This window comes from Schistocerca americana, chromosome 11 (genome assembly GCF_021461395.2).
Source record: "Schistocerca americana isolate TAMUIC-IGC-003095 chromosome 11, iqSchAmer2.1, whole genome shotgun sequence".
Lineage (NCBI taxonomy): Eukaryota > Metazoa > Arthropoda > Insecta > Orthoptera > Acrididae > Schistocerca > Schistocerca americana.
Genome location: NC_060129.1, coordinates 93,840,102 through 93,912,190, shown reverse-complemented (window position 1 = coordinate 93,912,190; position 72,089 = coordinate 93,840,102). Strand labels below are relative to the sequence as shown.

At 42.1% G+C, this 72,089-nt stretch overlaps 1 protein-coding gene across 1 annotated transcript; it reads left to right on the top strand.

Moving 5' to 3' along the window:
* The first annotated feature begins 16,951 nt into the window (after positions 1-16,951).
* LOC124553295 (protein roadkill-like) lies at positions 16,952-71,657 on the top strand. The gene is made up of 3 exons (XM_047127176.1): positions 16,952-17,237; positions 55,308-55,863; positions 71,585-71,657. The coding sequence occupies exons 1-3, from the start codon at positions 16,952-16,954 to the stop codon at positions 71,655-71,657; spliced, it is 915 nt and encodes a 304-aa protein (XP_046983132.1).
* Positions 71,658-72,089: the final 432 nt, after the last annotated feature.

Here is a 72,089-nt window from a genome sequence, read left to right as displayed (position 1 = left end):
CTCGTCGTCGAGCTAAATTTTCACAGTTTCCAAGTGTTGCGCGATTACTGGATGCGTATGGAAAGCTGAATCATAATATTAAGTATTGCTTCTACACACACTTTCGAACGCGAACAGTCGCTATGGATAAATTCGTCGTATATTTGCCGTCGTCCTCATCATAAGTGGATATTACTGACACCGACAATAGTGAGAGGCATGTTCAACCAAAAAATAAGGAACCGAAGAATATGTCTTCTTCGAGTTGCCGTAGTAAGTCAGCAAAAAATTTGAAAAAACCATCAGGTAGGTCATGCCATGAAAGATGGAAAAACACATTTTCTTTGCAGAATGAGATTTTCACTCTGCAGCGGAGTGTGCGTTGATATGACACTTCCTGGCAGATTGAAACTGTGACGAGATACTGGCAGAAGTAAAGCTGTGAGTACTGGGCGTGAGTCGTGCTTCGGTAGCTGAGATGGTAGAGCACTTGCCCGCGAAAGGCAAAGGTCCCGAGTTCGAGTCTCGGTCGGGCACACAGTTTTAATCTGCCAGGAAGTTTCACATTTTCTTTGATTTATTACGGCAAAGAATGGACAAAATGTTCAGTAGTGTGTGGAAAAAAGCTTTTGATTCCAGTGTAGTGCTTTCGTCACCAGCTGCTACTTCTGCAGACAATGTAATGCATTTGTTCGAAACAAATTTTCCCCGTGAAACAGGCAATTGAACGTTTCAGAGTTCATGAAAAACGCCTGTGACTGCTCCGGCAGCTGCAGAACAAGGTACCAACGTGATATCCCTTAACATATAAATTAGAAGATATGAAAAATGCATGCAAGGCGACTTTAAAGCTTATATCGTGCCTCCAGTTTTCAAATCAGTAAGGAATAGTAATTCGTGGTCACACCGATGAAGCATCAAATATTCATCAGCTGCTGTTGTTAGAGCAGAAGATGGCCCTGATTTGAAATCTCGGCAGCAGACAACTTCAAATAAGTGGGTCTCCCACGATATATTGAATGAAGTTGTCTCGTTATTATCCAGGGATGTGCAGCAAACATTGTGAAGTCTAATAAAGAGTCACTATACTTTTCTCTTATTGTAGATGAGGCTTCCGACACGTCAGTGAAGGAACAACTACCCAAATGTTTCAGATACGTCGATAAAAATCTTCAAATTAGAAAAGAAACTACAGGCTTCTATTAGGTACCTTCAGCAAGTCCTAGGACATTGTTTGAAATCGTCCAGGATGTCATAAGACGTTCATCCCTCGGCATAAAATACTGTCGTGGTCAATTTTATGATGGCGCGAGCAATTCCAGTGGACGTTTAACTGAATGTCAAAGTAGGATTATTCAGTTGCAGCCGTGACCCACGTTTGTTCATTGTTCACAGCATAATGTGAATTTGGTAGTACCAGATGCGATGCAAGGTACTAGTCAAGTGCGAAACTTTCTGATGATTCTTCGCGAATTAATATCATTTGTAAGACATATACCAAAAATATTAACAGTGTTTCAGTCTCTACAAGAAGACAACGAAGATGGTGTTGCAGAAAACGTTCAGATTGACTTTGCGACCATTCTGTCCTATGACGTGGTGTGACAGTGTACAATTACTAAAATCACTGAAAAATAATTATGACGATCTCTCGCAATTATTGGAAGATCTGTCCGAAGGAAACAGTGAAGTCGGTGGAATGGCTAGCAGATATTTTTCAGGCTTGCATCAATTAAGATTTTTATTTCCATGAAAATGTTAATTTCAGTTTTTGGGAGGATTGAGGAAATTCATTCTTCTTTTCAGAAGAAATCGTTATCATACCGTAAATCAAAGCATTGGTGGAAACTTTGTCTGCAAGTGTAGCTTCATAGAGGAATATATTTTTTGAGTTGTGGAATGAAACCATTAGGAAAGGAGTGGAAAGTAACATTCATGAACCAGTTTTTCTCAGAAGAAGGAAGATGCCGAAAATGCTACGACGAAGTTAGTCATCCTCATACTTGTCAAACACCAGAGGAAATGTAGACATGAATATTTTTTCACATATATAAGAAACTATCAGCCTCGATTGTGGTAATGAAACCAACCTTTACCAAGGTTTCAGCCCAAGAAATTGAACCTTCTTCAGAAGATAAACCTGATCCTATATTATGTCTACGAGGGCATGGTCTAGAAATGAAACTAAAACAGCCTGAACAGTTTTATTTCCAGACCATGCCCTCGTAGACATATTATAGAATCAGGTTCATCTTCTGAAGAAAGCTAAATTACTTGGGCTGAAACCCAGGTAAAGGTTGGTTTCATTACCGCAATCGATGCTGATAGTTTCTTATATATTAGATTATCACGATTGCTGACTGGGCTGCAATGTTTAAAATACTAATTTTTTTAAATAGTTGATGTGGGGGTGGATTCGCTAAATCGTAGATTTGACTCAAATGTTTTGGAACTTATCTCATAATTTGAAACTTTTGTCATCGCTAAAAATTGGAGCTGATCGAATCGTGCAGTTCTATGGCGCAGAGTTTTGTTGAAGATAAGCAATTTAGTATCTCAAATATTGAAGTGGAAAAATGTAGAGCTTGATAAAGCGTGTTATTTTGTTCAGCTCATAATTTATCTTGCTATCAGTACAATTTTTAAGAAGCAGTGTCTTGGGCTACTTTCTGCTTTCGACGAAGAGACTGCAATAGTAATTCTTAGAAATGAATGTGAGGAGGATTTATCCAGTAAATTCCTAGACCAAAAAATCTCAGAAACAAGAAATAGCCTCATTAACCTGGACAGCTGATTAACAGAACTGTCAGTAACAGAGAATTCAATCGTAGCTATAGCGTTCCAGATTAGTACATAAAATGTTGCCTGTTTTTAACTATTCCTTTTGCTGTTTCTTCAGCTGAATGCTTATTTTTGAAACTCGTAAAGAACAGTCTGTGGAGTTCTATGACCCAAGACAGAGTTAGTGAACTCAGCCTCCACAGTATTCAAAATGAGCTGTTGATGCCAGTGAAATAATCAATACCTTCCATCACAGAAAGTTCAGCCCATGGTCCAGTTTATCTAGAGGTCAATGTGATTACAATCGGGTTTTATACATACAAAGCAATCAAAGAATAGACAGATCTATAGGTCTATGCTTCTTGATAGTAACTGCCAATCACTATAACGTATTTAATTTATAAAAACATTTATAACTATTAATAACTTTTGTTTAATACTTTGAATATAATAAACGAATGACCTCTTTGTTTATATTACATGGGATTTTACAACACACTCCAAGTTCTATTTTTAACCGCTGTCATAACAGTTACATTAATTAATGATAAGTTGTACATTTTATGTTAAAGGGTCACGATTTTTAATTTTGTAGGCGGGCCCATATTGTATACATTGCGCCTCTTAGTCTGTAGGTTCGTCCAAATACATTTGAACCCGAGTTTGATGTCATTTCTGTTGCATTTAAGTCAGCTGCCTTACCGATTGAGCTAGCGCAGTCTCAACATACTCTAATAGCACTGGTATACTTTACTTTATCACAATACAGATCTTTGACACAGGCAGTATTCATAGAAGATTATAAAGGAAAGAGAAGCATTTTAAAATCTATCAAGTCTCCCCAGAAAACATATACTACATTCCGTCATTAATAGACGCCCTTGAATAGATATGCTAGAATGATTAGTGTTCGCTTCATGTTTGTGATGGGCAATGCTATACAGTTCGCTTGCTACTTCTGCGACCAGTTGTATGAAGGAAGCATTTAGCCTTGGGTTGAGGCAGTAAATAACCTCAGATCAAGCTTCAGCTGCAAACAGGATCGTGCTTGGCGCGAAAATCGGCGCTCCAAACTCAGGTTCACTTGTTGAGAGGTCCCATGCCTTCTTTTGCATTTCGCCTCTCATTTTCACCAATTTTATTAATGTTTTGTATCATTTCACGGTGGGAGCCGGCCGAATAAGATCATTCTGATGAGAGTATTTGTACTGATATCTCAAATTACTTTTCACTTGACTGCTATGCATGTTGGGAACTGTAGTGGTCTTGCTTTTAGTTTCCTCTGCTACTTCACTGAGTGGCTTGTGTCGAGGTGGGCAGTGGAGGACGCGTCACACGGCTTGCATTTTCATGGGGGGGAGGGGTGGGGGTCTGCACTTCCGCAAATACGGAGAGGGTCGTACATCAATGGGCTTGAGACCCTGGCGGGGCAACTGACCTCGGTCGAGTTTCGCCTGTTGTATGGACGGCGAAACGACCTGCGAGCTGTCTCCCTAGTTTATGTTTACCGTCCCGGTGCGTCTGGAACGAAGGTTGTTGGCGCTGACTGAATGTATTGTCTTCGTGATTCTGAGAATTCTTGTGGTCGGTGCACTGGTGAGCGAGACTGTCTGCCGCCAGATGGCCGGTGGTCTTGCCAGGTTGTTTTCGTAGCCGGTAAAACGGCAAGTTCAATGCCTCCAGCTAAATAGCAGAGGCGTGATTATTCAACTGAAACTGAGACCAGTTGACGTCACAAAGACCAGCTCAAAATTGGAGGGAACGGACGCTAATGGCGTGAATGATGTTCTGACATAGTGTGGAGGAATTCCGGAATCAATATTGAGTGCTGATTCGCGGCTTTTCGAGGGTAGTGGTGAGCTGAGTAACGTTGGATTCGCTCTTGCGCTGCACAGGCGCATGGCATTCGGGATCTGATGTTCATGAGAATTGGACGGTCTTGAAACTTAGTCCCACTCTTTCGGAATCGTTGTGGAGTATGACTTCGGTCATACTCCAGTTTCGTTCTGCGACCTAAGACGCAGATTCTTTCTCCGCGTTTTCGCACGTGTACCGACAGGGCGAGTTTAGGCGGATTTGCTGTGCCTCTTCCTGGAGATACATCCTTGTGCATCCAGGAGTTTCCCTGCTTGGCGAGCAGAACTTAGAATTCTCGGACAGCATTCGAGGCCACGGGTTGAAACAGAGTTGCTGCACGGCAGGAGTCGGCGCCTACATCATCAGAGCGCTGCCTACCGACCACGTGCTGCGGGTTTCAGGTCTGGTAAAGTATTCTGCGGCTCCAGCATTGCAGGACCTGTCGTTTCTGCACAGAAGTCCTCGGCAGCACGAGGGCTAGCTTTGCTACAAGTCCACCTTGTTTGTTTCTCCATGTGTTCCCATTTCAGCTCTCGCTACTAATCGCGATACTGCGTTATAGTCGGTGGTGGTGGTGGTGGTTAGTGTTTAACGTCCCGTCGACAACGAGGTCATCAGAGACGGAGCGCAAGCTCGGATTAGGGAAGGATTGGGAAGGAAATCGGCCACGCCCTTTCAAAGGAACCATCCCGGCATTTGCCAGAAACGATTTAGGGGAATCACGGAAAACCTAAATCAGGATGGCCGGAGACGGGATTGAACCGTCGTCCTTCCGAATGCGAGCCCAGTGTGCTAACCACTGCGTCACCTCGCTCGGTGCATTATAGTCGGGGGAGTAATATTTGATTAATTAGAACCTACAGTTATTATCGTCAGTCTATTGCATCACAGAGAGTAGGAGCCCCTTGTTCTCGAGCCAACTCTTTTTCTCACAATAGTTCGGTATACCCTATCGTTTAGCCTACTGTTTGTATCGACAGTCCTGTACCTTTCTGTTCTGATTCATAATAAATCTCACTGTAATGTTTAATCAGCATAGCGTTTCGTAGATAAATGCAGAGTCCCATTTCCTGTCATTTATTATGATAAAATTCCTTTCTTTAATCAGTAGATTACTATTTTTATTGTGAGTATGCACTCCTTATCTTACCAACTAGCATGATCCACCATCAACTCCCTTCGTTACCGTTGTGCACATAATTAATTAGGTGGTAGGTAAGGAGGGGGTCGAATGCATTTCTGGTTTTCATGGAGAATTCGCCAGAATGAAAGAGTTACAAACTCTTCTCCACCCTATCATCTCCCACTGTAACTGCCAGTTTATAGTGTAGTGGCATAGCTAAACATCGCTTTTGCTTTTAACAAAAAGAAATAGAAATAATGAAAAATTATTATTAACATCAAAAATGGTAAGTAAATACATGACTACACCATTCCCACCTCGCTGATGCCCGAAATACTTTCCTCCTGGATCTGGAAGGTTAGTTAAAGAAATTACCGGTGACCATTTGTATGTAATGATTAATCTCATAACAGTTCCCCATTTAGGTGATTAGTTCAAAGACATTTTTAGGGCCTTAACTGTTTACTGCAAATATTTCGAATTTCCTTTCTTACTCTGCCGCTAAGTATGGGAATTCTGACAGCAACCAACAACGATTCACCGTCTCTTATGTATGGTATCTCTTGGCTCCATTGGCAGCAACTATGGAGTTCGTATCAAATTCTTAACTACCGAATACGTCCTCAGACTGCTATGGCAATACTACGTGTCTTGATGAATGGAACTTGAGCAAGTATTTAGCGATATGCCACTAATGACGTCCAATATCTCAGCTTTGTCGCTGGATCAGAGGTTGCGTCATGCACTGCAGTGCAAGGGATCTCATGTTAGCACCCACGTCAATTCTCGGAAGGTTTTTTTTCCATTTGTTACTAGTTCTACCACTGCACTGGTCGTAACGATAATTACAGCAACACTACCATGTGATTCCATTACATACTATTGAAACCAAACCATACTCTCCGTTTTCCGAGCTTTCTGGACCAATGTTGGGCAAAATTATGTGTGCAACAACCCTACACGATATGAATTCCATCGTTTCATTTCCTTCATTTTACAGATATCTCAGCATTCGGGTGTGTCCACTGAAAACTACGGCGACGAGACCCAGTGAGGTCCCCACACGTTCCACGAAGGGGCAAATCCACTGTTGGAGGTAACTAACAAATGGATTATGCTGAGGTTTCGCTTGGACAAAAACGCTGCAGAGCGGTTGCAACTAAGCCTCGGAGACTATCAGATGAAACCAACCAAAAGAGACCAGCCACTGACTGCAACGTGCATGTTGCTGTTAACTTGAAGATTTCACGCCACAGGAACCTTTCAAATGGATGTTGGATAACATTGTAAATGAAACGCAGCAACAGCTTGCAGAGCTGAAATGATAATTAATTCAAGACCCTAAGCTGTCGACAGATGTTGATACATCAAAGTGGGCAGTTGAAACTGTGTACCCCGACAGGGACTCGAACCCGATATCTCCTGCCTACATGGCCGCCGAGGGCACAGAGGATAGTGGGACTGCAGGGATTTATCCCTCGCACTGTCCCCGTGAGAACCACATTTCCAACTTAATTCCCACTCACTACATTCGTAGTGTCTCTGCCAACTGCACTCATTACTCGCCGCAGACCATCTTACCGAGTCCCGTAAGAGTTGGGGCAATGCGTGTGCATCCAGCACAGACGAAGAAGGTCAATGGCCGGTTAGCCTTAACTATATGAAGATGGTATCTGTTCTTTCGGACATACCGTCGGTGACCATGCAGCTCACTTAGAATGAAATGATAATTAAATGAAGACCCTAAGCTGTCGACAGGCAGAGTTGTCCACAAGGTATTAATCAAACTGCTTATGGGTAAAAAATGGCGCTACGAACACCCAACATCGATTTGTTGCAGACTCGTAGAACATATTCTGAGATCAAACTTAATGTGGTATCTTGAACAGAATGACCCTCTCAAAGCCAACAAGCATATATTTCGAAAACATCAATCATGTGAAATCTGACTCACAATTTTCTCACATGACATATTGAAAGCTTTCGATCAAGGCAAGCAGGAAAATGCAGTATTTGTTGATTTCCGAAAAGCATTTGACTCAGTACCACACCTACACTTATTGTCAAAAGTACATTCGTATGGGGTAACAAGTGAAATTTATGACGGGACTGAGGACTTTTTGGTAGGGACGACACACCATGTTATCTTCGATGCAGAGTTGTCACATGTTGAAGTAACTTCAAGTGCGCCACAGGGAAGTGTGCTGGAACACGCGCTGTTGATGCTGTATATTAATGACCTTACAGACAATACTAATAGCAAAATCAGGCTTTGAGCTGATAATGCAGTTATCTATAATGAAGTTCTATCTCAAAGAAGCTGCACTGATAAGATTTCAACATCGGGCAAGGATTGGCAAATTGCTCTAAATGTTCAGAAATGTAAAATTTCAGACCACAAAATGAAGAACCGTACTGTCCTATAACTCTAATATAATGAGTCACTGTTGAAGTCGGCCGACTCATGCAAAAACCTGGGTGTAACATTTCGTTGGGATATGAAATCGAGTGATCAGATAGGTTCAGTCGTGGGTAAAGCAGGTGGTAGACTTCGGTTTACTGGTAGAATACTGGGAAAGTGCAGTCAGTCTACAATGGAGATTGCTTACGAATCACCTGTGTGACCAGTTCTAGAATACTGCTCAAGTGTGTGCGTGAACCGTACTGAGGGCAGCATGAATCGCCACAGGTTTGTTTAATCCGTAGGAGATTGTAACAGGGGTACTGAACGTTCTGAATTGCAAGGCTCTTGATGACTGTCCCGAGAAGGTCTATCAACAAAGTTTCAAGAACCGGCTTTAAATGATTACTCTGGGAATATACTACAACCCCCTACTTATTGTTCATATGGGGATCGTGTGGATAAGATTAGAATAATTACAGCACGCCCACAGGCGTTCAAACAATCATTCCTCCCGTGTTCCATACGTGAATGGAGCGGGAAGAAACCCTAATAACTGGTAGAATGGGACGTAACCTCTGCCATGCACCTCGTGGTGGTTTGCAGAGTATATATGTAGAAGTAGAAGGAGATATTTGCCATTTTTCTGGCGTTTTAGGTGCTCTTGACCGCACTCAAATCTCCATCAATCGCTTGGCGGTGACAGTGGCCACACGGGATCGCCGCGCGGTCTCTGGCGCCTTGTCACGGTTCGCGCGGCTCCCCCTCGTCGGAGGTTCGAATCCTCCCTCGGGCATGGGTGTGAGTGATGTCCTTAGCGTAAATTAGTTTAAGTTAGGTTAAGTAGTGTGTAAGCCTAGGGACCAATGACCTCAGCAGTTTGGTCCCATAGGAACTTACCAAAAATTTGCAGATTACCTTCTGAAGGATGGACGAGATGTGGATGATGTCGTCAGAATGGCGATACATAAGAGGGTGGCTTTCGACATGGGTGGAGATGGAGTCCCGGTACGCATCCCAGTTGGCACGGCAATAGTCATGGACGACCTTGGGAGGGGGTGCAGGGTGCGGAGCCGGAGGGGGGCGGTGAGCAGACGTTATGGTGAGAAGGACAGGGAGGTCATCGCTAACTGTGGGGTCAAGGACTGCCACGGCGATAAGCCCAAGGAGGTTGGCGGAGGCAATGACAACATCGGGGGTGGTGTCACTTTCGGGTCGGGTGTGCTGGGGAAGGGGAACAAGGTCACCCTGGATTGTGGAGAGCAACTGATGCCACCGCCGAAGGGCAGCAGGAGTGCGGCTATGGATGTTGAGGTCGGCGGCCATCACATAGGTGGAGAAGGTGCGGTCAATGTCCGAGATGAAGTCATAAGGAAGAGGAGCAGTGGAGCGGACATAGACGGTGGCACAAGTAATGATGAGGGAGGGGAAGAAGACGCTAAGGATAAGGTGTTCAGTGGGGTCATTGAGGAGAGGTTGTGGCCGGACGGGGATATGCTTAAGGTGGCCAATCCCGACTCCACCCTACGCACGAGGACCAGGAGCGTCAGTGCGGTGGAGGATATAGGGTGCGGATAGAATGGTGGGGCTGGAGAAAGGTTTCAATCAAGAGGAAGATGTCGACCTGGTGGTGGGAGAGGGTGTGCATGAGGAGGTATTTGTTGGAGGGGAAGGAGCGAATGTTCTGGAAGAGGATGTGATTCTCGTGCCACGCCATGGCGGGAAGGAGGGGGGGAAGAGAGGGAAGGGCAGAAACTTAAACTAGGGTGTTGAGGTGTGTGAAGGTGAAGTGGGCTTGGTTGTGGTAGTAGGTGGCGAAGGTGTTCAGGTGGAAAACGGAGCGAGCGGCAAGGGAGATTTGTTGGAAGGTGTGGGGGTGCTGAAAAGGGTGAATGTTTTGGAGCACAACGGTAAGGAACTGGATGATGTCCTCGGCCGTGGGAGGTGGATGGAGGGAATTGTTGGGATGGACAGGGGGATCGACGGGACAAACAGGGACTGTAAGCTCAGGGGCGGCTGGAGGGGGTTTAGCTTTACACTTGTGGGAGTAGGTGGGATGGGGGCCATTGCAGGTATTACAGGAAGGAGGAGCAGCGAGGTTGGGGCAGTTCTTAAGAAAGTGGGACGCCTTGCAATGGGGACAGGTGGGGGGGTTTTTGCAGTTGGGAGTCAGGTGGTCATTGTGCATCAGGCACCGCTGGCAACGGTAGGATTGGGGAGGGGATTTGGAGGATTCGACAGGGTGGCGATGGTGGTATATCAGGGCACCCTGGGTGAGGAGATGGTCAATGGATGGGGCGGACTCAGAGAACACCCGCATGAGGTAGGTGGGACCAGAGGCATTGTGGATACAGCGGGCAGAGCGGATTTCCAGGTCCAGGTGGGAGTTCAGTTCTGCTAATATCTGATACACTAGAGTGTGTATTTCAACGATTACACTGACATAATCTGTTTAAATGCATAGGGGTCTTGAACCCACTACTAACTAATAATTAACCATTTCCCTTAAGAGTTTTGTTCCACGTCACCCTTGTGACTAGATACAGGGTGGTCCATTGATAGTGACCGGGCCAAATAACTCACGATATAAGCATCAAACGAAAAAAACTACAAAGAACGAAACTCGTCTAGCTTGAAGGGGGAAACCAGATGGCGCTATGATTCGCCCGCTAGATGGCTCTGCCATAGGTGAAACGGATATCGACTGCGTTTTTTTAAATAGAAACCCCGATTTTTTATTACATATTCGTGTAGTACATAAAGAAATTTGAATGTTTTAGTTGGATCACTTTTTTCGCTTTGTGATAGTTGGCGCTTTAATAGCCACAAAAGTATAAGTACCTGGTATCATGTAACAGTCCTCCAGTGCGGACGGTATTTGCTTCGTGATACATTACCCATGTTAAAATGGACCGTTTACCAATTGCCGAGAAGGTCGATATCGTGTTGATGTATGGCTATTGTGATCAAAATGCCTAACGGGCGTGTGCTATGTATACTGCTCGGTATCCTGGACGACATCATCCGAGTGTCCAGACCGTTCGCCGGATGGTTACGTTATTTAAGGAAACAGGAAGTGTTCAGCCACATGTATAACGTCAACCTAGACCTGCAACAAATGATGATGCCCAAGAAGGTGTTTTTAGCTGCTGTCGCGCCTAATCCTCACATCAGTAGCAGACAAATTGCGCGAGAATCGGGAATCTCAAAAACCTTGGTGTTGAGAATGCAACATCACTTGCACCTGTACCACATTTCTATGCACCAGGAATTGCATGGTGGCAACTGAACGTCGTGTGTAGTTGTTCTGCCACTGGACACAGGATAAATTACAGGGACGATGACAGATTTTTTGCACGTGTTCAATTTAGCGACGAAGTGTCATTCACCAACAGCGGTAACGTAAACTGACATAATATGCACTATTGGGCAACGGAATATCCACGATGGTTGCGACAAGTGGAACATCAGCGACCTCGGCGGGTTAATGTATGGTGCGGCATTCTGGGAGGAAGGATAATTGGCCTCCATTTTATCGATGGCAATCTAAATGGTGCAATGTATGCTGATCTCCTACGTAATGTTCTACCGATGTTACTACAAGATGTTTGACTGCATGACAGAATGGCGATGTACTTCCAACATGAAGGATGTCTGGCACATAGCTCGCGTGCGGCTGAAGCGGTATTGAATAGCATATTTCATGACAGGTGGATTGGTCGTCGAACCGCCATACCCTGGCACGCACGTTCACCGGATCTGACGTCCCGGATTTCTTTCTGTGGGGAAAGTTGAAGGATATATGCCATCGTGATCCACCGACAGCGCCTGACAACATGCGTCAGCGCATCGTCAATGCATGTGCGAACATTACGGAAGGTGAACTACTCGCTGTAGAGACGAATGTCGTTACACGTGTTGCCAAATGCATTGAGGTTGAGGGACATCATTTTGAGCATTTATTGCATTAAGGTGGTATTTACAGTAATACGCTGTAACAGCATGCGTTCACAGAAATGATAAGTTCACAAAGGTACATGTATCACATTGGAACAAGCGAAATAAAATGTTGAAATGTACGTATGTACTGTATTTTAATTTAAAACAACCTACCTGTTACTAACTGTTCGTCTAAAATTTTGAGCCATATGTTTGTGACTACTACAGCGCCATCTATCAAAAATGTTTAAATGTGTGTGAAATCTTATGGGACTTAACTGCTAAGGTCATCAGTCCCTAAGCTTACACACTACTTAACCTAAATTATCCTAAGGACAAACACACATACCCATGCCCGAGGGAGGACTCGAACCTCCTCCGGAACCGCGCCATCTATCACAAAGCGAAAAATGTGGTGCAACTAAAACATTAATATTTCTTTACGTACTACACGAATATGTAATTAAAATGGGGGTTCCTATTTTAAAAAAGAACGCAGTTGATATCCGTTTGACCTATGACAGCGCCATCTAGCGGGCCAACCATAGCGCCATCTGATTTCCCACTTGAAGATAAACAAGTATCGTTCTTTGTAATTTTTTCGTTTGACGCTTATTTCGTGAGATATTTGGCCCGGTCATGATCAATGGACCACCCTGTATCACGAACGGTCGTACATATTATATTTATAGTTAGTGTATGTTTGGTTAAGTTACTACAGGTTTCCTAAACACAACGTTGACCATCTGTGCATAAAGTTATAAATGATGCCCTAAGCTTTACACACACAGTCAGTTATAATTCCGTAGTAATGTAGTGCCGTAGCATAACAACGTTAGTCAAATTTCGCGTTAACAAATTTATGTATTGCTCTCTGTATAATGGAAATTATTTCATTTCCACCTTGTCCTAACCCTGAGAAGTTCTCGCATTACGGACATATAACCTTGCTCATCCCCCACATGAAATCGTGCGGAACCATACAACATAGCGGTGATAATATGTGGTTTTTAAAGTAACAATCTGAACTTAACGTCTAAGTAAATTTCTTATCAGTTAATATGGTGTTGGGTTACAGTTAACGCTCATCGGGATCCTATCTACTTAGTGCCTTGTTCTCTCACAAATTTACAGTGTAACATTATAGGTAATTTCCTAGTAAATAAGGAAAAGACAGCCAATGGCAGGCACCTCTGACTTTCCGTGCGCGCATGCGCGTGGTCCGCCGTCTCAGTACATACCCGCGTGCCGCAGTCAGTTGCGACGTAGCGTCCGCGATTAACCGACCGCTCTCCACGAAGTGGGGCATAGGGCAGTTCCTCAGCTGAGTGGCGTAGCCTCACATGGCCCCACGGTACTGTAGCTTTCTATGTTTGACCATGCCTTGTTCTGGAGTGTGTTAGTTTATTTTACGCTTCTGAAGAGGGCTAGATTAGTCTAGCTAAGACCTGGGTAAAGACCAGTAACATTTCGCAACTGAGGTGGATTTTTGATATATTAATTTATCACAGTTGCTGACAGGGCTGCAAAGTGTTAAAAATTCTTAGACTGGACTGTTTGTCGCCTGTAAACACGGGCCACGTCAGTGCTCTTTGAAGAGAGCTGTGGCGGCGACGTGGCTCTGTTGTTGTTCCGGCGCAATGATTTGCGAAGATGGAAAAAATCGAGATTCGAGCAGTGATTAAAGAAAGGTGTGAAAGCAAAGGTCATTCGTGCCTACTTCCAGAATACACTGACGGACTTGGTCGGGAGAGATTAGGTAATGATCCGTGCAGTGGTCGGCCAAGATGTGTCACTACTCCAGAAATCATTGCTAAAGTGCACAAAGGAGGATCGCCGATTGAAAGGGTGTGAAATTTCTCACATTTGCCAGATATCATCTGAAAGGGTATATCACATCTTAACTGAAGAATTAGATATGAAAAAAAATATACCTGCAAGATAGGTGCTGCGACTCTCGACGCTGGGTCAAAAACGCACGAGCCGGCTGGAGTGGTCTTGCGGTTCTAGGCGCTACAGTCTGGAGCCGAGTGACCGCTACGGTCGCAGGTTCGAATCCTGCCTCGGGCATGGATGTGTGTGATGTCCTTAGGTTAGTTAGGTTTAATTAGTTCTAAGTTCTAGGCGACTGATGATCTCAGAAGTTATGTCGCATAGTGCTCAGAGCCTTTGAACCAAAACACACAAGAATGGGCATATCGGAACAGTGTTTGGCCTGTTTTAGCAGAAACGAACAAGATTTTTTGCGTCGGTTTGTGATCACAGATCAAACCTGGGTGCACTACTATACCCCAGAGACAAAACAACCGTCAAAGCAGTGGAAACATGCTGATTCTCTGCCATCAAAGAAAGCAAAGACAATTCCTTTGGCAGGAAAGGTCATTGCATCTTTGTGCTGGGATGCGAAGGGGATTCTGTTTGTAGATTATCTCCCCACTGGGCAAACTATTACTGGAGAATACTATGCTAACCTCCTGCTGAAATTGCAACAAAAGCTACGCTAAAAGTGCCGTCGCCGTGGCTAAATTACGCGAACTAATTCACCTGATATGGCTCCGTCAGACTTCCATCTCTTCTGAAAACTGAAAATTTGTCTCAGAGGATGAAGATTCGCCTCAAACGAAGAACTGATAGCCAGAGTTGACAACTAGTTTGCAGGCCTGGAGGAAACTCATTTTCGAGATGTGATGAAGGCACTGGAACATCGTTGGACCAAGGAGACTACACACCCTCGTATGACAGAATACTGGCTTGCATGTTGCTCATATACATTTAACTAGAGGTTATTTTCAGTGCAAAATGCGTAGCGTTGTGCTGTTACAGTAACGTTTGTACATTATTTTAGTATCGTTGTTACCAGCTCGACTAAACATCCTTTCCTTTATTTTCGTTTTCATTGTCATCCACGAGAGCAATAATTTCGCGTGAAGATACAGCTGTCTCATCGTTTACTGATGATGTGAATGAACGGCAGCCTGTGTTATCTAAATCTGTATCAGAACAAGAACATAACGAATGGGGTTATAAAATATCTTCTAAACAGCAAAATTGGTTGCAAAAAACTTGCAGATCAGTGCACAAAAAAAATGTGGCTTCAGGAGCTCCACTTTCCATTACAGCCTTAGGAAATTACTGTCTCCTGCTCTACACATTTCAGCCTTGAAGAGTTAAGCCATCATTTTTGCTCCAGTTTAAGTATCACATACATAATTAGACCTCGTCATGCGCGAATGCTTTGTTGATCCTTTTCTTAGCTTTTTGGTATCACATTTTTAGGCTCTTCGAGTCACCATTTGCCGTGGTGTTACGAGAATTAAAGTCAACAGCAACTTCTCTCCATGCCTTTACCTTGTTGGCCGCAATGGGTTTAATCTGAGTTTTCGTTTCTTTCCGGTTGTATCTCTGTACTGGTCTAACACAATTTACAGCAGCAAATCTTGCTTGTATTTAGGAAAAGTTTGGTGATCTTTTTCCATTTGCTTGTCTCCACGGATATAGCTCGACATCTTCAATAATAAAGACAGTGTATGTAAGATGTACGATGAATACAGGGTGTTTCAAAAAGAATATACATATTACAAAGTATTATTTTGTGCAAACTATTGATCGCTGCGCCTCGGCTTGGCTATTGGAGCAAGGAATACAGAAACTAGTTTATGTTAATAGCCGCTAGATGTCAGTTGTCTTCTGTTTTGCTTGGTAACCGACATATGTTTAAAATGGCTACTCCGCAGCAGAAATCATTTTGTGTTCTCGAGTGCAGTTCCGTGATTACAGCGAAAAGACGTTTCAGCCTGAGGTACCAAATTGATCCATCCGAATGGGCGGTACATTCGCAGATGGCATCGACAGTTTCTAGATACAGGATTTGTATGTAAAGGAAACAGTCCTGCCCGCCGTCATGTTCATGAAGAAAATGTTGCACGAATTCATACTACTTTGCAATCTAGTCGTTCAAAATCAACTCATCGTGCCAGTCGGGAGTTGCAACTGCCTACAACAACAACTTGGCGTGTTTTGAGACGTCGGTTGGGTGTGTCGCCATACAAGTTACAGCCGTTACAAGCTCTGCGTCGCGACGACAAACGCAAAAGTGTGGCATTTAGTAAACGAGATTCTTTATGCTATTGACAGTTATAACACTTTCGCATAACACATTGTGTTAAGTGAAGAAGCGACTTTTCATGTTAGTGGTCAGGTAAACAAACACGACGTTCGAATTTGGGGCCTAAAGAACCTATAAGCAGCCATTGAACTTGTACGAGGTTCGCCCAAAGTTAATGTGTTTCGTGCGATATCCCGATCATCTGTTTATGGCCCATTCTTCATTGATGGAAACGCAGTTAACAGTCAGCAGTATCTCGCTATGTTACAAAACTGCTTGTTTTCGAGGCTGCACGAAGACAACTTCATTTTTCAACAAGATGGGGCACTCCCTCATTGGAGTCACCAAGTGCGCGAGTATCTGAATGAAACTCTACCGAACCGTTGGATTGGTCGCCAAGGAGCTGGCGACTTAGCATGTGTCACCTGGGCTCCACAGTCACTGAGTTTGACACCCTCTGACTTCTTCCTGTGGGGTTTCGTTAGAGACAACGTTTATGTTCCAACATTCCCACAGAACCTCGAGGAGTTGAAGAACTGGATGCATACCGCCATAACAACAGTGATAAATGACAAGCCAGAGTATGGAAGCAATTTGAGTATCGATGTGATAATGTTCGTGTCACTGATAGAGGACATATGAAACATCTGTAATCTGAACTTGAGAGGTTCGTAAATATGTGTGTAATGATTCATATTCGTATGTCTTAAAGTTTAATAAATATATGCAATCAATATACGAATATTCTTTTTGAAACTCCCTGTATATGCGGTCGCAGCGCAGTAATCAAATGTTCAAACGTGCCGAAGTGCAGCCGCGCCGCGCCGCGCCGCGCCGCACCCCGCCTCTCTGCCGCGCAGTGCGGTCCCGGCCGTCGGCCTGCTGCTGGGGGGGCGAGCTGGCAACGCCACCCCGTGACGTCAGCGCCGGCTGCCGCTGCGGCTCTCTGCTGTGTGCGCCGCTCGCCCGGCTCAGTTCTGACAGAGAAGGCAGGCGGGCGGCAGCCAGGGGCGGCGCAGTGGCGTCCGCTGGAGCACCCGGGAGAGAGACAGGTAAGGCGGCCAGCTGGACTCTGCTGGAATGTCTTAAGAGGAGCGCCGTTCGGAGCGATCTGGTTTCCTCATTCGCTAACTGCTAGTGTCTATGTGGCTGTTGTTCCATTAAGGCTAGTGTACACTACGGCATTTGTGAAACGAGTCGCACGCAGATGGTTTTATAATACATGACAGAAGACACGGTGACACCAGTGTTAACGTCCGTAGCTCGTGTTCTAGTGGCTACCATTGCTACAACTGCATCACGGGGTCCCGGGTTCGATTGCCCGCTGGGTTGGGGATTATTCTTCCCTTGGGGACTGGGAGTTTGTGTCGTCTTCATCATCATATTTTATCAAAATGGCGAGATCGGACTGACTAAAGATTGGGAATTTGTACGGGCGCCGATAACCGCTCAGGTGAGCGACCCACAAACGAAACATCATCACGTAAGTTTCATAGTTTTGTGAGTGCCGTAGTCGTGTCTAAACTGAAAGTTTCGGCAGCTGTACGAGTTGTGGCGTAGTTAATTAATGCCTCTTTGCGTGAAATCACTGCATGAGAAAAGAAATAAGAAACCTGTTTGGGTCCATGAGTGAAAAAAGATAAGACGTCAGCTCCGTTGCTCAGCGATCTTGCAGAAGCAAACTGTAATGCAAAACCCTTAAAGTTATCTTATCATAGAATGCTACCAGAATAGGTTATGTTTCCCCTAAATAGTCTGTGCTGCAGTGGCGAAGCAAAAATATTGTAGTGTGTGAAGTAAAGACGCCGGAAGTGAAATTACAAATCACATTGTATAGTGTCCAGAACTCTCATCGTGCTAGAAGGTTCAGATGTAATAACTAGTGACGTTTTTGCATTAACACAACATTTAACTTAGCCTTTCTGGCCACATGCTTCACTAATTTTCGAACAAAGCATGTAGCTCACTGTCTTGTGAAAAATGCAATTGGAATTCGGGTTCCCACTTTCGCTTATATGAAGAACCAATACCACCGCTGCTAGAAACAGTTGACAAAATTGTCAGTGCTGCATACGGTAGTTTGTCAGAGAAAAGCAGCTCCTCAACAGTCTGTACAACCACAGCTAGCAGACCAGGAGCGTCTCGATAACTGAGTTAGGAACAAGGAGGGACATGAATGAAAAGCTACAACAATCATGGCAGCATTGCGAAGTTCAATTACGTTTCTCAATTAACACTGCTGTCGCCTTCAAATAAATTCATAATGAATTGTGGAACTTTTCCTCCTGTTAACAGTTTCCGTTAAAAAAGAATCTGCCAACTCAAACCAAGGGGGTTTAGTTTTGTAAAAGTGAACTGTTCCACAGCTAGATGTTTCCCATGCCTGTATTTTTCTTAATTCTTTTGTGTATCCACTCCTAATCGAATGAACTCTCCTTTACAGCTCAGACGCTGTCAACCCATTCATGCTCTAATCGCATATGATGGTCTCACGCACAACGCGGCTGCTTTTTAGTACACATCATTTAAATCCCACAAACACCTATGCCTAGCATAGGTATCCAATAAACGAACCATTTCCTTCTTTCCTCACTTCATACGCCAGTTTTACACCCTATCGCCACACCAAACTTCCAGACTCTCGCCACTAATCTCCAAACCTGGCAGAAGCCGAAAATGTTTAGTTTCACCAATGACTTGCGCAAACGCGTGCCGCGCATGCGCAGTGGGCAGTAGCGTATTTGCATGCAACCCGGTGTCGATGTGTAAATTAGGCTTTACCCAAGAGAAAGTAGCATCGCTTCGACCAAAAGACAGGGGACTCTAGCCTCTGATAATTTATTGATCAACATTTGTCGCCAGTTATTGCATATTTAATCTCTGAAAAACGTGAGAACAACGTTGTGAACGGAAAACGGCGTCTGATTCAGATGGCTAGTGTTCCGATGTGTCAGGTGTCTCGTCCCGAGAAATTGCAGCGCCAGCCATGCCTCGATGCGACCCCATGCGCATAGGACGCTGGTTCGTTGTCAGGACACCACTGTTAGTCGTAGACAGTTAATAACAGTAATGGAACATCACATAAGCTACGTTTGTTATTTGAGCTGTAAAAGTGCATAGCTGAGCTCGACTTTGTAAGTATCTTATAATAATGAGTGATGGGCTGCATGTAATGTATTTGCACATTCTAGTTACATATTAGAATTGTACACACTTACCTGATTCTCTTGTTTCGGTACTGGGTACCTGAAGACGATCAGATGGCGGACCGAAATCGTTTGGTCCCAATAAAAACGGGAATACAACTATTTGACAATGCAATGCTTAAAATTCGTTACATACTTTGTCTTCGACAATTTTAATCCAAATTCGTTGTCTTTGATGGTTGTCAGCCAATCGCTACGTATAACATTGCCTCGGGCGGCAAAACGACACTTTGTCTTTATTTCAACACTTCTAAAATCTTGTGGTGTTTAGGTTGTGAAGGAATGATCTGTGGCATTACTCAATATGTTGGTTAGGTTGAGAGGCGAAAATTACGTTGGGAGTTTGTGATTTCACAATAAGTTTGTGTAATGTTTGTGCATTATGAAAGAGCCCTCTATATGCTGTTACTTAAGTGTTCAATTGATCATTTTCCATGATATGTCTTAATGATGGGGAATGAGTCATTGTACTTTTACATTGCAAATTGATCTGTATATAAGTTCAATTCTGAAGATTTGATAGCCTTTTTACTTTTTAAAAAAATTAAATATACCGACACGAGTTGGTAATTCCTACCTACCTCCTTTTACGCATTATGGTAATAGGAACTCTTCTACGGAGTAGGACTTGTAAGGACAAACTTTATCACTTTGTTATCAAATTTTACTTCGCTATCTGACGTTTCATATGACTGTGTAAGTCATCAAAAGTTTTTGTCACAGCATTTTGCACCAACCTTAATGTGGGGTAGTAAGGTTATTTTTGCTTTTCGTATAGCAATTATGTACATCATTGTTCCTTTTGAATTATAGTGGATTATTTACAAGAAAGATGAGTTACCAAGACCATTATTCTGCAGGAAATTATTGAATAAAAATGTGCAAAACATGCCAAATTACTGGTGTGTCTGCTGCAAAAATTTGCAATGATTCTAAGTGCAAATGTAGCTGAACTAAGTTTTGGGAGTTGCGAAGTGTTTTTTCCCAATTTAAGTTCTCATCAGTATGGACCCATAAGAATTTTGAAATTTCCTCCCTATATATTTTCTCGCCATGTTACTCATCCTTGCTGTACTATCTGTAGATGTGCGAAGCTGAATATCTTCTGTCACTTGCAGAAAACCAGCCGTTAATAATTTTGAGGAGTTCGTTTACCATTTCTTTTGTTTCCGTATGTAGGCTTGGATTAATTACGATACTAGTGTCATCTGCAAAAAGAACCAATTCTAGATGTTGTATACTCGATGGACGATCATTTACCTTTATTAGGAATAGTAGTGGTATAAGACTGAACCCGTAAGTGATTTCTTCCCAGTCAGAATTATGTCCCTGAACTATATTGCTTGAGTTACTAAGTACAGCTTTCTGCATTCTTTGCTTAGGTATATTATCCATTGGTTGCCTATTCCATCAGTCCCATATGACCTAAAATTATCTAGGAGAATACTGTGATCCACGCAGTCAAATTCCATAGAAGGATCACAGAAAATACTAATTGGCGCTGTTTTATTATGTAATACTTGTAAAATCTGGTGAGTGAACGTGTAATTGGCATTCTCAGTAAAGGAGCCCTGTTGAAACCCAAACTGTAATTTGATAAGGATACTATTGTCACTAAGGCGAGATAATATCTTAGAGTACGTCATCATCTCAAAAATGTTTGAGAATGTCAGCCGTGAAACAGTTTGGTACTGACAGACATCCGTCTCATTAGCTTCCTCCAACAGAGGTTTAACAACTGCACATTTCAGTCGCACGGAAAAATGACCTGGATTTGGTGATGCATTACACATTTCAAGTAAGACAGCGCTTATTGAATGGGAAAAATTTTTAGTACTCTGTTGGAAATGCCATCAAAATCAGAAGAGTTTTTATTTTCGAGACGATGTGTAATTTTATTAATTTCAGAAGGCGAAGTTCGAATATATTCATATGATTGAATTTTATGGAAGTTATATTTTCAAGATACTGCTCTGATTTTGCTCTTTAACTGTCTGTCCCTACCGATTTCTATTATATATAAAAAATGATTATTAAGTGCATTTGCTACCTGTGACTTATTATTTATACCCCTTCTGTTCGGTTAAATGGTAATGTCTTTTTATGGCTGGTTATCCTGTCTCTCATTTCACTAAATTTCATATAGTCATCTTTCTAACATTATGTACATGTTCTTTCATTTTTAATAATGTTACTTAGTAATTTTGAGTATCTTCTTAGCGTGCAACCACTCAGGATTCCTACTTCTTCTTGCAAAAAGATAAATTTCCTTTCCTTCCAAAAGATACCTCGATCGTTGTAGTGATCCTTGGTTTTTACGTGGCTGTTTAGTATCCTTTCTGATTAACTTTTGTAGAGAGCTGTTTTCAAATAATATGAATTTATCATGGAATACATTAAATTATTTGTTAGCATTTGGTTTGATATAAATTACATCCTGTGCCATCTTCTGTAAGCTATTCCTAAAGGAATTTGCCCTCTAGTGACTAATTATTTTAAGTGATTTCCACTGAGAAGTATCCATCCACACTTGTCACGCTTGGCAACACAGATTACACGCTTAAAAATAGAATTAAATCACTTACCACACGTTTCCCTACACGGATTTTTGTTACTTATGAGCAGCAAGAATTAGGCATCCATGTTAGCGCTTCAGCTATATGATACAACGTGAAAAGTTATTACCGCCTGCAACAATAATTAAGCACTCACTCAACTGCAGAATTCGCTAAATTATCTTAATCACAATAAAATGAAACTTCATTGTATGCAAACTGCACATAAACAACCAACTAGTGCGAAAGATTCTATATCAAACAAATTAAGATTTACGCCGCTTTTGGGAAATACGAACATAACAGTGAACGGACACGCTCAGATTAAATTGTTGTAAAGAGAAATATAACAATTAAGCTGGATTGTAGGATTTAATTGTGCCATAACGTAAACAAATACATAGTTACAACCCGACCTTACGATCTTTTTGGCTTTTGTAGTCTGTGTTTCGTTATGTTGTGTGATTTGCTGATGTAAGTAAACGGATGAGGCGGCTTTACAGCTTTATAAACCTTGCAGCGCTTACCAGGCTCTTGCTGTACTCAAATCTGCGTGACAGGAAAGCGTGACGTCTCGTCACGCAGCGCGTGTTAGGTCCACCTGAACGGCGTCGGTTTCCGTGTGGTGTGTTGTGCAGGCAAGTTGTTGCAGTCGTGACTGTGCGTTTGTCGTATATTTCGTTGCAAAACAGCGAATGTTAGTGGACACGACGCTATCGTTTACGACGTTGTGCCCTCGACGTTAAAATGTCACGATGAAAGTGCAGCATAAATTTGTGTGCCCCCCTTTACAGACGATAGAAACATCTTGAACCCAAAACGACCCATTCATTTCCATTGCGAGAACTGTATGAATTGACTTGGCTCTTGCTATTAGTTTCCATCAGAGGACTGAAATATGTCGGAATTACAAAATTGATACAGGCATTTGTTAAATACGTTTAAGTAGATTTTACTTTGCCAAATGCTAATCTTACGAGAAGTCAGCAGTACTAGTGATGTTAAGTCATGGTTTTTGAAACATGGGCAGCCTATGAGGTCCCGTTTCCCGACAGTAGCATAAGGAAACGTACAAAATTGACTTATCTTGAAGGTATCCTTAATGCGGTGTATCAGTTAAACTGCACATTGTCGTAATATGTAAGTGCGAATGAAAAAGTATGAAATACGGCATAGTAGCTTCGCAAGCACACAGACCAGCGTACAGTGAGTACAAGACGTAATCTAGCTGTATATTTTTAAAAAAGTAAGGTTATGGAACGTGAAATGAAGCGAATGCAAAATCTGAAGAGCCAATGCTGTGGAAACAACAGTACCTCAATAAATGTAAAGGTAAATGCCGTGTGGCTAGGGCCTCCCGTCGGGTAGACGGTTCGCCTGGTGCAAGTCTCTAGAGTTGACGCCACGTCGGCGACTTGTGTGTCGGCGGGGATGAAATGATGATTAGGACAAGACAACACCCAGTCTCTGAGCGGAGAAAATCTCCGACCCAGCCGGGAATCGAACCAAGGCCGTTACGTATGAGATTCCGTCACGCTATCCACTCAGCTACCAGGGGCGGACACTTCGATAAGTGATTTTACTGAAAAACAAGTAACAGAATACGTTCGTAGCGATAATCAAGTTAATAAAATAGAAAATTTCATGCAAAAGCTACTTCATAAAGTATTAGTCCACTCAATTTATATATATATATATATATATATACAGCCTGGAAATGGGTCAACGGAAGCTTCTTTTGTTAGGTATGGATGTGACTTCTAAGTCTGATAGTGCACGTATGCGGGCTGAAATGGGGTGCGACATATTGTCCGTCATTAAGTTTCTGCAACTTTTTGGGCTTGTGGCTGAGATAGTGAAATCCGGCGTATGCAAGCAGAATATGCGAGTTGGGGGTTTGTTTCTTTGTGTATGTCTATGTGCGTGTGTGTGATTGGGGTGGCTGACCTAGTGTATAGCGCTGGAACCTTTTTGTGGTAGGTAATGTTTTTTTGGGTCTATTGTGTGCGTGTTATGATGTTTGGTGGGGTTTTTATGTGTTGTTGGGTCAGTGTTATTTGCTGCATGTGTTCGTGGTTGATGATTTGGTATCGGCACTTGTGGTTGATTTATGTATCCTAGGGGAAGTACTCAATTTCAGTTTTTTGGTATCGTCAGTTGTATTTGAGCTATAGAGGTCAAGGGAAGTGTCAGATTCCAATGTGTCGTAGTTATGTATGTCTTTTGCTATCGTGAGCTGCTGTTCACCTATATAGGTCAAGGGAAGTGTCCGATTCCAACTTCTGTTGTTTTAGGTGTTGGTTTTGTGGTATGGAGAGTTGTGGTGTGATTACAATGTTTGGAATAATTGGTTTTTATTTTATGGTTTCGACAATTGTGGTTGAGCTATGTAGGTGAAGGGAAGCGACCGATTTCTGTCGATATTGTGAGTGTAGCGGAATTTGGGAATTTTGTGGTGTTTTTATGTCGTCATTTTGTGTGGTGTGGGATCGTAGTGTGTGTATGTATTTATAATTAGTTTGTCGCCACCCAAAAACCCCCAGTTTCCCGCGCTGGTCCCGTTAGTTTCATTATATTTTTGGAGGGAGATGTGTTTGTTGGTTTATATGTATTTTCGTGTCTGTTGTCGTGTTTATGCAATGACATCGTAGGCGCCGTATTGAAGACGTTGAGAATGGTCGTTACTGCCATACTGGTGACGTCATGGGTCAAAGCAGACGAGTGGAATCGGACGCTTCTGTATTCCCCTGGAAAGAATCTAGAATGGAATTTTGTCCTGTTCTTCTTGAAGAGCTTGTTTTACGTCTTCGTTGTTAGACATTTGCCTTTTGCTGATATTCTCTTCAAGCAGTTTCCATAAGTATTCAGTGGTATTGTCTGTGTCCTGAGAAGGGATGTGTAGTTTCAGTATATTCTCTGAAGATGTATACAAGCATGTTTTGATCCATTGTACCTTCTATAAAATACAAATTTTCACAGCCTGCAGCAACCACACCGTCAGCAAACCCTCACCATGTTTCGCAGTGTGTACAAGCTTCCTTGGCAATATCTGTGTTTTCATACGCCACACTATTTGCCTGCCATCCAATCTGTTCGTGCTATATTTACTTCGTCACAAAATATAAGTATTTCAGAAGTTCGCCTTCTTGGATTCTTGTTCCCAAGCAAAACAGACATTTCTTCGCATTCTGTTGAAACCCAAAATGTGTTTCGAGCTATCTGTCCATTATACCTGTACTTCTGTGTTGGCAAATACTGTTTCGTCCCTCTGCTTCTAACTCCTCGGATAAATTAGCAGTTCGACTTCAGGCCACGAGTGGCCTACCGGGACCATCCGACCGCCGTGTCATCCTCGGTGGAGGATGTGGATAGGAGGGGCGTGAGGTCAGCACACCGCTCTCCCAGTCGTTATGATGGTTTTCTGTGTACGTAGCCGCTACTATTCGGTCGAGTAGCTCCTCAGTTGGCGTCACGAGGCTGAGTGCACCCCGAAAAATGGCAACAGCGCATGGCGGCCCGGATGATCACCCATCAAAGTGCCGACCACGCCCGAAAGCGCTTAACTTCGGTGATCTCACGGGAACTGGTGTATCGAATAAACTAGGCACGCTGATTCTAAAATTTTGATTTCCCTTGCGGTAAACCTGACACCTTCATCGGTCAGTGAGCAAGAGTGTCCGGTCACTGGCTGGTTTCTCAATGTTTTTGTATGCAGAAGCGATCTGTTACCATCTTATCCGTCGATGTAGGTCTGCCGATTACCTTAGCATTGCTTATGCAAGTGTGAAACGTTCTCTCTGAGTCATGGTCTTGTCACTTCCCTCGGGGTTACGACAGCTGCGCGGAGCGACACACTGGCTGGCTCTTCACAGCAACAGGCGCACTGGCTGACACGTCCAGCGGTTCTGCACAGATGTGGCCCTGTGACGGATTTGTTTTTACGTGCGTGCGTGCGATGCACCAATTGCGACGGATTATATGTTGCTGCGGCAATGCAATTTCTTTTTTAATTTTTGTTCACCTATCTCATTACAGCGGTAGATCTTCGCACGTAAACTCCTGACTGCAGCTACTTACCAGATCACAGAAAAGCAGTGTTGAGGAAACTGTAACTTCATAGCTACACGCCGGAGGCCGCTATAAAATTTTCTGAAAATTTTCTATGTACTTTAAAGAAATGATTCGGAAAGGGGATGTCACTCGTACTTTAAACATGAAGTTCAAATTTAAACCGTCAGTAGATCTTTATTGCCGTTAAGCAAGATCATCAGTCCACATTTACGAAAATTACTAAAGTTTCTGCTCACAGTTATCACCATACCTAAAACAGCTAGAACTTCTACCTTCCCGAATTCCGAAACCTATTACTTGTAGCACAGTCAATGATCGGCCAATTACATCTGCACACGATATTCAGTGGTTGTCTTTAGTAGAAGTTTATGCTCGCTATAAAATAGTCAGTAAGAATATACTCAGTACCGCCACGCTATATAATTCAAAGTTCACTCGCGATTTTCGTCGAAACGAATTATCACAACACTCTAAAGTTTTCATAAACAGTTTCTGGTCACTACCAGATACCATTAACACTGGACTATAACGCCAAAGTGATCCCAAGACTTCATCTTACACAAAATGCGAAAAGTCACATACAGCATAACCGCCTCCAATCAAAGGTAGCTCGTGACTCCCCTTTCTAGTGGTGGGCAGGAAATCGCGTATGTTAGAAATCACAGTGACTGAGAAGTCACAGATATCACAGTAGCAACTTTACAGAATCTAACTGCGATTTCAGTCACAGTTAGCAGTCGCAAGTAGTATTTCATATTCAAAGATGTGAGCCATCTATTGGTCGAATTTAGCACTGCTTTCTGCGATTTCAGTGACAAGTCGCAACTAAGAGTCGCAAGCAGCAACTAAAAAACGCGGTTAACAGTGGCATCTGTTGGCCAAAGTTCGTACTAAGTCCATGTCTGCGGTACGCTATGGAGTCCAACTGCGATTTCCGTGACAAGTCGCAACTAAGAGTCGCAAGTAGCAACTAAAAAGCGCAGTTAACAGTGCCATCTGTTGGCCAAAGTTCGTACTACGTCCATCTCTGCGATACGGTATCGAGTCTAACTGCGAATTCAGTGACAAGTCGCAACTAAGAGTCGCAAGTAGTAACTAGAAAGCGCGGTTAACAGTGCCATCAGTGGGTCAAAGTTCGTACTACGCCCATCTCTGCGATACACTATTGAGTCCAGCTGCGATTTCCGTGACAAGTCGCAACTAAGAGTCGCAAGTAGCAACTAAAAAGCGGAGTTAGCGCTGCCATCTGTTGAGCACAGTTCATACTACGCTACTCGCTACCGAGTCAAACTGCGATTTCTGTGACAAATCGCAACTGAGAGTCGCAAGTAGCAACTAAAAAGCGCAGTTAACATACTTTTCCTAGTGTCATCTGTTGACCGACGTACGTACTTCGTTATGAGAGCCTTGTGCCTCACGAGATCGATGTGCTGTGTGTGCGTATGAAGGGCTTATTTCAATAGTGGTACAAGTCCATTTTTGTTCATTTTGAGATACAGAGTCGTAAAGTTAAATGAGCGCTGACAAATCTGCATTTGAGACACCAGAAATATTCAAGCATATGGCTTCTTGCTAGAGATGAACCTCTATTTATGTTTGTTTGGATCACTAATTTCAGAAGCATTATAGACAGAAAAGTGGAGGTAATGGACTCGTACCGCTATTGAAATAAGCCCTTCATATTATATGAAGACATGCACATTCAGCATCAGTTATGGTTGGTCAAATACTGCTGTGACTCTGAATGTATTATACAGTATTAATAAGAAGCAACATTGCCTTTTTCTCCTGAAAATATCAAGTTACGTAACAAATGTGTTTGATTCTGCTTCCAATATGACAGTTTTGGTTAATACTCCACATGCCTACAGGACTTTGCAATGTTAACACAGCAGAACTCAGAGACATCTGTATAAGTGTAGAGAAATGAAAACAGTCATACGAATGCCTCACTTTTGTTCCGACACAGTTCAAGACTCAGGAGAAAAGTTTTACACCTGGTGTTCTACATGGCGACTTCACACACAAGAAATTTTTGCCGACACTACTACCACCTACATAAGTAAGCTTTTCCTGTGTTACTTTTAAGGGATTCAGTTAAGCTATTCCTGATTTGACTGTAAGATCTGTACTTCCCACTTTCGTATCAACAGCCTCAAAATGCATATTGTAGACTTCGGGATATGTTACAGGTCAGTGTCACAACAAGATTGTGGAGAAAGAGGGGGGGGGGGGGGCATGTCACTCTCCAACATGTGTTTACCAATAAATATGTGGCGGAAAATTACGGGTATAGGACGGCTTAACATGTGGAAAATGAGATTTTCATTATTCGCTCACTGTATTTAACATTTATTATTCCTTTAAAATCGCACAACAACTTGAATAAAACACAGTTTAATCACTCATCTGCACACTTATTTCGCAATAATGTCACTTTTAAACTGCAAATCCTCTAAGAGCTCTCTTGAATCTTCACGAGTCTCTCCCTACAGCCTTGATGTGGATAGATACGTACAGCAACCAGAACTGTGTCTGCAAAATCACAAGGATTATTAAACAATTTTTGCTGTCACTAATTACAAGCAATATAATTGGCAGAGTAGATTGCTAATATTTGCTGTAATGAAAGCCACTCAATGGAGTATATTTCACATTTGCAAGAACGATCTCACTTAAGTAATTAAGTCCATCGAAACACTTAGAAACTAACCTCTCGTCTGACGAAAACGGTCTAAAGACGCAGTGGCAATTTCTTCAGATCTGTTGACAATGATATTTTGAGTTATCACTTTACTGACTGACTGAAATGTAGTTCGGGTACCTGAGAACATAACAATACGTTAGAGTTCATTTTCTAAACACGAACTATTACAGTACTGTATGGCTATTTACATATTAATTACACTATTAATATTTTCACAGTTGTTTCTTTAATACAAGATTAAAGCCAACGGAAGAACAAACGTAAAACATACTTACCAATGACAGGTTTGTTGAGATGCAATTTTCTGTGTGCACAGATGTAGCTTTTTCATGCGGTGGTAAGTCGCAAAAATCGCAGGAGTCACAGAAATCGCAGAAGTAGCAGAAGTCACAGAAATCGCAGAAGTAGCAAAAGTCACAGAAATCGCAGAAGTCACAGAAGTAGCAGAAGTCGCTGAAATCGCGGAAGTAGCAGAAATCGCAGAAATAGCAGTGGCGGAGGGATACGCGACTTAGGTTCCTTAACTGCGACTCTTAACTGCGACTCTTAACTGCGACAAATCACAGTTAAGAATAACAGATACTGAAAAGTAGCATTCACAGAAATCACTGATATCGGAAAATCGCAGTTTAGCCCATCACTACCCCTTTCTCACTCTCCCACAGTCAAAACTATATCTCCTCGCTAGACGGCCAGCCGTCTCGCTTCTCGTTGGCTGTCATCACTTACGACAAATGAGAACTCACTTCTAGTGCGCGGCTCGCGCCAAAATCTAGCAAGCACCAACCACTTCTCTAGGCTCATTGACGTCATCAAATTAAGCAACACGAAACTTGTCTAATTAAATAAACAGAACAAAATGAAATATGAGCTTTACTCTATATCTGGAAATTTATTATGTAGTCGCGAATGTTCTGGCTGTCTTAACATAAGCATACATACTTGGACATGCGACATTCACTAGTAGGGGAACCACTAGTGGATTCGTTCCCACGTTACAGAGTTGGAACACTTGCCAGTTCCTGTAGAGAATTACATGAATGATTTTTTAATAATGCCGAACGTCCCACATACTCTCACGCACGCATTCTCATTCACACGCACCCTAACACACAATACACATATTTACTTAGAATTCTTGAAGTTATTATTATAGAAAAGTCCCAGAGGTTTTCTGAAACTAAAAACTTTCCAAATTTGTCACATCTGAAGGTGAACTATTACAGCACTGTATTTAAATTCTTGACTGTCGGAAAATTACGTTTTTTTATGGAATTTTACTAACTTCCAAAATACAACTATTTTTGATCTCAGACTTTGACATATTGTTTGTTTTCACAACAGATGTTGTACATCAAATATGACGTTCCTCGGGTTATTCCTTTATTAGTTATTAATATTTTTAGTTTCGTATAATAAGTGGCCAGCCAGCGTTACTCCACTGCTTTCACACGCGCAGCTGCAACAGGTGGTCGTGACGTCAGTCTGCAGGACACAGCTCGTCCGTTACTGACCGTGTAATACTCTAGCGGCTTACATTGCAGCCCACATACATTGTGAAGTAAAGCTTTTAATAGACAAATGGGCGATCGCGCACTAGTTGCGACGCCACAGCCCGAGGTCACAAGAGCAGCGGCCAACCGCGTGTCGCTTCAGGGCGGCCCGTCATCACGTCCCGTGGTGAATTTTAGTTTTAGGTCTGTTGTATTAATGAGAACTGACAGTAAGATTCAGCGTAATGAGAACTGACAATGAAATTCAATGTCCCTTATGGATACTAATGCTGCAAACTATCTGCAATGAGGTACGTCTTTTAATATTTTTCACGACAGGTCTGTTTCAGCTTATTGCCGCTATCAAGTGACCTGTGAAATAACATCAGTAAGAGTAACTGTACATAAACTGTGGCTGATTCGCATTTTCATTAGCACTGGTAATTACATCTAGTCGGAAGTGACGACTATATTGCATATATAGTAGTCTTTGTCATGTCTCACAAAGTGTAATAGATCTTGTACTTACGAAACGTAAAAATAAGTTTGTCAGATATGTTGACAATTCAGTTTTGACAGTTCTTTACTATGTGTTTGCAAAATAAATGACAGCTTACCGGAGATTATTACCTATCGGTGAACTTATTTTCCTTTAAAGTTTATCTATGGTCCATGTACATTTTGTTTAACATTTGACTGTCTTTTCGTGTTCTGTTTTGTCAGTTTTCTAGATAGTATTTCTGTTTAAAATCTGTGTTCAGTTAGAATTTCGTGTGGATATTTCCTGGTAAGAATATAAATTTTCAGTTCTTCCAGAATGTTCATAGTATTTTGTGTAATATTTCTAACACAGTTTCAATTAGCTCTACTTCGTGGTGTTGAGTTTTCAGGTGGAAACTGAAGCGTGATTGATCAGTTACCGCTTCTAGTGTGTTCTCAAAATCTGGTATTAAGTTCGTGCGGTTTAGTCGATATAGAAATTGTTGCAATCGTCAGTTTTGTGTATTCCAGAAGTGGCATGTTCTGAGATTTTGGTTGCACTTGAACGAAATTTCGATGTAACATTGTTGTTTGTATGCAAAGCCAGTTCTATGTTTGGGGTTTTAAATAGTGCGTTTGTCTTTATTTGACATTCGTCCTGAGTAAATTGTAAGTATGTAGGTTCTATGTTTTGTTGAGGTTCCTTTGGTAAGATTTATGTTATGTATCGTGGTGAGTTTCGGTTGTGTTTTTTTGGTTGGTGTATCTGGATCAAAATCATTTTTGTAGGGTATGTAACAGTGTTTTCAGTTCCTTTTATATAGCTGGTTGTTCTAGAAGTAAATTATATTAATCGTGCAGTGGAGGAAGGCATGCTGTACTGTTTTGGGATGCTTAGAGTTAGCATTTATTACATTATCTCTGGTGGTCGGTTTTCTGTATATGTCAAATGTGTGGCGATTGTTGCCTTTGCTAATTTTTATGTCAAGATAGTTTACTAAATTGTCCATATCCAATTCCACAGTAAATTTGGTATTGTGATGGAGGATGTTCAGTAACTTCAGCATAATATTGTCTGTATTGTCTCCATAAATCAACATTAGCGTGTCATAAACATATCTATAATAGTAAACGATCTTATTAAGTACAGGGCACTATTAGCGTAAAAAGTTTTCTTCTGATGTGTTGAGAAAAATTTTCACAATTGTGCCAGCTACAGAATTTCCCATAGCTACTCCAATGCTTGAATATAGATCTTTCCATTTCATTCAGAATAATTTTTTGACAAATTCGTTTTAAGGAGACCTCTGATTTAATAAGTTTCTACAGTCGTTTTCCTCTGCTGTAATAGATTTTGCTACATAATTCATATTCTTTCCTGTACTGGTATCTTTGTATATAGGTTTGCAACGTCAAAAGGGAGAAATTTCGCATTACGTGAAATCCGGATGTCTTTTATTGCTTTTGCAAAAGTACCTGAATTTTTTGTGGTACATTTCTTGTTATATGTATACAGCTCTGTTAGTAGTTTGTTCAGTTTTTGCTGATCAAATATATTGCGCTATTTATCAGATTGACAGTTGAGCTGGTATGAGTTGAATTTATGTATCTTTAGTTAAGCACATAACGTCAGTGTGCGTGGGTTAATTAAAATACGTGATTTCTTTTGGTATTCCGTTAGTATTGCATTACAACTTTTAGTACTTTTCTTTAGTTATGCTGTATATTTGTTGGTTTATTTGATAGTTCTGTTATGTTGTTAGCTTCGAAAAATGTCAAAACCTTGTAGTCATTGAGGTCGATTATAACTGTAAAATTTCCTTTATCAGATTTTATTGCAGTTGCACCGTTTACTTACAATAACACAAAAATGCCTTAAAACACATACTTGTAATAGCCACTACAAAAGTAGCAATCGATATGGCAAGCATGTCAATTAGAAAGCAAAATGAACTGACAAAAATGGCTCTAAGCAGTATGGGACTTAACATCCAAGGTCATCAGTCCCCTAGACTTAGAACTACGGTACTTAAACCTAACTGACCTAAGGACATCACACACATCCATGCCCGTGGCAGGATTCGAACCTGCGGCCGTAGCAGCAGCGCGGTTCCTGGCTGAAGGGAATGAACTAACAGTTAATGTAGCAAAAATTGTGGAAAAGGAGTTAAAGTGAAAATACATAAGCAAAAAGAAAAACACGTACCCTCAACGCCATAAGTCAAAAATTACAAGCAAAAGATGCGCTACGTAACATCGTCTGGTCGTCCCATTTTGCGGCGAGGGAGCGCCTAACCACATCCTGAACAGGCCTTCTGTAGTCGACGACATGTGTTACTGGAAATTAGCTTCAGCAAGTGTGGAAAGGCTGCAAAACTGCGACCTGTCGCTTTTTTATGATTATTTCGTCCTCACCAGTTTCATGCAGGTTTGCTCGCCTTCTAACGGAGGGATGAGGTATGGATTTAATTCCATGTTTATTGCCGAAGTTTGCACTCTAAAGAATTTTTATTCGGTGTCTGCCCGTACAGATTTTGATTCAAAAGACCCTCTCAAGACAAGTGCTGCGATTATTGCGTAGAAAAGGCTTGGTCCTTGAGATGGTTTAAGTTTACACAAGTCTGAAGTTTCTTTGGCCTTCGTAACCGACTCGCCATTCTTCATTGCTGACGCCCTTCTGTCTTCTTTTCCCATCGAAATTTAGGTGGCCGTGGTATTGTGCATCTTCTCGAAGATTTTTCACTAATGAGTAAACATCAGGATGAGCTTCAGATGCTAATGTATTTATTCCTCTTTTCCACGCTTTTGAGACGCTGTTAATGCGATGGCGCCTTCCACTTGCAGCTCTACATCTCTCTTGACAAATGTTCGTTATCGAGTCACTGGTCCACAGAATAGTTATAACACTCCTGAAGCTTCCAGTTTTCCAGCATTCTGTCCTAAATACACAACCAACCATCATTCAACATTTTCAGAGGATTTCCTAGGTATTTAAATATTGAAGCCGCTGATGGTATTACAGTGAGTCGCCTGGTAATCCAACTCCTTCCTTATCGGAGACAGAGGAATAAATTTCAGTGCTGCTACGTTCATAAGGACGCCATCAGAATCCAAAGCCAGCAAAAGGTCCACATTTCGCCCTCTTTTATGAGGTACTGTTCGGCATTTCTTCATCGTTCAGCAGTGACGTGTCACAAAGCTTTTAGTACGTTTGCAAGCTTAAATGTCCTGCCAGTTCTCGCGATAAATCCATTACCTCTGCTCCAGATCAGTTCGGTTGGGTTCAGATTGCAGCGTTAAGGTAACAACTGCAAAACTGCAGCATTGTTGTAGTGAGCTCGACGCCGTGAAAACTGTTGTTCGCCATTGTTCTACCACGCTCACCGCTCTGGCTCGCGAGACATCACATCTGTCCTACAAAACAATGGGCACATTCAGAGTATTTGACTTTTCATATTCCTCGAAAAATTTTAATTGTGTAATGTATTCTTAACTTCAACAATATTTAAGAATCTTTTTTAAAATATCGACAACTAAGAATGTGTGTTTCCAAAGAAAACTAGAATTTTTCATGCGATATGTAATTGGAAACTAGATGTACACTTTCTTGAAAAAGTTATTACGTATGAATTAATTACCACACATTTGATGAATTTCATGTTAAAATGATTTAGTTTTTCAAACCGAACAAAGAAAAACACACTAAATTACGATTTTCGATTCGCCGCCCGCAAGTACACGTACCCATCAATCTATAGATTACATCGCGCATACAAATGAGCCACCTTCTTATTTTTATTACATAGTGTTTCTCGAGAAACGTCAGAGCTGGTTTTCCCCTGTAAGCTCGTGAAAAACATTAAGAACAACTTGTTTCTTGACACTGCGTGCGTGTTTCACTAAGCAGGAAACAGTTATCCATTTACACGATTCGTATCAACAGCGCGACAATCAGAGCGCAAGTGGCGTTTATGGAAACTGTGAGAGAACACGGTTTTTGAAATAAAACGTAGTTAAAGTGTGGTTAAGAAAAAACTTTGATGGCTGTTAGTAGATAAGAATGTCTTAGTTTCATTCACAGTGACGTAGTAATAAGATACGTAATTCGTGCGTTGGATCCACTTCAAAGAACGGGACACCGCCAGTGTGGGAGAGCAGAGCTGCGGCTGCTGACTGATCGTCCAGCTTGTGTTTGTTTACACCGGGTTTACTCTTATGCTGAACAAAGTATACCTGGCACAAAATAGAGATCCTGGTCGAATGTAAAGTATGCTGGCGTCAAGACACAATCAGTGCCTTCTCTGGCCGATAGCGATGGAAATACTATCGAAGACAGAGCTGCCAAAGCAGAGTTACTAAACAGAGCCTTCCGAAATTCCTTAACCAAAGCAGACGAGGTAAATATACCATAATTCGAACTAAGAACAGTTGCCAACGTGAGCAACGTAGAAGTAAATATACTCGAAGTAATGAAACAACTTAAATCAATTAACAAAAACAAGTCTTCTGGTCCAGACTGTATACCAATCAGGTTCCTTTCACAGTATGCTGATGCATTAGCTCCATACCTAATTATATACAACCCTTCACTAGACGAAAGATCCGTACCCAAAGACTGGAAAGTTGCACAGCTAACACCAATATTCAACAAAGGCAGTAGGAGCAATCCACTAAATTACAGGCACATATTGTTAACGTCGATATGCAGCAGGATTTTTGAACATATATTGTGTTCCAACATCATGAATTACCTCGAAGAAAACGATCTATTGACACACAGTCAACATGTGTTTACAAAACATCGTTCCTGTGAAACACACGCTTTATTCACATGAAGTGTTGAGTCCTGTTGACAAGGGATTTCTAATTGATTCCGTATTTCGGGATTGACGGAAGGCTTTTGACATTGTACCACACAAGTGGCTTGTAGTGAAATTGCGTGCTTATGGAATATCGTCTCAGTTATGTGACTGGATTCGTGATTTCCTGTCAGAGGGGTCACAGTTCGTAGTAATTGAAGGAAAGTCATAGAATAAAACTGAAGTGATTTCTGGCTTTCCCCAAGGTAGTCTTATATGTCCTTATGTATATAAACGATTTAGGAGACAATCTGAGCAATTTTGTTAGGTTGTTAGCAGATGATGCTGTCGTTTATCGACTAATAAATCCGTCAGAAGATCAAAACAAATTGCAAAACGATTTAGAAAAGATATCTGTATGGTGCGGAAATTGACCCTAATTAACGAAAAGTCTGAAGTCATCGACATAAGTGCTATAAGGAATCCGTCAAATTTCGGTTACACGATAAGAAATAACGGAGTACACCGAGAAAGTTAAAAGGACGACAGCGCGTTTTGTATTAGCGCGAAAAAGGGGAGAGAGTGTCACTAAAATGATACATGATTTGAGGTGGACATCACTAAAAGAAAGTTTTTCGTTGCGGCGGAATATTGTCGCGAAATTTCAGTCACCAACTTTCTCCTCCGAATGCGGAAATATTTTATTGACGCCGGCATACATAAGAGAAACGATCATCACAATAAAATAAGGGAACGGAAAGATGTAGGTGTTCGTTTTTCAGCGCGCTGTACGAAATTGGAATAATAAATAATTGTTGTGAAGGTGGGTCGATGAACCCTCTGCCAGGCACTTAAATGTGATTTGCAAAGTATCCATGTAGATGTATATGGGGCGGGTGCCATTGGTGGATACAGAAAAACCTCAAGGAGGAGCCCAAAAGATATCTTGAGCTACCTTTACTTTTACCGTAATAAGAAAGTCATATGCAAAGTTTGTTTTATTTAAACTGATTATACATATATACAAGACATTGCCCTTTATGATATAAAAAAAGGTAAAATTATGGTCCTCTTTCTTAAATGATGAATACTATGCACCTATTCATCCTGGAAAATTGGTTAATTACATCGTCCGTACTTACAACGCTACGTATCGAAGGTTCTCTGTACAAGAAAACAGTAGAATATTCCCAACTTTTCTCGACAAATGCCAGACAGAATAACGTATCAAGATTACCAGAATGGCCGCTACTTTTCTCGTAGGTATGTGTTAGCTACCTATGTGCTAGAGAGAAACGTATAAAATACGATGACGTGGACGCGCGTGCTACATAGGAAAGTAATCGATAACTCGATTGTCGAGTCGACTGTCGAAAGAAAAGAACGAACAGCGTACGGGCTGACTGGCGGGTGCAGCGCGGGTGGCAATACGGTCTGGCGAGGAGGGGGGGGAGGTGAGGGGGGAGGGGGGATGTCGGCGCATAGCGCGCGCCCCGTACATATATCCGCTGTCCAACATGAAAGCCAAAAAGAAGATTCTCAAAACCACCATGGAACCAGCCATCACCTATGGTTCCGAAATCTCGTCAATGGCCGCAGACACCAATATCGCAAAAGTACAGAGACTTCAAAACAAATACTTCAGAATTGCTGCTGATGCTAGCCGGTATCAATCAGACACATATCTACACAGCTCACAGTATACAAAAAAATCCAGAAATCATCCAAAAGAAGTCCATTAAATTCTTCCACCAATCCTCAGACTCCAAACACCTACTCATCAGGAATCTGGGAAAAAATCCACCTGACCCCAGAACCAAATTCCCCATCATGACAAGTACCAGGAACTATAACGTACGCATTTAATCAAATCATACAAGCTAAAGACACCGAAATACACACACTCAGACACTAAACACAAACACACAATCACGACGTTTTCATCCCATCATTTCGCTACCATCATCATCAGACAAAAGGCAGGGATCACATCAGATCGGATCCTTTGAACACAGGGGTTCATTACCCGTCAGACCACCTCGTCGTCCTGTTGGCGTAACTTCCGCGTTACATCGTTTGTGATATGGGGACGTGCTTTTCCATGAAGCGGCAACGCCCTCCTGCCCCTCCCCCCCCCCCCCCCCCCCCCTTGTCAACAGCCGTGCCGCCCCATACACAATCCTCATTCTCCGGTGGATGTGTTCTGTTGTTTGGCCTTCGGCAGCCAAGAACAGAATAACAACGCGTTGGTCCCGTTTCGTTTGGCAACATCGACATAGTCCACGTTTTCGCATTTACCGAACGCACGCCGGAGAGACAGGAATGCCACACTGATGATGCCTTGCCTACGTATTGGTGCTTATTTATTACACACGTGCATCGCAGCCGCGCTCCGTTGCATACACGTAGCAGCAACGCGAATGGTAGGTTTTTGGTCACCCACTGTTTACGTGGAACTGCTGGAAATCGAGGTATTGCACAGTGAGTCTGGGCCGCTTACTCACGATGATTGGTATTGTGTGTTTAACTAGGCCCTAAACTGAATTTGTGTTACCTGTTTTTACCGACACAAGAATAAAACCTTCTCTACTGGGACTGCTGCGAACATGAGGTAAACATAGTGCTCAGAGCCATTTTTTTGAACATGAGGTAAAAATGACATTCTCCTACGACTGTACTAATTAGCTGCCAGTTGTTTTGACTCCTGTTCATTACATTGATTCACAAAGGGTTCGTTTCGGCAGAATTGCCATTTTCAAGTGTTCCTCTTCAGATAATTGTTGTACTATACGTACGTCTTTGTACTTCCCACCTAGTATTACATTAGATTGTGCTTACATCTATGTGGGATGTTATTGTTGTACTGTATAAGGGTCTATGCATTTTCTATGTTATATTACGTCTCTATTGCATGTTAGAGCGAGTTTTCTGTGTTGTAACGTGTCGTTATTACGAACCACGTATTTTCTTTCGTTATTGGACTTTAAATAATTTTACATGTTGTTTATTGACAGTTGTGATGGTTAACGTTTACAGAGTAGATTACGTCGCGTAAATCCAGAGGTGGTGTTTCAGTTTCAGTGATTGTGAATCTGTCATTATGCATAGAGGTAAAAATAAAGGGAGTTGTCATGGCGTTCAAAACGTCAAGACGACGTCAGCATCGAGTGAGGTAGCGCAGTGGTTACCACACTGGACTCGCCGTCGGGAGGACGCTGGTTCAAACTCACGTCCTGCCATCCCGATTTAGGTTTTCCGTGATTTCCCTAAATCGCTTAAGGCAAATGCCGATACGGTTCCTTCGGAAGGGCACGACCATTTTCCCCTCTCCATCGTTTCCTCACCTCAGCTTTTGTTCCGTCTCTAATGGTCGCGTTGTCGACGTGACGTTACACAATCATGTCCTCTTCCTCCGAAGTCCGCCATCTTAATTGCTAGAAAGAAACTGCGAAAGTTGTCTGATGAAAAATGCCAGATGGCGTCGTTTATGGGTGTACTACTCATTCTGATCACGTGAAGAAATGTGTAAAACTGATTGCCCAGAAGAAAGCAAATGGATATTGAACGAATAAAATGATAGCTGTCTGCTGTAATATGCTTTGTTGGTTCAAATTTTACGAAACGGAAGAGTCTTCTAGTAGTCCGCATACATTGCTTTAGTAATCAGATTTTTTTTTTAGATTTCAAACGTCCGTAACTTTTTGCTCTCACAAAAGTTCCCTGCTTTCCACTTACGTAGTTCATTTCAAGTTGCTATTCCTGCTTGTTCAGACTTTGAATCTGAGTTGTGTATTTTTCGTTATTTATCTGTAAATCACTCTTAGAACAGTCGCTCTAAATCTGTCACACTCAACATGACAGTTCTGGCGTACACAAAACTTACACTGTGGTTTGTCACAAAAATCCGTCTGTTTCTTTCGTACGACACAGGGTTTCGAGGATTTTTATACGCAATAATAGGCATAACTCTTGAATATTAAGTTCTTCAGGGAAATATCAGGTGAGTTGTCCGTAACATAGGAGGCCATTTGATTGAATTCGTCCGTTAATGGTTCAAATGGCTCTGAGCACTATGGGACTTAACATCTATGGTCATCAGTCCCCTAGAACTTAGAACTACTTAAACCTAACTAACCTAAGGACATCACACACATCCATGCCCGAGGCAGGATTCGAACCTGCGACCGTAGCAGCCGCGCGGCTCCTGACTGAGCGCCTAGAACCGCTAGACCACCGCGGCCGGCGTCCGTTAATCTATACCTTTCCATCAGTGGAACATTCTAAAAGGCTATCAGTCGTAAATAATTACAGTCGTAGCTGTAACGTGACTCGAGGTCCATGATCATTTTGAAGAACCAGAAATACGCCTCAGCACTTGGTTTCCCTGCATTCCGCACAGGACCGGAACGTTCTTCATCCTCCTGCGTTTCTGTCGCTTTCATTTAACTTCACTTGTCTGTGCTTTGTTACTAAACAACGTAACAATTCGAACTCGGTTCTCACTGTGTGAGTGACGGTCAAGTATTGTTACGCCAGTAGCACGGAGCTGCAGCACACAATACGAACCACAGAGGGCGGAGGTCGTTCTTCTCCGGCATCGAATGGACCAACATCGTTCTTCTCAAGTACATCAAAGCTTCGACGCGGATTTTCAGTTGACTTGATCGATTTCACGAAAAACTTTGGCATATTGCAGTACTTCCATTCCTTTCTGAGACGACATCACGAATAAAGTTTAAGATTTTGATGGACCTCGATCGTTATCTCCGTGCGTCCTTCGTATATACGTAGCATCCCTTATCATGCATACTTACGTTCATGACTGTATCTGTATGTTGCACGAAATTCGATCTCCTGTGTGATTAGGATTGCTCTATCTAGTTGGGACTCGTCGGCACACTCTTCATACAGGGCACTAGAAATGAAGCAAGTAATTCATTTATTAAAATTATTTTTATTTAGAACACATTTACAAGTAATTTGTTGCGGAGAAATAATTGGTACACCACATATTTCTGAAGATTTCACCTCTTTCAGCAAATCTTTTTTTCCCTTTACGTATTTATATAACTCTATGCAAGTCAGCTTGTAGTTAAACTGGCACTGTAAGATTGATTCCACAGTCCCTGTCAGCAGTCGACTTCTTTCGTCAGTGCACTGGGTCGACGTCAGCCAAAATGCTCTTTCCACAGTGGCATTGTGTGCGGGAATAGAACAAAAATACTCGCAAGATTCTAGTAGTCGGCATTTGTGTTCAGGATTTTGGGTTTCCTTAAGAAAGGAAATCCACCTTTCTTCCACGGAGTGTTAACAGTTCATTCCCCTGAGTTTCGAAAAGCTCTTCAGACCTCTCTCTCATATGTTATTACCGAAAACAATTGTCGCCTGAAATATTCGCATAATTTTTATTCAGGTACATAGCAGCGTTTTCAATCGTCGAGCAATCTGTGGTTTCAGATGGCGTCATCCAATCAAATACCTGATCTTTATGAAGATAACTACCCCATTTCTGTACCATGTTATGGTACAGAAAGCCATTGTGTCTAGTTCAAATTCTGAAATCAAATTATTTCTTGGTTAGGGTTCTCATTGTTTAATTTCTTCAAATACATGTTTGTTTGCATGCCCGTAAAATTGGCTGTGTTCCTTTCATTTAGACACCTTTAAGTGTAAATTAATATATTTCTTACTTCAATAATCGAGACTTTACTCTTCTCGTTTTTTATACATTTTTCAAACAGAGCCAAGTTTGACTGTAGTAACGTGAAATAAATTTCGCGCATGGGATTACTGAAAAAATCCAATTATTTTAAGTGGCCTCTTTGGCGTCAAAAAATTGTCCAAAGGTTAAGAATTCTCTCAACTGCGGGCATTAAGAAGAGCCATCTTGCTTTTCAATGAGATAGAAGAGTTTGATGATTTACATCAACGTATAAGCAGAACTTACTCAACTTGTCCTCCCAGAGTGTATTGAAACACAATTACGTATTTTCACGACGGTTGTTTCAATGTCTAGAGTTAAGGCTGCAGCAGCGCTTGATACTAGTACTGTGGAGATTACGGGCAGGCCATCCAGTTCCCTCTACATTGTTTCCTAGTCGCTCCTTAATTTGGTGAAACACATTCCGCTGAGCGCGTCGTTGAAGCCCTCCGAAGTTATTGGTATTGCCTCCACTAAAGCGATTAATTTATCTGATGGAATTTGCAGTTGTCTTAAAGGGTCTAAAGAAAACTTTGCAATTGTCTCCGATGTTTCCTTATTACGTGACTCAAACTTGAACAGCTTCTTTTGGATTCTGCCAGTTTCAGCTAAGTAGTGGTCAACTAAAGGAAACACCTTTTCGGCCTCCTGGTTCGATGCGTCGGTGCCAGTGTTCTAAAATGAAACTCTCTGCAAATGTTTTGTGCGTTCATACACGGAGTGTGGTGCGATAATATTTTTAACAATCGCTATAGCTTTGGTTCTGGCTGTAAGACTGCTTTGCTGCGACTTTGTAGTCGGGATACATTGAGGCATTCACTTTTACGTCACAGTCGAGAGAACTGAAGGACTGACGATGCGTGACAACTTCGTAGGCCGCTGTTAGTTCCGCAGCAGCAACGAGTAATTCTTCCTCGGTATCTTCTTTCATCATGAATGTAGCCATGGGCTTTGATGTCGATGCTACCGCGAATCTATTGGTAAGATTCTTCGTAGGAAGGTGGATACCTCACGTCTGGCTTACCTCCGTGAGTTACTGAGATGAAACAGCAACGAACCTCTATATATATATATATATATATATATATATATATATATATATATATATATATATATATATAGTGTAAATGAACGCTTTAATTGTAATTAATTATGACACTTCCTGAAACTTTACTGTGCCTAAGTAACGTAATTCAATAAACATAATGAAATTAAGCATGGTAATTATGATTAATAAAATTTATGTAACTGTAACATCCCACTTACAATTGTCCACAGCTCGTGGTCTAGTGGTTAGTATTGGAACCTGACTATCACAGGGTCTCACGTTCGATTACCGGCTAGATCGGCGGATTTTTTTCTGCCCAGAGACTGGGTGTTCCTGTTCTCCTCACCATCATCATTCAGAAAAATGGGGAGACTGGAATGTGAAAAAGATGGATGTTGAGGGCCCTAGAAACAAACCACCACCACCACTCACAATTGTCTATGGTTGTGAATCATGTTTACTAGTGGAAATCATCAGCAGGACTTCAAATGCTGCTCATCACTTAATTTACATCTGTAAATATTTTTGTCTGTTTCATTTAGCAGCATTTTTCAAAAAATGGTTCAAATGGCTCTGAGCACTATGGGACTCAACATCTTAGGTCATAAGTCCCCTAGAACTTAGAACTACTTAAACCTAACTAACCTAAGGACATCACACACACCCATGCCCGAGGCAGGATTCGAACCTGCGACCGTAGCAGTCCCGCGGTTCCGGACTGCAGCGCCAGAACCGCTAGACCACCGCGGCCGGCAGCAGCATTTTTCTTCACAGGTCAACGAAGCGGAAGGGAAGGACATGAGCAAACTTCTGCAGCTGGTCAAACTGTTTGAGTGGAAGAATTAAATTCCAGCAACCATCTTCATAAAAATCGCTACATTGCGAATCAACAGTTTGCGGAGCTGATGTAAAAATTGGGTTCTGAGTAAGCAATTGCATTGAATTTAGCGTTAAGGCAATTTAAATTAAATTACTCAGTGCTAAACTGACTGTATCTTCACTAAGAAACAGCAGTCGCAAAACACAACAGTCCATTACATTTTGCTTTTCGGGTGGCACATGTTGAATACAACATGGTGCTATACTACTGCACCTTTGTACTCCTCGGAAGACGTCAGCACCATACATTTAACACTGTCAGAAGTAGTTGTAACAATGTGTAAAGCGCAGCACGTGCATCGGCTATCAACGTGGCAATGAAATGACCTGGATGCTTCCCATAGGTGAACAGAAATTGTGTGTCCGGTGCCTTCTCTCTGAACTCGTCTTCTCCTCTACCACCTCTCTTCCAGGCCCACTCACGTACACCTCCAAGGTCTGTACCTCGACTGCAGCTTCCTCTAGACCTCTCACTAGTCCCAAAAGTCTCGGTTCACCCCGCGGCTCTCTGTCGCCTGTTTCTCTTGAAGTGTACCCATTTCAGTGGTAGTATTGAAACGTCCCCTTAGAACAATTTAAACATATGAAACGTCCACTTAGAACAATTGTACAAGACTGTGCTTAACCTGGCACACAATAATTTTAGCGCAACGCAATCTGACTATCAAAAATCCCTGCAAAAGAATGGCCCTGACAAACATTAAACTATACCTTTCACAAATAACTTACCTCACAAAAATCTTCGTTACTGGAACTACTGCAATACAGCGAGCACCACTACTGCCAGCTAAATAAAAGATTCAAACTACTGAAGGCACTAACTACTGATAGGGATAGTTAGCAAATGAAAGATATTAATAGAGAACAGACAATGTATTTACCTTAATATTCATAATTGACATCCAGTATTACAAATTATCAAAACTCCGCCATCTCTCTCCCCACATCCACCACTGCTGGCGGCTCACCTCCAACTGCCCAGCGCTACGCGCTGTTCGCATCCAGCTATAGCAGTTCATGACAACAATGGCAGACAACAATGCAAACTAGCCACATACTGCACACAGCACAGCCAGTGATTTTCATACAGAGTGCTACGTAACGTTGCCAATAAAAAAACATAAACAGCAAACTTACATAAAGAAAACATAAACAGCCTACTTACATAGCCCCCATGCTCCCCACAAAAAAATTTTACAAATATTTTTGGCCAGTGGCCAATACAGATTTGAAAAATTTTTTCATAATTACAGTAAGAAAGATATCAAATGCACACACTTATTAATACAATGTTGGTCAACAGCTAAAATTTCTCACAGTCAATAAAGACAGTCCTGATCATTCACCATAGTAAAACTGCCGTTTCTTTTATCAAAGTCTGAGCAATAAAAGGCAATGCACACGGAAGTAGTGGATGTCCATGCAGTCTTGAAGAAGTAGTATTGTCCTTCCAACGGTAAGACAGTGCGGATTCTTGAAATGCTGACAGGTAATGGGCCACAACAGAGCAAACCCACAGCAGAGTCATTCGACATTTTGAAGAAGATTGGTAGGTAGGTAATCACAGAGTAGACCTACTGTAGTCCTGGTAGAGATTGTGTTAATGGTGGGCCACCAGAGGTGCAGACCCACTGCAGTCCTTGTAGAAAGTGTGGTATTGGTGGGTCATCAAAGATGCAGACCCACTGCAGTCCTTGTAGAGATGGCCAGCAGCCATCTGTTGCGACTGTGCAGGTGCACAATCACCATTGAAGAGTCTTGCGTATAATAGAGCAAGTCCATAACCACCACTTGTGCACTCACAAAGGTTTTGGAATTGTCTTTAAAACCAGCAATGCTGTTATCCAGTCCCTTGCTGAATTAGTAACACACGTGCAAATACTAACAGTCCCTACTTCTCACATATTGTCCATATACTATGACCAACAGAAATGTGTGCAGTGAAATGAATGCTTTCAAGTTAATAATATGATGAACTGGTGTCAATTACAATTATATAACATAAGAATACAATTACAAAGATACAAAATACATCATTAAAAACATAACAATACAGATAATATTTGTAGTAATAGGGGCTTTACAAAAGAATAGAAATAAACATATACATCAGTGTTACAGGAATGATGACATGTGTACAAAAATAAAAGATCAGAATCACTTTTGAAATGTCAACTTCACACATGAGCATTAAAACAAAACAGAATAAATAAGGTCTAACATCTTTACAAAGAAAATAACAGAGTATTAGAAAAATTCTACAACATAGCTCTCATCAGCTAAACACATAAAGACAGGAAAAACACAAATACACAAGGGTACACAAACATATAGCGGAATAACACAAAAGGAAAGGACAGGGTCTGTTTTCAGTGTAACATTTGGTACTGCAGTCCACCCCAAAACTTCATTCCCTATATCTTTCCTCGTATTTCATCCTTTGTTTCCACCAAAAAAATTCTATCTAAGCATGCTTTCTCCTCGTATATAATCCTTTGTTTCCACCAAAAAAATTCTATCTAAGCATGCTTTCTGTATTTATATGTTCACACATTGCTTGCCTCATCATTTATTTCCAAGAAAATCCTACCTATACCTCCTTCCTGTATTCTATTCATATTTCTTTCAAAATAATTATTTCTGATGGTACAATACTCATTGGGGCCCAAATCCTTTTTTCGCAATGCATTCTTTACCTATTCTCCATAGTCAGTTTCTTATATAGTCTACCCCCTCTTAAGCTAACTTAAATCTACTGAGCTCAGATATATATACCAAGGGACGAGGCAATGCAGCAGAACATAACAAATCAACACAAACAGAAATGACAAAAAAATGCAAATTGGCAAAGCTAGCAGCATAAATTAGCAAAGCAAGTGCAATATTACAACTAATATAAGGCACTGTGCAGGAAACAAGAAAAACTAGCTTAGAAGAGTAACACAAAGTCCAATTCAGTAACACTATGCCTGGCAAACAGCAGCAACTTATACCTAAACACGACATAGCTCAAGCAGAAAAAAATTACAGTAAAAACAACAATGCAGACAAGGGAAATGCATATTCACATCTTAATGTCTATGTAATTAAAGTGGTGCACCATAACAACTTATTGTAAAAAAAATATTACCATGTACTAGAAAAGAAAATTATGTTTTACTGTTACTAGTTCCTTCGTATTGTTCTTTCCTTTCCAAGTGCTCCTTTTTTAAAGAATGTGGATCATAAAATAATTATTTAATAGATCTGTTGACAGAAAGAGTTCACATTAGCAAATGCATTTTATTTTATAAAAGCAATGCTGCAACACAGCTGGAAACCAGATATTAAATGAAATAAGCTACTATGAAAAGCAAAGCATAAAAATATCATTCAGTAGTCATGTGACATTTCATTTCATAAATTAATGGCTCTCAACTCTCGTAGAAAGACACTTGTCATAATCAGGTGTGCAGATGTACGAATATTTCCCATCAATTCATAAGCATTTCAGTAATTAGCACAAAGTGCGAGTAATCATATGTTTTCAAGTAACGAGTGTGTCACATTAGCGATGAAAGGCACACCCTAATGGCTTGTTCTCCAGGTGTTTGACACAGCTGTGTGCCCACAACGCATTACAAAAATCATATGTTTTCAAGTAACGACGTGTCGCATTAGCGATGAAAGGCACACCCTAATGGCTTGTTCTCCAGGTGTCTGACACAGCTGTGTGCCGACGACGCACGTGCAGGTGGTCACTTAACTTTCTTATGGAAATATTTACGACATTTTTCCGCTACAGTGACAGTCTCATATAAAAGTTTCACAGGTCGAGAATTTACGTTGCAAATGTGTAGAAACAAAATCCTATGAATATAACAGCGTCCAAAAAAGTTTCGCCGGCATTGTGATACATTCACGCATCTACACACACATTTCATAATTCTTAAAGTATGATTCTCGGTTTCCAACATCCTTTTTCACAAGTCAAGAGTCCCTAACTTCTATTCATTATTCATATACATATAAACACGTAATCACATTCCTCATATATGGTAGCATCATCTTATTGACATAAACATACCTCAACAGCATAATACACATCGTCGTTGTAAAAATAACATCATAACACCTCAGTCAAATCTCAAAAACGTCGTAGCTTCCTCCAATAATTTCAAAACCTAAAGAAAGTTCTCTGCTCATTTCAGTAGTGTCATCTACCTCAAACGTACTTTAAAAATCATGATCTCATACCAAATACATCATTCAAAGCTCTCATAGTATCACAATGGTTCTGAAAAAATATGAACATTTCACAAAGTACAGACAAAATACAATTTCATAAGTGTGAAGTTACCCAACTGTGTAATTGCGTAAACATCTGTCACTGACGTAGTAAAAAGGTTTGTCTCTCTCAGTTAAATGATCAGATAGCTGTGTAATTTATGTGTTAGAGAAATATGGTACCGATGTGTTAAATTGTATAAGCAAATACCATATTAGCTAGGGCTCCTTGTGCTTGCCAAACACATGGTACACAAAGTAGGCGTGTACCCCCCTGAGGTTTATTGTAATTATACCCTCAGGTGTTACAGATTACAGCTATGGAATGAAATGTATTACAGAAAACCTTTGTATCATTGTACTTCAAATATCTTTGAAAATAAATGTTTTTAGTACAAAATTAATCACTCAAATACATGTCCTGTAGCGCTAAATGTGCGTCTTGCTGTAAGATAATCTCTGGGAAGTGTCGTAGTTATTGTCCTCCGAAAGCTAAGTTCTGCAGAAGTCAATGTACTTACCTCATGATAAACAAAGTGAAATGATTTGCGTATAGATATCATACTTATTACGCTTATTGCCGTGATGAAGAAAGTACTGTGCTGTAACGTATTGTTGTGCTACAGAAAAGGCTGTTTCCTTGTAGCAATAGCACAAAAGTCACCACTAAAACATGTCTCACTTTATAGAAGAATTCAGAAAAAACTGTGCAGATATAAAACAGATACACCGCAAAAGCAATATTGTAAATTGTCACGCATTAGCAGCGTCGTGACAAAATCGTGTAGCTGTCACATAAACTAACCACTGTGTCATCTGGCATTTCACAGAAAGCACCTCAAATCCTGAATCCACTCTCAAGCAAACCAAAATGTTGCATGAAAATTTCATTAGCAGTACTGGTAAATGTTCTAATCGTGCAACTAACAAGCAAGAATGTACACACACAATTACAATGTGTCGTCTGTTCGCAATAACAATGCATTAGCAATTACTTGTCTAAGTTACCTATGTTCTTGGCTGGATGGTTAGTTAGCTTTTAAACATAGTTGCATGTTAACAGTTTCTCAGTGTGACAAATTGTACAAGTAGCGTGAAGTGACAATTGCAAAGACTAAGTTAAAAAGCAGATTATCTGTCAATAAATGGTTTTACATGTGAAATATGGTGTAAACCTTTACTCTTCCTAGTACGCAGGATTTCAACTTGAATGCAATTATCATGCGGTATTCGTCCGTAAAGAATACGGGAATTTTTCTCAAGGTTAGCGTCAATGTTATTTTTCCCTGAGCCAGCGGTCGCACGCGGCTGCCTGCGGTGTGAGTCATTGTCTGTTTCTTTGTTGGCGCGCGCCGTTACTGGGATTAGAAGGCCTAACTTCCACAAATTCGGCTTGCCGAGAGGGCCCAGCTATGTTTAAAGCTCGCCAGTTCTGATGAAATTCACGTCTGTCGTTTTGTCGGTAGTTTACATAGTTTCTTTCTTGTCTGTCACGCGGTGGAGAATTTCTCTCTGAGTCGTAACTGCGTGCTGGACCGTTGCGTCTAAAGTTATTCTGTCTCCCGTGATAAAAATTGTTCTGGTTGCTAAATTGTCTGTTTCTATGAGGGTCTCTGTCATATTCATTACTATGGAAGTGCGATCTTTCTCTGTAACTATTATTACTCTGCCAGTGGTTGTCATATGGGTGGTGTCTGTTTTGGTCACGATTTACGTTGTAAGAATAGGTTTGTCGTGGCCATTTATTGTTTCTGTCGTCACGGAATTGTGACGGATGTGACCTGTAGTGATTGTTTTCCTGTTTTCGCATCCCGCGACTGTCTATGTCAATTTCCAGTTCTTGTAACAGTCCCTGAAAAGCTTCAATGTCGTCTTTGCAACGTCCTGCTAAAATAATATGCCGTAAGTGTTCAGGTAATTTGATTAAGCAAATGCGGATGAGTTCTGAGGGGCTGTATGGGTTTGACAGGTACTGATTCTTGTGCAACATGTCTTCAAAATATTTGACAAGACTGGAAAATTCAGATTGTTCAAAGTGTTTCATCATCATAATGCTATGTTTTACGCGGTCTTGTGTAGCTTGAGACCAATATGCTGAGAGGAAGGCATGGTAAAATTCTCCTTCACTGTGGCAATCGTGAATGACCGATCGCATTCTTACAGCTGGTTCATTCTCTAAGTAGCCACACATAAATTCTAACCTGTGCTCCAATGACCAGTTGGGAGGAAAACAATGAGAGAATTGATGGAGCCACGCTTGTGGATGAATGTCGTTGGCAGAATTCTTAAATGTTTTGAATTTACGTGTAATAATGAACAGCGTATAATCAAAATCATCGTGTCGGCGAGTAGCATGTCGGTCATTGTTACGTCGTGTCGGCGGCTCGATCTCAAAATTCGGTGCCCATTGCCAATTTCTTTCATAATTACCGAAATGCCCTGTGTTATTATTTTGTGGCTGTTCCGCATTTCTGTGTCCCTCTTCCCGTATTGGGGCGCGAGTGTCCTCTGAAATACGTAATTCTTGTATTACCTGTGTCAGCTGATCTTGTACTTCCCGCATTTCTCTTTGGTGTTGCGTATTAATTTGATTCAGATTTTGTTTCAGTTTCCTAATTTGTTCGCACTCTTCTGTGTCATTAAAGACTACCGGTTTTGCGTCATTCAGATTATCATCTACCTTCGTAGATAAGTTAGTGACCTGATCCGAAAGTTCGGCTACTTTCTCTGATAATGAACTAATTTCCTCCATGTGTCTTTCTGAACCAATTTTCAGAGTATCTACTGTGTCCTTTAAGTTTTCCTGAGTTTTTGCAAGTTGCGTAACCGAATCGGTAGATGCAACTGAGTCAATTTTAGCCCGCAAGGTCTCATGATTTTCATGAACAATAGTTTGCAGTTCTTTTATGGCTGCTTCGTGATTCTGTAATGCATTTTCATGCCGCGAAAAAATAGGTTGAAAATGCTCACAAATTTGTGTTTTTACGTCATTACACACTTTCTGACACTTCGATACAATGTTATGTAACTCAGCAGTTAAATCTTCACGTGTTTGTTCGAGTGTGGTGTCTAACTTTTGAAGCTTTTGCTGTGTTTGTCTCTGATTTTGTTCCATTGTGTCTAACTTTTTAAGATTTTGTTCCACTGTGTCTAACTGTTGCTGTGTTTGTCTCTGGTGTTGTTCCATTGTGTCTAACTTCTGAAGCTTTTCTCCCATTTGTTGCATTAATTGTAATAACAATGCATTGGTGTCTGAAACACTTTCCTCAGTGCTTTTCGGCAGTGAATTTGCACCGGCAACATTCACATTTTGACAAGCTGACAATGTGTCTTGACTTATTTGAGAAAACGGTGAGGACGCAAAACCTGAATCTACAGTATTTGCAAAATTGTGTCCTATCATTTCGGATTCCTGAGGCGAGCTGTTGCCGACCGATCGATCGATAATGCTTCCCTGTTCACTACCTGTTTGACTGTCTACGCCATTGTTTGACGCCCGCTCCATTTCCCTATGCACAGTTACCAAATTACTACTTTGAACATTAGTTAACTCATTACATGGTGGGGCCAACACACTGCTTTCGTCTTCACTGTCATTTCTTAGTTTACTTTGGAGCCGAGTGTTACGTTTTTCACACGCCATTATTGTCACAATATTTCATACGATAACACAGAAAAGCACAATTTGAATAGCAAAAATAAGAGAACACATTAACATAGCACTGAAAATAATATCTAGTTAATTGCAGCAGCGAAATACTTGGCGCAAAGCTACATGCATGCCACAACTGTTTTACTGTACAACAATGAAAGACTGCAACTACAAAGGAGATTCTCTCTACAATTACGCACTAGCAATAAACAAAAGCTACACTAAATACACAAACTACAAGAAAAAATCAGAAGATTCCAGTGAGGTATCCTAGGCTAAGGGTCGACATATGAAACGTCCCCTTAGAACAATTTAAACATATGAAACGTCCACTTAGAACAATTGTACAAGACTGTGCTTAACCTGGCACACAATAATTTCAGCGCAACGCAATCTGACTATCAAAAATCCCTTCAAAAGAATGGCCCTGAGTAACATTAAACTATACCTTTCACAAATAACTTACCTCACAAAAATCTTCGTTACTGGAACTACTGCAATACAGCGAGCACCACTACTGCCAGCTAAATAAAAGATTCAAACTACTGAAGGCACTAACTACTGATAGGGATAGTTAGCAAATGAAAGATATTAATAGAGAACAGACAATGTATTTACCTTAATATTCATAACTGACATCCAGTATTACAAATTATCAAAACTCCGCCATCTCTCTCCCCACATCCACCACTGCTGGCGGCTCACCTCCAACTGCCCAGCGCTACGCGCTGTTCGCATCCAGCTATAGCAGTTCATGACAACAATGGCAGACAACAATGCAAACTAGCCACATACTGCACACAGCACAGCCAGTGATTTTCATACAGAGTGCTACGTAACGTTGCCAATAAAAAAACATAAACAGCAAACTTACATAAAGAAAACATAAACAGCCTACTTACAGTATACACGGATGGCTCGAAGGTCGATGGTCATGTTGGGTTCGTTTACGGTCATGCACGACATACTGAACAGCGCTCCTTGCAAGATGGCCGCAGTGTTTCCACTGCAGTGCTGGTAGCATTCTCTCGCGCCCTTGAGCATATCTGTCCCTGCATCAGAAGTCCTTCTTCATTTGTAGCGGCTCTTTGAGCACCTTGAGCACCTCGCAAGCTCTCCACCAGTGCTGTCATCGCCATCCTTTGCTAACGGTCATCCAAGAGCCTGTTTACATCCTCAAACAAAGTGGACGATCAGTCTTTCTGTGGACCCCAGGTCACGTCGGAATCCTGGGAAATGAATTTGCTGAAAGTCTAGCCAGATAGACTACTTGTAAAGTCTGGAGATCGGCCTACCGGAATCTCTTGTTTGGTTCAGTATTATGCCGCAAAGTTTTCGAGCTCTGGTATACAGAATGCTGCTCCCTGACTTTGCTGAATAAGCTACGAATGGTAAAGGAGACGACGAATGTGTGGTAGTCCTCCATGCGAGCTTTTCACAAGGACTACATCGTCCTTTGCTGGCTCCTCATCGGACATACTTCGCTGGCTCACGGTCACCTACGTTGCGAGGACCCACTTAAGTGTCGCTGTGGTTCACACTTGAGTGTCTGAAATCTTATTGGACTGTCCAGATTTAGCCGCCCTGAGACGGACCTTTAACCTTCCTGGCGCACTGCCTGCAGTGTTAGGTGGCAGTGCCTGAACAGCCGATCTAGCTTCAAGTTTTATTCGAGAGGAGGATTTTAACATTCAGTCTAAGGGTTGGCATGTGGCCTTGTCTTCCATCCCTTCACCCTACCTGCATTTTAACTCATCCCCGCCCCGTCTGGTGCTGTCTATTCGACTTGGTATTCATCTTTTCAGCATTTGTGTTTCTCTTGCCCTTTGCTCTTAGGCTGGGTATTTTAGTGTGTGGCAGTGGCTGGCTCATCCATTTTTATTACTGCAGTCAGCCAGCCAAGGCAACCTGCTATATTGTTTTTAACACTTTTAACAGCTTTTCTTCCTTTCCGTTAATGTTTCCTATTTTTGCTTGATATTTCGTTTCCGACTTCAGTGTGATTACTCACAGAGTCTTACACATTTTCTTCCCTCCCAGATTTCATGCAATAATAGCTGTTCATTGCGTAATGGCAACTGCAGTGCCACTGTCAGCTCGTAAAGAATGACGACAGTGATAAGCGTCACAAAAACTGAATTGTACCGAGGTGAGCAGAGCAAAACATGTATCAGGCCTCAGGAAAACTTAGAGGCTGTAGCCAGGTCTTGCCCTTGGGATTTAGCAGAACAGCCAGTGTGGCCGTTAGGCTAAAATGTTTGGAGACACCCGATATACGGCATAGGCCCCTAATTTAGCTTTCATTTGTCGAGAATCTCTTGTCCAGCACAAAATTCCAAGCGACTGGAAAAAAAGTGCATCCATATAACCAGAATAAAAATACGAATCTGCAAAATTACAGATCAATGTTCTCAACATTCGTCTGCTGTAGAATCCTTGAACATGTTATCAGTTGAAAGAAAATAAATTTCCTTTATTTAAGAGCCTCTGTGTGCAAATCAGCGCAAATTCAGAAATAATTGCATGTGTGAATCTCGCCTTGTCATTTGGCATGATTATACTGCGAACTCAGGTTGAAGGGCAAAAGGTAGTCCATACTCCTAGATTTCCGGAAAGTATCTGCAACTGTCGCACTGCAGCCTGTTAATGGACATAGCAACAGAAAAGGTTCCCAGATATGTGAGTGGCTGAAAGACTTCTTCAATAATAGAATCTAATATGCTGTCCTTGTTGAAGAGCGTTCATCAATGACAAGGGTATCGGCAGGGTGGTGTGAGAGGATCCCTGTGATCCTCCATATACATAAATGAGCTGGCAGACAGGGTGGGCAGCAATCTGCAGCTATTTGCTGATGATGCTGAGGTACAGAAAGGTGGTGTTTTTGAGTGACTTAGCAATGTACAAGGTGACTTAGACGAAATTTCTTGTTTGTATAATGAATGAAAGCTACCTTTAAACGTAGAAATATCTAAGCTATGGTAGATGAGTAGGAAAAACTATCCAGTAGTGGTCCACTACAGCATTAGAAGTGTGCTGCTTGACAGTCACGTCGATTAAATATCCTGGAGTAACGCTGCAAAGCGATATGAAATAAAACGAGCACGTAAGTAGCGTAGAATGGAAGGCGAGTACGCAGTACATTTTATAAATGAATGTGTAAATAACCTGTAAAGTAGATGTCTATGGAACGGTAATGCGACTCATTCTTGGGTACTGCGTGAGTGTTGATCGTCACCGGGTCGGATTGAAGGAAGGGCATCAAAGAAATTGAGGCAGGCTTCTAACATTTGGTAGCAATAGGTTTGAAGAAAATGTTACAGAGCTGCTGTGGAAACTCAAATGTCAATCCCTGGGGGGAAGCTGATGTTCTTTCAAGGAACACCATTGAGAATACGTAGAGAATTGGCTTTGGCAGCTGACAGCAGAACGATTCTGCTGCTACCAGCGTACATTTCGCGTAAGGACCCAAAGATAAGATGCTAGGAATTAGGACTCATAAGGAGGCATATAGACACTTGTTTCACTGTCCATTATAATTATCCGGGCTGTTATGCCGTGGTCGATTGATGAATTCTGTGTCAATTCCCAACGTTTCGTCTCCGACTGCGGGAGACATCTTCAAGGGGGTCAGTAGCTTGATGGAAGGTCCAACACACCCAGTACAGTGAGTAGCGAGCCAGTGGGTGTGTTGGACCTTCCATCAAGCTACTGACCCCCTTGAAGATGTCTCCCGCAGTCGGAGACGAAACGTTGGGAATTGACACATAATTCATCAACCGACCACGGCATAACAGCCCGGATAATTATAATGGACATGATATTTCCGCCCGTGAAAGTCTACATTTTAGTACTTGTTTCACTGTCGCTCTACTTGGGAGTGGAACAGGAAAGGTAATTACTAGCAGTTTCCTAAATACCGGGAGTGATTATGAGCTATAGATTCGCCAGGCCTTGTTTGTATTGCTCCTGATCTCCATATTTAAAACCTTCATTGTTTTGTAACACTGTACAGCGACTAGAAATTACAGAAATAGTATCTTCACCCCTTTCTGTCGACTTCTTGTGATAAATACAGGTGTTTGATATTGTATTGTTGAAGACACGTGGCTATCACCTGTGGCTATGGAAGGATGTCATGCAGTTGTGACTGACATGTAATGGGCGATATTTACCCGCTGCTGCTGAGCACAGATCACCTATGCCTAATACATGAATTTACGGTGCTGTGTAAGGGCAAATGGCTGTTCAGTGATGCCTTTTTTCAGAAACATTCACAATGGCAGCCGCCAAGGAGGTGCAAGAGGCTGCTGCTACGGATGCTGGGGAAGGGGCCACGGTGACTCTGGTGGCCGGGGACACGCGGCTGGTGGCGCACAGGGCCGTCCTGGCAGACAGGAGCCCCGTGTTCGCCGCCATGCTCTGCCAGGACACGCCGGAGGCCAGCAGCAGTGTGGTCACCGTCCCCGACGTCGAGGGCCCGGTGCTGCACCAGCTGCTGGCCTACATGAACTCCCTCCATGCTCCCGAGATGCCCCGCATGGCCCCAGAGCTGCTGGCAGCTGCAGACAGGTACGGCGTGTGGGAGCTGAAGGTCCAGTGTGAGGAGCAGCTGGCCAGTCAGCTGTCAGCAGAGAACGCGGCGCGCACGGCAGTGCTGGCAGTGAGGCACTCCTGTCCCAGCCTCGCAGAGGTCACTGTCGCCTTCATAAAAGCCAACTCGCTGGTGTTTGCCACAGCGGGTTGGGCCGATGCGGTCCTCAACCACCCTGATGAGGTGGTCAAAGTGAGTCAGTTGCTCGGTGGGCCACTAACAGAAACCAGGTAAGTGCGACACAAGATGATCACCTGCACTCTGTCACCATATCTGTGTGTGTGTGTGTCTGTGTGTATTCAAGGCTATAATGTTTGCCACTGAGTTTGTATAGATGTCTTTGTCCTGTAAAATGCAGCTTCTTTGATGCCTACAACAGCCATTTGCTGCTACCTCAGAATACTTTTGTTGCCTGGCAGATTCAAAGAGAATTGTTAAGGCTTTCGTCACCACTTGTTGACAAACTGGCTACTGGCTTCTATCTCGGGTTCTTTGGCCGATGTTCGTCTGATGATTTTACTGACGTTTCGCCAGCACGAGTGGCTGACATTGTCAAAGCTTCACCCTCCACTGCCAGTGGTGAACTGGAGCCCACCTCGCTGCCGCAGATGGGATGACTGGATGATCAATCATTACCAGGATGAAAGAACATAAGAGACATTGCAGGTTGGGCCAGCTTGAGAAATCAGCCGCTTATTCACTGTAGAAATATAAAAACACGTGAATGGCTTCAACAAGAAAGCGGAAAGCCTTAAGGTAAACGGATCCTGGATTCCTGTCATGCAGCGAACGACCGTCGCAGGTAGCAAGAGTACAATTGCACCGGAAATGACCGTGGAAAAGCCCCCAGACATTGATGCAACAGGTACATATGGTCTCTGGCTGTGAGCTCGGCTCCAGTTCATCACCGGCAATGGAGGGTGTAGCTTTGACAATGCCAGCCACTCATGCTGCCGTAACATCAGTAAAATCATCAGACGAACATCGGCCAAAGAAACAGAGATAGAAGCCAACAGGCAGTTTTGTCACATTCAGACATATCTCTAAATTTAACAGTGTTTACCAGCAGATGTCATGAAATAGCCCAAGTTTTCATAGCTTCAAAAATTTTGACCTTTAAACAGACCCTCCTTATTTGTTGTCACTATTAAATTGCATGTGTACAAAACGTTGCCCTACGGCTTTCTCCATCAGGTATCTCAACAAAGGTACAAACTCTTTGTATACAGCATCAGTCATTTTGCTGTTGGCACAAAGATGTGTTGTTCAGCACATAAGCCGAAGCAGTGATGTGTCTAGTTTGGGGCCAAGACGAGCTGTGCCTCAGGCCTCATTCTGTGCACTGTGCAGGTCACTAAAATCCTGTTTGCGTAAAGTAGAGTTTAAAGCGGTGTAGTGTGTCTTCTGCAACTGCTACTTGCAGTAAAATACCTAACAATAGTGTCACGCTGCGTAAACACAAGAAAAGATGATGACTAAGTGTGTCACTCATAACCAGCACCTGGTACAAAGTAGCCTACTGTAGCACAGATCATGTTGAGCAACAACATATTTACAGTTTTCGATTGATGATGTAGCTAATATAGACCAGAGTAAATCAGTTCATCTAAAGTAGATAGTCAGAGCAATTGCTATTCCGAACTCGGTGTTTACAATCTGAAAACAATTTTCTCAGCACAATCCTTTATTGTCTTTAGACGGTACAGGAAAACTTTTTAACTACATTTAAGGCACAGCGGATGAAACAGTTCCTCATTAATGTCTTGTATAGAAGATTCGCAGAAAAGAAGGTGATGTGAGCGTCTGTGCACCCATGTGAGGTTGATCATTATGCATGCAACCTGTGACCAGCTCAAAGGATAAGAACCCAGGCCTAACGGCAGCTCTGGGTGCTCCCATACAGTGTGGAGTCTCCCCATATTGTTTCTCTCTGTTCAGCCATCATGCAGAGCACTCGTAACACTGACTCCCACAGAAGGGGTTTAGTGGTCAACATGCTTTGCTTGCTTCCTTGATGAAAAGGTGTCATATTTGTTTGCCTGTCTTTCAAGTTTTCTGTATCTCCACAAAACTGTCCAGTAAATACCACAGGATTTCCTTCAGATAGGGTGCTGCTGATGGCCTTCTCTACCCTACCCATTGCTGCTGCTGTACCTTCTCCGATAACCAGAACTTTGAAGAGTCACTGATATTTAACTTCCATTTGTTCCACACCACTTACTTATATATTCCCCTGAATTTCTGATAGCTAATAAAATTTTTGGCTAGACTTAAATATTTATGCAATACTTTGTGATGTTTACTTACTAGAAATTTTCTCTTTTGGTTAAACTGGCTGCGGCCGGCCGAAGTGGCCGCGCGGTTCTGGCGCTGCAGTCTGGAACCGCGAGACCGCTACGGTCGCAGGTTCGAATCCTGCCTCGGGCATGGATGTCTGTGATGTCCTTAGGTTAGTTAGGTTTAACTAGTTCTAAGTTCTAGGGGACTAATGACCTCAGCAGTTGAGTCCCATAGTGCTCAGAGCCATTTGAACCATTTTTTTAAACTGGCTGCACTTCCTAGATCATTGATAATTAACTTCTAGCCCCTATTGTTAATTATTCAGCCTGGTTCTCTCTTGTTTGGTTAGCATGACATGAAAATTCATGTTTGAAACACGAAATATATTAAAATGGCTCTACATTTTCTTTAAAGAAGCTGTTTTCGAAACACATCACCCTTGAATATACTATCTAATCGCATTAATGTGACAACCTGTCAAAGGCCTGAATAAGATCCTTTGGCAGCACAACGTATGTGGGAAGAGAGTCAGTGAGTTTCTGGAAGGTACAGACAGGCCAGCTGCACTAGGCTTCTCAGTTTAGAGTCCATGGCAAGAACAGCTCACTCGAGGTAGTCCCAAAGATCCGCGATTGGAGTGGTGAGGGGGAAAGGGGGGAGTTGTAGGAAGGCTGGGAAATATGAAAAAGAAAATATGGTGCCTGAATCTAAATTTAACGTGATCAGCGAATTGAAATGGAAAGGAGGATGGCCTGTTAGAGGAATGTGACGATATCAACAGGATGAGGAAGTTGTGGAAAAGGTCAACGCTGAATAGCAACCCAGGAGTAATTTTGAAGAGTTCAGTGATTTACTTGTGTCATAATTAGCAAAACAATAGCAACAATAATTCAGTTTTGGAAGCCATTGTCACTCCCAGAAAATCAAGTGACAGGAAGAGAGTATACAACAATAGTGAATAGGTATCTCTGTATGTAAAAAGAGAGAAACAACTAATAATCATTGGGTTGCTGTAATAGGGGAAGGTAAAAAGAAATAGTTAAGAGACATTATAAGATTATTGGAAAGAATGAGAGAGGGGACAGTTTCCTAGAATTCTGAATTAAATATCTACTGGTAACAATAAACACGATCTTAAAGAGTCAAATCAGAAGAAAGTGGAAAAGGCCTCTTCTGCCTCAGCTCCTCAAGATATGGAGCACCTTGGTCGCGCCGCTGCAGTTTTGCATAACATCCTGTCCCAGCATTGACGCACATATAGAGCAGAAACTCTACCTGTTATAGATTACTTTTCTGGCTGTTCCAAGAAATTTAGTGCTGATAGCACCACCTACGTTTATGGGAGATATGGGGGTGGGGGGAGGAACTGAGTTTCTTCACATGAGAGTAACAATACGGCTCCCTGTAGTACCATGGCTGTTATTCCCTGATATCTTCACATACTATTACCCTGTCCCTTCTTCTTGTCACAGTTTCCCACATATGAGTATCCTCACCTGTTTTGTGGAGAACTTCCACAGTTCCTTTATCAGTTCACATCTTTCTATAGCCTCCCATTCTGAATGTGGTATTCTCTTTTCTTGCTTTTCTCACAGCCCACGATTCATTTTCATTCACTACTCAGCTCCAGATGTACATTCTCAGATACTTCTTCTACAGATTAAGGTCTGTGTTTGGTATTTGTAATCTTGTTTTCTGAGGAATGTCGTATTACCCTGGTGGAGCAACTTTCATTGTCCCTCATGTCTATGTTGGTTGCTAGTGTGGTCCTTAATTTTCATAACTTTGTTATCAATGTTATTTCTACTACTACCCAATACATTCATCTTTCTTTTGATTGTAAATCCTAATGCTGTATTCATTAGACTGTTCATTCCATTCAACTGCTCTGTTAATTAATTCTTTTTCTTTTGCTAATGATAACAACACCATCAGCGAATCCTTTCATTCTGAATTTTAATTCTATTCCTGATTCTCTTAAGTTGCAGCAGTGATACCTCGATTTTAGTTTGAAACGATTAGGGTGAACCATTTCTAGCATATTTTGGATTAGTTCCTCTTACTTCCATTCCTATTTTTCCCTGTCGATTATTGTATATAACTATACATTACCTGCATTTCCCCTATTTATTAAACTATTTTTCAGGATTTTCTACGAGTTGCACCATTTTACACTGCCAAAGCTTCCTAAAGATAGACTAATCAAATGAACATTCCTTTATTTTTGGTACATATTGCTTCCATTACCAAGTGCAAGTGCCTCTCTGAGGCCTTTATCTTTTCTAAATCCAAACTTATCAGACTATATAATAGATCTTAAATTTTCCTTACCATTCTACTGTATGTTGTTCTCGTCATAAATTTGGATGCATGAGTTGCCAAGCTGATTGTGTGGAAGTCTTCACTTATTGGCCTTTGCCTGCTTCTATAGTATCTGCATGACATTTTTTTCTGAAGGTCTGCTTGTATGTCCCTTGTCATAGGTTGTGCCACCAACTTGAACAGTCATATGGGTGTCACTTTCACAGAATGTCATAGAAATTCCAAAGTAATATTATCCAACCAGATTGTCTTGTTTGTGTGCAAGTATTCCAAAGCTTTTCTTAAGTTCTAATACTGAGTCCCCTATGTTTTGTTATTTGATGACCAGTTTTTCTTGTGTCATGTCATCTGATAGTTCCTTTCACTCATAGAGGTCCTCACTATACTGTTTCTATCCTTGCTCTGCTCTGCTTTTAACAACGGAATTCCTTTCTAACTCTTGATCTTGAATGCTCACACTTTTCCAGCAACCATTTTGCTTTCTTTCCAGAACTTCCTTTCTCATTGGTTCCATAGTGGCCTGTAATGCTGTAGGGAACAGTTCCAGAAATGACATACTATTTTAATGTTTTGTTTTCATTCAAAAAATTTAATCATTTTTTATTATGTAAAAACTTCATAATCCAGGACATACACAAAAATGATTAGAGATCATTAAACATGAAACTACAATATTAAGAAAAAATTAAGACAAGAAACTATGCCCATGTGTCATTTTATACTTACAATAGGGACAAAATGATAGTGCACAATTTTCAGAAACAATAAACACCCTAAGCCAAAACGTCTTGAGGGTTTAATACATATCCATGCATATGTTTCTAAGGTCTTAAAAGATTTCTCACAAAATTCATAACTGTAGCTGGGATATCAGCGTACTGTGAGCCCATACCTTACATCTAGTATATTTAATGCACGACTCCCCTGGTCTTGAATGGGAGAAGATAGTGCACTACATACAAACACAGTCATCTTCATCTGCACTGAGATCTGAGTTATAGGCTTCCACCCTGCTTAACTATATTCTTTTGCAGGGTTGTCGACATATATCAATCCTCAGTTAATTTTCACTGGTGCACTTTCTCTTCTAGAAGCTTGTTGTTGGTACAGCTGCTCAGAAAGCCAGAAGAAACAAGAGTTATTTTACATGTCTTTAATGAGCATTGTACTGCAGCATGAACTGGAAATACTTCATCAAATGGTGCCTTGAGTCATCTAGAGCTATCTTTAACAAGTCTGAAAGCTGTTTGTGGAAGTATTCCTCTTCAGATGGTGAAATATTCTGTAAAACATGTGAACATGCAGGAAAATTGGAATATTCGTTGTCGCGCCTAGTGGATGTGAATTTTGGTCACCATGTACAGGCGAAGATTGTTTTCGTCCAAGCTGCCGGCCGAGCCCGTTGCATACAGGGAGCATGCAGCACTGTGTGTCCCATGAGCCAGAGAGGCGGCCGCCGTTTATGCCTTCTTCTCACTCTCCTTTGGCAACAGGATGGCTTGGATGTTGGGCAGGACAAAAGCCTCTGTGGTGATGCCAGAGGGCAGCTTGTTGCGCATCTTATTGTTGCAGATTGCAGGTCCAAGTGGTGCAGGGTGACGTATGTCTTATTTTTGCAGGCTACGACTCCATCCAGCTTAAGCACTCAGCTGCTAGGTACTCAGTGATGGCGGCGAGGTAGAATGGTGCCCGGGCACCCACAGGCCCTGCATAGTTAGCCTTGCGCAAAAGAGGGTGGATTCTGCTGACTAGGAACTGAAGCCCAGCCCTGCTTGAGTGGTAATTTCACTTTCCCTTGACTTAGCCTCCCTTTTTGCGTGTGGACATTTCAGCTAGCTAAGTGATGCAGGTGTACGAGAGGGCAGCAACAGTGCGACCTGGAGTGAGTCAAGCAACCTTAGGAAATCCACTCTTAGTATAAACCACACAGGCTTCTATACCTTATGCAGTGGCAAAGAGCTAACGCATTTGGCACTGGGTGACGTTGGGTGTGTTTCTAGGAGGTTTGAAATCTTCATTATAATGGGTCTTCATGGGCCCAAAAACGCAAACGTGTATTGGCTGAAGTTGGCAATTACAGTGGGATAGTAGGCAAAATAGAGAAGCTCCATTTTCATTGGCACATTTCAGCACTTGAACATGTTTGAGATTCCTGCTATCGTCATCAGTGATAAACACTTTATTCTCTTTGCTTACCTTAATGAAACTAGAAAAATTTCTCCAGCCATTCATCCACTTTCTCGCCCTATTTCTAGAGTTCTTATAGGTACTCCATCAGTTAATTGCTCTTTCGGTTTTTTCTGGGGTAGTGTAAAGCTGGAGGTATAAAGTTAGCAGCAGAATTCATGCACGCTAATGTTGTAATGTGCAACCCTCTTTCAACAATTGTAGGTACCCCCACTTGTTTCTCCAGTCATTGCAAAAAATTTTTGACTCATGTCCACACATGAAAGTACAGATAAATTCATGCTGGCGAAATTCCTTCTTTATTGAAGACATTCATATACCATGTAAAATCTGTTAACCTGAACTCTATTAAATACCATTGCATGAGCCAAAGTAGCAGCTTCCAGCTCCCTTAAAGATAAATCAGGATTGTGTGTCATAAATCCTTTCAGTCAGTCCTGCCAGCAATTTTCTTCTCCTTATTAAATTTGTGAGAGATACTATTTTGTTCTGTAGCTTAGTAAGCTAGTTCCTTTGGGACACTATATCCTGCATAAATCCCTCGTCAAATGTAGGCGAAACCTCTGACCCTTCGTTTGTGGCATGCCTTCCGAAAGTCACCTGTGATACACCAAATTGTCTGGCTGCTCTCAATCAGCCAATTTCTTTCTTGTTTACTATATTGATGGCCCTTTCCATGGCTTATTTATCCCATGACGGGCATGTAGTCTTTCGGACAAATATTTTAACAAACTGAAAAAATTTGGTGGGAATTGTGATCCAATTCTTTTATGTTATTAGTAATGCTATTGCAATGTATTTGTAAATATTTTAAATGGTTTTATTACGTCAGTTGATCAGGGGAAAATGAGTCGTTTTGCCTTACTCATGATATGTCATTTGACATAGATGAAGTGACTTAGTTGCTCTTTACCATAGCCTCAGATTCCAAACAACAGGGTCTATTCACCATACACAGTACCACGATGCTTTAACTTGATTTTGGTATCTCTGTGCACTCTGTGTTGTAAAATGAAGTAGCAACATTGCTACTATGTAGTAAATGTCACTGTTGGTCCCTGTAAACCAGTGGACACAACAGGGGTAGGCAGTGGAGCACAAGCACCACCACCACCACCACCACCACAACCATTGGTGGACCTAGTAAAGCACTATGGGGGTCATCACGATTTGCGGGCTGTTACATACTGTAGACTTGTTCATGATTCACATTGTCTACCTCATTATTCAATAGGACAGGTTATGGAATGTTACATAAATTTTCAAAAAGCTTATTCATCGAGAGTACATGATGTATGTAAGAGTTCATTAATTTTTCATTCCATTTCATGGATTTATTTTAATTTGCAACAGTCGTATTACCATTCTAGTGCGCATTTGACATTTTAACAGAATGGATCTGAGCATATGGAAGATGAATATTATGTTGATAAGTTGTAATAAATCTCTTGGCAGAATAAGAAAAGTACATATCATTTATTTGCTTTGTTTGTCCAGAAGTTGCCACATTTTAGTTACCGGCACATGCCACACGCATTTTACAGTGTGTATTCTATTCTAGGATGATTGTAGTGAACATGTCAGATACAAGTGACACTTTGTGTGTGTCGGTGTTTCCCCGTTTTTTCAAATATGTTCATGTAGAAGACTGTACACTGTTAGAGGCTTCAGTTGCGCGCGCGCGCACACACACACACACACACACACACACACACACACACACACACACACACAATGGAGAGGTAGTAGATTACATGTCATTGTTACATATAATGTAATAACATGTAATAACGCCCAAAGATGTAAAAGAACCATGGCTCGTGTTTCCTGCAGTTCAACCATGCCTAGACGATCAATACTGCGGTTCGATCATGTCCGCATTGTTACTTTGTGCCATGAAGGGCTCTCAACAAGGGAAGTGTCCAGGCATCGCCGAGTGAACCAAAGCAATGTTGTTCGGACATGGAGGAGATACAGAGAGACAGGAACTGTCGATGACATGCCTCGCTCAGTCCTCTCAAGGGCTGCTACTGCAGTGGATGACCGCTACCTACGGATTATGGCTCGGAGGAGCCCTGACAGCAACGCCACCATGTTGAATAATGCTTTTCGTGCAGCCACAGGACGTCGTGTTATGACTCAAACTGTGTTCAATGGGCTGTATGATGCGCAATGTCATTCCCGACATCAATGGCGAGGTCAGCGTACGCCACTGGTGGTCATGGAAGGCGCCGCATTGGCTATAAGATACGTGAATGCCATCCTCCGACCGATAGTGCAACCATATCAGCAGCATATTGGCGAGGCGTTCGTCTTCATGCACGACAATTCAAGCCCCCATTGTGCTCGTCTTGTGAATGACTTCGCCGGCCGCTGTGGCCGAGCTTTTCTAGGCGCTTCAGTCTGGAAGCGCGCTGCGGCTATGGTCATAGGTCCGAATCATGCCCCAGGCATAAATGTGTGTGATGTCCTTAGGTTAGTTAGGTTTAAGTAGGCTAGTTCTAAGCTCTATGGGACTGATGACCTCAGATGTTAAGTCCCATAGTGCTTAGAGCCATTTGAACCATTTGTGAATGACTTCCTTCGGAATAACGACATCGCTTCACTAGAGTGGCCAGCATGTTCTCCAGACATGAACCCTACTGAACATACCTGGGATAGATTTAAAAGTGCTGTTTATAGACGACGTGACCCACCAACGACTCTGAGGGATCTGGGCCGAATCGCCATTGAGGTATGAGACAATCTGGACCAACAGTGCCTCGATGAACTTGTGGATGGTACGCCAAGATGAATACAGGCATGCAGCAATATAAGACGAAGTGCTACTGTGTATTAGAGGTACCAGTGTGTAGAGCAATCTGGAGCACCACCTCTGAAGGTCTCGCTGTATGGTCATACGATATCGAATGTGTGATTTTCATGAAGAATAAAAAGGGCAGAAATGATGTTTATGTTGATCTCTATTCCAGTTTTCTGTACAGGTTCTGGAACTCTCGGAACTGAGGTGACGCAAATTTTTTTTGTAGTGTCTGTAAACATGCCAGAACGTAGGAAATTTGTGGGATTTACAGGGAGTTCGTTGCAGAGCCCTTAATTTTTAAGTACAGCGAAAATCCTCTTTGATTACGTTCAAAGTACTGAAACAGTGCCCAGTGATATAGTAAGGAATTAATAATGGCTCATAGAAAACCAAAGAAAATTCTATGTTTCTAGTATCATTGTGTGTACTCTCTATAATAAAATTACAACCATCAAATTAGTCGTATTTGAGGCAGAAGAGTGACTGTCAACTTGGAGCACAACATAGTAAGACAGATTTTACAATGTCACTCAGGGAGCTTGACACATACCAGAGAGAATGATACTGGGAGGCAGTAATGCAACTCATGAAAGTACAGGTAACAAATTACATAAACTTTGGCTCACAAATCAACTGAATGACAGTAATAAGTGTGTGTGTGTGTGTGTGTGTGTGTGTGTGTGTGTGTGTGTGTGTGTGGGAGGGGAGTTCCAACAGAGAGAATAGTCTTACCTTATTTAATTCGTTTATTCCTTTATTGCTGGTAATAGCACAGTTTCAGTGACTAAAACAAATCTTTAGATGAAATAAAACTTCTACACTTACGTAAAAGAGCAGGTATTCCATATCGACTCAAGTACCAACAGCATTAATGTGCCTTTCATTAATTAAGCGCCTAGATACAACCATGCCACTGAAGTCCTTTATGTAGTCAGTCATTGGACATTCAGCAAATATAGAAGAGTCGTGATATTTTGTAGTTAAAGCAACCACTTTCTTTGGCTATACTTGTACACTGTTAGTGTAAAGAAATTTCCAGAAATTCTGCAAAATAATCTTAAAAATCGATTAAAATTTTGTTCTGAGAAGGGATGAAAATGCCTCAGGGTCAAATTAGCTGTATAGAGGCTCTTTTATTAGACAACACAGCCACACCATTATTGGTGCAATGTACAGTGACAATTACACTGCATAAGGCTAGAGACGATGTAGGATGTACCAACATTCAAGTTGCAAACTGATTAACCCTATAACCAATGGAAATGTTATCAGATTAGCTTAACTCTGAATTCTACAGCGTAAAGTGAACGTCTAAAGTGTCAAAACTCATGACTCATTAAGAAACCAAAGCTTTGTTAAAACCATCCCAAGGTGTAATATGGTGACTCCTTACTAAATGTGGTCTTAAAATGCAGTTTCGATTAAAGAGGAGTGCCGTTAGCACCTGCAATTTCTCCGTCGTGTGGATAAAACCATTGTTCACTTAGACTGCCCATAAAACTGTGCTAAGTGACGAAGGAGCTACAACATTGTATCCAGCTTCTTGGACCCTGCTAGTGTGAGTTCATCTTGTATGGGGTCCATTACAGTGGTCTGTTGTGACACTCGCCCAATAGAATTCACTTTGAGGTACTAATATGAACCAAAATAGTGGATGGGGTAGGAAATGAACATGTCAAATGAATGATGGAAACACTAGATGGTTTAGTCATCACATAGCACAGTTTTATTGACAGTCAACATGAACCATGGTTTTATTCACATAATGGAAACATTTCATGTGCAACAAGAACACTGTCGGCTGTAAGGCATGACGGAGCTAACATCTGGCTAGGTGGGATGGTTTAATCTTTCTCTATTCGTAGACACTCACCTCTACATTCCACAAATCTGCTTTCTGATCTACAGCGACGAACAGTGTCACTCCATCAAATAGTGTAAAATAACTGAATGAAATATTCGTGTCCCTAAATTGCATTACTGTTTGCTGTAAGCTTGTCCTACACATGAAGTCTTCGTCCACTAGATAATTGAAGTAAGCTCTCGGAAAAATCTATACATAGTAAAAGTCACAAATGTTGATCTGCTTCACTCAAACTGCACACCCTTACTGAGTGGTACCCACATCAAACCTATGACCTACTAAGTAGAAACCGCAACATAGTCAGTCTTTGAACTGTATGTGATTCAGCACCTGATTAAATATTTTGTTCATGTTCATACATGTTAAATCCCAAAAATGTTACATTTTCTTCATACGCTCTCCAGTCAGTGTAATAAGAGTATATAGTAGGTTGGATACCCCCACCTACTATGTTTCCATTGCTCAGTAATACAGCAGACACACAAAAATTTCTTCACAGGCAGTCTTAGGCCACTGTAACTTTATTATGTGGCTATTGTGAATCTATTAATTTTTTTGAGCTATAGATTTTTTGACTGGTTTGATGTATTCTACCACTAATTCCTATCCTGTGCCAACCTTTTCAGATCAGAGTAGCACTCGCTACCTACATCGCCAATTACGTGCTGAATTTGTCAGGTCTGTCTTTCTCTACAGTTTTTACACTCTGCAGCTCCCTCCAGTACCATGAAAATTACTGCCCGATATCTTGACAGATGTCCTACCATCCATTCCCTTCTTCTTTTCAGTGTTTTTCATACATTACTTTGCTTGTATTTTCTGGGGACGACCACCTCATTCCTTATCTTATCAGTCCACCTGATTTTCAACACTCTGCTGTAGCACCACATCTCAAATGCTTCGATCCTGTCCTGTTCTAGTTTTTCAACAGTCCGTGTCTCACTACCATATAATGCTGTGCTCCAAACGTACGTTCTCAGAAATCTTCCTCAAGCTGAAATCTACACTCCTGGAAATTGAAATAAGAACACCATGAATTCATTGTCCCAGGAAGGGGAAACTTTATTGACACATTCCTGGGGTCAGATACATCACATGATCACACTGACAGAACCACAGGCACATAGACACAGGCAACAGAGCATGCACAATGTCGGCACTAGTACAGTGTATATCCACCTTTCGCAGCAATGCAGGCTGCTATTCTCCCATGGAGACGATCGTAGAGATGCTGGATGTAGTCCTGTGGAACGGCTTGCCATGCCATTTCCACCTGGCGCCTCAGTTGGACCAGCGTTCGTGCTGGACGTGCAGACCGCGTGAGACGACGCTTCATCCAGTCCCAAACATGCTCAATGGGGGACAGATCCGGAGATCTTGCTGGGCAGGGTAGTTGACTTACACCTTCTAGAGCACGTTGGGTGGCACGGGATACATGCGGACGTGCATTGTCCTGTTGGAACAGCAAGTTCCCTTGCCGGTCTAGGAATGGTAGAACGATGGGTTCGATGACGGTTTGGATGTAACGTGCACTATTCAGTGTCCCCTCGACGATCACCAGTGGTGTACGGCCAGTGTAGGAGATCGCTCCCCACACCATGATGCCGGGTGTTGGCCCTGTGTGCCTCGGTCGTATGCAGTCCTGATTGTGGCGCTCACCTGCACGGCGCCAAACACGCATACGACCATCATTGGCACCAAGGCAGAAGCGACTCTCATCGCTGAAGACGACACGTCTCCATTCGTCCCTCCATTCACGCCTGTCGCGACACCACTGGAGGCGGGCTGCACGATGTTGGGGCGTGAGCGGAAGACGGCCTAAAGGTGTGCGGGACCGTAGCCCAGCTTCATGGAGACGGTTGCGAATGGTCCTCGCCGATACCCCAGGAGCAACAGTGTCCCTAATTTGCTGGGAAGTGGCGGTGCGGTCCCCTACGGCACTGCGTAGGATCCTACGGTCTTGGCGTGCATCCGTGCGTCGCTGCGGTCCGGTCCCAGGTCGACGGGCACGTGCACCTTCCGCCGACCACTGGCGACAACATCGATGTACTGTGGAGACCTCACGCCCCACGTGTTGAGCAATTCGGCGGTACGTCCACCCGGCCTCCCGCATGCCCACTATACGCCCTCGCTCAAAGTCCGTCAACTGCACATACGGTTCACGTCCACGCTGTCGCGGCATGCTACCAGTGTTAAAGACTGCGATGGAGCTCCGTATGCCACGGCAAACTGGCTGACACTGACGGCGGCGGTGCACAAATGCTGCGCAGCTAGCGCCATTCGACGGCCAACACCGCGGTTCCTGGTGTGTCCGCTGTGCCGTGCGTGTGATCGTTGCTTGTACAGCCCTCTCGCAGTGTCCGGAGTAAGTATGGTGGGTCTGACACACCGGTGTCAATGTGTTCTTTTTTCCATTTCCAGGAGTGTATTTTAGATACTAGCAGACTTCTCTTGTCCAGGAATGCCCTTTTTGTCAGTGCTGGTCTGCTTTTTATGTCCATCATTGGTTATTTTGCTGCCTAGGCCATCAGAATTGGTTATCACAAAGTAGATGAAAACTTCTTGCTGTTGTCATCTGTGCTACTTCTCATTGTACTCGCGTTTCTTCGATTTAGTCTCAATTCATATCTTGTACTCCAGTAGACAGTTTATTCCATTCAGCAGATCCTGTCATTCTTCTTCAGTTTCACTGAGGATAGCGCTGCTATTAGCAAATCTTATCACTATCCTTACACTTTGAATTCTACTCCCACTCTTAAACCTTTCTTTTATTTCATCACTGCTTCTTCGATTTGTTAATTGAACGTTAACGATGAAATACTAGACCCCTGTCTTACATCCTTTTCAATTTGTGTACTTCATTCTAGGTCTTCCAGACTTATCCTTCATCTTGGTTCTTGTACGTATTGTATATTACTTGTTATTCTCTGTAGCTTGTCCATATCTTTCGCAGAATTTAGAGTATGGTGCACCATTTTACATTGTCGAATACCTGTTCTAGGCCAAGAGATCTTATGAAAATGTCTTGATTTTTCTTCGATATCACTTCCCTTATCAACTGCAGCACCAGAACTGCCTCCCTTGTGCCTTTATCCTTCCTAAAAATAAACCATCTAACAGATCCTGACTTTTCTTTTCCATTCTTCTGTATACTATTCCTGTTGAGAACTTGGACACATGAGCTGTTAAGGTGAATTCTCAGAGTTATTGACTCTTGCGAAATTAGAAATGGTGTGGATGCCGGTTTCTGAATGTCAGACAGTATATCATATCATACATTCTACACACCAGTGTGAACAGTCGATTTGTTACCACTTCCCCAAGTTATTTTAGAGATTATCTTCCAAAGCTCTTTTAAATTCTGATTCTAATATTGTATCACCCCTCTCTTCTATATCGACTACTGCTTCCTCTTCTATCACCTAATCAGCCAACAGCTCCTACCCCTCATGTGCTCTTTTCATCTACATACTGGGAAATGAGAGCAAAGTATGATGAATTTCACTGCCAGGCCATCGGAACGATGAAGTTTTCTCACACTGTCAAGCATTGAGGCTAGCATCGGGTTTAGGGACTGTTCAGGGAAAGACAAATACTTAGGAGATGATGGCACAGCCTATCTTGTAAAGGGGTGTCTACAATAGATTGACAGGCAGAAACTCCTGTGATACAAGCAGGTGCAGTGCAGTGCAGTGGCACTATGGCATTGTGTAGTACTGAAGAAAAGGTAGTGATGGGAGAGTCAGCATATGGCCAGTTGCAGAGTTGAGTGGAGGGGGTGGGGGGGAGGGTAGGGTTGAGGCAGGGACTGCAGGTGAATCTGCATCCACACCTGCATACCACAGGCAACCTTAGGCTGACTTAGGGTGGCTACTTGTTGGGAACCTGTCACTGCCCCATCACTCTCTTTTGATCCCTCAAGAATGGTGTATGGGAAGAATGAGGGAAGGAGAGCTTGCCTCACAATCGAAAATCATGGTTTATAGCTGCTTGAAAGTCGTTGCTAAAGTGTATTTACATATTCAAATTCTTCTGGAATATACATATGGAACGCTGGTGGACAGTTTAATGTATAAAATAAAATGTAAAACTAACTTGAAATCAATCTCTTTGAGGTTGATACAGTTTCTGTTAGGACAAGTAATTGGATTAAGAGCATGGCATGCACCTAGAGTTAGTGTGTGGTGCCACTTCATCACAATAGGTGTACTAATGTGGGCACTGAGAGTCACCTAGATGACATATTATTATGCAACTTGACATGTGACCCACGTGAGTGCTGAAGATTCTCTCTTTGGCTGCAGCCCTATAGTGAGCAGCCATAATCCTCAAATCTGGTTGCACATCACTTGTAAAACTGACACTCGGTTGAGACATCAGAAATATGTCTGAAAGCGATGCATTCCAGAGCAAAAAGAGGCGAGAAACTGACTGGATCTGAAATTCTGAGTTGTGTAGTCTACTGTGGCACTATACTCAGCCTGTCCCCAAACAGGTGTTTACCTACATTGCAGCCTGCAGAGATACTCCTGTTAGCACTGGACTCCTTCCTGCCTGTTGGCCAGTAGACTATGAGAAGCCATGCAGAGCATGCTGGAGGTTCTGTGTGGCAGCAGCAGCTCTGAGTTGCACAGAGGCAGCTGGCCTGAGTGGTGCCTCTCACAGGTGGGGGTGCAGCATGTGCTGCCTTTGACAGTCAGGGAGGTTCCAACAGTGGAGCGGCACGACTCAGTGGGCACACAGGGCACAGCGTGGCTTCTGATGCATCCCGAGACTGCGACCTGGAGGCCCTTCCTGCTGTCTAAATAAAGATGTGAGTGCCTACCTCTCCTATCCCCATCCCACACACAGTGTCTCATGTGCCAACTGTACTAGCTGCACCAGCAACCTATACAGTGTGGTATAAGCGATCTAGTTCTGACAACCAGAGGGCTCCCTGTCATATTTAACTTAGGATAAGTGAATTACTCAACATTATAATTTTAGAACAAGTGAAATTT

Bases quoted from the DNA above. Each gene is read 5' to 3' on its own strand.
- LOC124553295 (XM_047127176.1), top strand. From the start codon at position 16,952: ATGCGGTCGCAGCGCAGTAATCAAATGTTCAAACGTGCCGAAGTGCAG. The intron at 17,238-55,307 runs GTAAGGCGGCCA...GCCTTTTTTCAG, and splicing joins AGCACCCGGGAGAGAGACAG to AAACATTCACAATGGCAGCC. The intron at 55,864-71,584 runs GTAAGTGCGACA...GTCCCCAAACAG, and splicing joins GGGCCACTAACAGAAACCAG to GTGTTTACCTACATTGCAGC.